At 42.7% G+C, this 60,000-nt stretch overlaps 4 protein-coding genes across 12 annotated transcripts in view; 3 read left to right on the top strand and 1 right to left on the bottom strand.

The window, feature by feature from the left end:
- LOC306913073 (GTP-binding protein Rheb-like) overlaps positions 1–5,847 on the bottom strand; it is a gene marked incomplete at both ends in the record, with an annotated part of 10,950 nt that extends 5,103 nt beyond the window's left edge. The window contains 4 exons of the mRNA XM_079489594.1: positions 2,060–2,142; positions 3,524–3,591; positions 4,202–4,273; positions 5,796–5,847. Coding sequence (XP_079345720.1) covers positions 2,060–2,142; positions 3,524–3,591; positions 4,202–4,273; positions 5,796–5,847 — 275 coding nt within the window. The remainder of the gene's footprint in view (positions 1–2,059; positions 2,143–3,523; positions 3,592–4,201; positions 4,274–5,795) is intronic.
- Positions 5,848–7,885: 2,038 nt separating this feature from the next.
- Positions 7,886–39,980, top strand: LOC306913170 (uncharacterized protein). 7 transcript variants are annotated; one of them, XM_079489749.1, is made up of 5 exons: positions 7,886–8,140; positions 9,429–9,534; positions 10,203–10,349; positions 19,051–19,338; positions 20,103–22,918. In XM_079489749.1, the coding sequence occupies exons 2-5, from the start codon at positions 9,450–9,452 to the stop codon at positions 20,891–20,893; spliced, it is 1,311 nt and encodes a 436-aa protein (XP_079345875.1). In that variant the 5' UTR covers positions 7,886–8,140; positions 9,429–9,449; the 3' UTR covers positions 20,894–22,918. The 7 variants fall into 7 exon arrangements, 2 of the variants coding, with proteins under 2 accessions (XP_079345875.1, XP_079345876.1); XR_013788498.1 differs by lacking the exons at positions 7,886–8,140; positions 9,429–9,534; positions 10,203–10,349; positions 19,051–19,338; positions 20,103–22,918 and adding exons at positions 33,483–33,584; positions 34,400–34,461; positions 34,798–34,857; positions 36,100–36,246; positions 39,760–39,980; XR_013788501.1 differs by lacking the exons at positions 7,886–8,140; positions 9,429–9,534; positions 10,203–10,349; positions 19,051–19,338; positions 20,103–22,918 and adding exons at positions 33,501–33,770; positions 34,400–34,461; positions 34,798–34,857; positions 36,100–36,246; positions 39,760–39,980.
- LOC306913172 (uncharacterized protein) lies at positions 23,091–28,939 on the top strand. The gene is made up of 4 exons (XM_079489754.1): positions 23,091–23,402; positions 25,694–25,792; positions 27,630–27,923; positions 28,200–28,939. Exons 2-4 carry the CDS (start codon positions 25,723–25,725, stop codon positions 28,820–28,822), a joined length of 987 nt encoding a protein of 328 aa, XP_079345880.1. The 5' UTR covers positions 23,091–23,402; positions 25,694–25,722; the 3' UTR covers positions 28,823–28,939.
- An 8,309-nt stretch (positions 39,981–48,289) lies between the features above and the next one.
- Positions 48,290–54,101, top strand: LOC306913171 (uncharacterized protein). 3 transcript variants are annotated; one of them, XM_079489751.1, is made up of 5 exons: positions 48,290–48,456; positions 50,906–51,004; positions 51,088–51,186; positions 52,229–52,507; positions 53,262–54,101. In XM_079489751.1, exons 2-5 carry the CDS (start codon positions 50,935–50,937, stop codon positions 53,876–53,878), a joined length of 1,065 nt encoding a protein of 354 aa, XP_079345877.1. In that variant the 5' UTR covers positions 48,290–48,456; positions 50,906–50,934; the 3' UTR covers positions 53,879–54,101. The 3 variants fall into 3 exon arrangements, with proteins under 3 accessions (XP_079345877.1, XP_079345879.1, XP_079345878.1); XM_079489753.1 differs by lacking the exon at positions 51,088–51,186; XM_079489752.1 differs by lacking the exon at positions 51,088–51,186 and having other exon boundaries at positions 50,906–51,010.
- The last annotated feature ends 5,899 nt before the right edge of the window (positions 54,102–60,000 follow it).

Raw genomic sequence — 60,000 nt, 5'->3', positions numbered from 1 at the left:
AGAAACCAAGGACCCTATTTCTGTCAGTGCTAAATAGGCATGCCACGGTATGAGATTTTACAGTACGGTACGGTGCCGGTATTGAAAACCTATACCTCGGTATTCCACAGTATTTATATTTAAAAAAAAGAAAAAAAAAGATTGCCCCCCCCACCCCCCTATGTCTAGTGACTACCCCCACCTCCTTATAAGCCCTTCTTTGTTCCCCAACCTGTAGGTCTACATATCTTATTTTTTTATTTTTACCTTTTATGATAATTTGAATTTTGTTATTTGTCATGTGACTTGTCATGATTATGAATTGATTACCCAGGACCGAATGGAAACAAGACTGCAAGGACTTTTTTCAGTGATCCCTTTGGACATGTGTTTGACTGTACCCTATACTGATTACATTTCTGCCAATAAAGTATTCAATCAATGAATCAATAGCTATTCCCCACTGTATTTCACTGTAGGCCTACTATGGCTCCCCCTAATGGCCGTTTTGTACCCTGCACGCTGGAGCGCAATCTGGTACAATCTGGTAGTGCAATCTGCGCATGCTCACAACTGCGTGCCTCTGTGTTGACAGTTCACACTTTTAGTTTAGTACATGTGGAAATATGGAATATACAATTGGATCTGGGTGTCTTTCAGCAACACTAACTCAAAGGTAGGAAGCAACTTTTCAATCTACTGCAGCTGTGTGGTGAAAATAAATGTTTGGCCTTAGTCTGGGAGTGGAGTTGCACTGCATGCGCAGCATGCGCCGTCCCACTGTATTAAAATACCGTAAACTCGGAAATCTCACGGTATCAACACCGTGGCTGTTCCTGTCGCGGTATTACCGAAATTCGGTAAACCGCGGCATGCCTAGTGCTAAACCCCTTATTCCTAAACTACTTTGCCTTTCTTTCTATTTGGAAAAACATATAGTTCAAATAGCAAATCTAAAAGCTCACAACATGTTGATGTAGGTCGGCTAATTGAACAATTTTAATATGTTTTTCAAAATAGTCTGTCTGAAATTTCTTTATTAGGAACAATCGCCCTGTCTGCAAACACCCATGAATATGATGTTATTATCTCTGTTGCTTGTACGTGTTGCTTGGTCATTTCCCTCAAACTGCAGCAATTCGTTTGAACAAGGAAGTCACGCAGGAAACCTGGCTGCCTGGCAACCAGGGGTGCCTCTCGTCTACTCGGGACTTACTATATGAACGTATGACCTGCTGTTGCATCTATCTCTATGTATACATCTTATGGTGCGTTCACACAGGCAAATGTAAAATATGCAGTCTACCATTCATTGCCAATGGAAGCTAGCGACATGACGTTGCAAAGACGCAATCATGCATGTAGCTGCTCCAAATCAACTCACGATGTGTCCTTGCGTCGTTGCGTCTGCCCGTGTGAACGCACCATTAAGTGATCAACACCTATATGATCCCGCCAATAAATAACCTCACGTGACTGACACGGAGGTGTTTCTTAGTTCTTACCATCTGTATGTATATACATGCTTTGGCGTCATGTTAATAAACTCAGTCAGAATACATTCAACTCAGATCTTTTCTGGACTTCAGTCTATTCCCAGTACATTTTCTTCTGTCTTTTGCCGCTGTTCTTAAGACTTTGACAATCACACTACTTTTTGGGTTAACTTCTTCTTTCACTCACATCTGAGTCACTCACATGTGCAGACCACAGAAGGGCAGATAGCAGAGAAATCACAACAGTATAATGCATTAACCACTTACAGCCTTAAACCATGTATGGTTGACCGGAGTCCCTCAGGGCTCTATATTAGTACATTTTCTGTTATTGTATGGACAAGCTTTTGCTGAAAATAGCAGGTCGATAAGCTCACAACGCATCACATTGCAACGCCTTGTGAGGTTGTCGATCTGTTATTTTCAATGAAAACTTTCCCCCAGAAAAGTGTGTATAATATATGTGGTTAATCATCACTAAGGGTGGGGATGATTGTAATCATTTCATGTGCTTAACCTAACCTGTAACCTACCATTTATCACTTAATGTTAATTAAATGTGCAAAGTAAGTGAGCGAACAAACCTTTTGTATGACGTGACAGAGTAGAGCAAAATGTATCCGTCCACGTCTATGGTGTAACTCTGTGGAAAGATAGAGTACTCATCCTGGAAAACACACACACACACACACACACACACACACACACACACACACACACACACACACACACACACACACACACACACACACACACACACACACACACACACACACACACACACACACACACACACACACACACACACACACACACATTTTTTATCTTATTCTCTTTCCTTCAGCATACATGTTTGATCTTGTGCTACTAATACTCTAGGGCTGAAGTCCCGAGCTAAAGCGTGCTCTACACAGACAGTAGTTTATGGAATTTAAGGACGGGTGCGGACTCACGGCAAAACAGTCTTAAGAAACAGTCCGCACTCGCAATGTGGAACGCCCTATACCAGCAACCAATCAAACTTCACAATTCCCTATCCACATTCAAAACTGACCTAAAAAAGAAAGCAGCTGTCCGCAAATTACAATTGGACTAGCCCCTACAAGCTAGCACCCAGAGAGTGAATATTGCACTCCGTCAGCAAGCTGAGGATGTGTTTTTATTAGAGATGCACGATATAACCGGTAGCATATCGAAATCGGCCATGAAAATGCCATATCTGTATTGAATCAGCCTCAAAAGGATACAGATTATTTTCACCGATATCGATGACGCAATAATAATGTGACCGTCAATGGCTTTGTCCTTGCAGAGCAGCCAGTCAGCCTGTCTCTGTCTCTTTACGAGTGTCAGCTGTTAGTGGGGAGGGGGGCTTACCATCTACTTTCACCAGCAAAACAAAAAAAAATCAGAATTCAGCAATGAGTTCAATATAAATAATATAATATAATATAATATGATAATGTAATATATCGGAATCGGTCGATATGACCCTGCAAATAGATTGGATATTACATAATACATAATACATCATTTCAATAGCGCGCATCTCTACTTTTTATGTTATACTGTATTACCATACTTCCTCTCCTTGCATCGTTTCCTCACGTCTCTCGTTGTGTCCTCATTGGTATATAAGTAAGTTAGGAAGGAAAAGACTCAAGTGAGGGAAACATCCGAATGTGGATGGCATTATAGAGACATTGGATGCATCTGTGTATATTATGCACAGTGAGGAGGAATAACCTCAAGGAAAGACCTCGACGACGCAGTCACAAGGTGAAAAATGCCTATAGTCCAGGCGTCTCTTCCGGGTTTTTAAACAGCTGGTGGATGGACATGACGCTAGTGCACGGGCAGCATGGCTTCAACTTGTAGCTATACAAGCTGCATACTAGCGCCATTTCCATCCACCAGCTGTTTAAAAACTAGGAAGAGACGCCTGGACTATAGTTTTCTTGCCACCTCTTGATGTGTGAAGTGTGCCTGCACCCATTCACAGGAAGTTGGCTGAGCCCCTACGATTGGTCACCTGATTGCGAGCTCACCTGACCGGCTGTGTCGACCAGCTGTAGGTGATACTCTTGTCCGTTGACCGTTATCGTTTTAGTAAACGCTGAAAGAGAGAGAGAGAGAGTTATAACACTTTTCAAAGTAGCCTACTTTTTCATTTCATACATTGGAGGGTGAAGCGGCGAACAGTCGACGCCAGCGTCCTCACTTCCCACATTAACACACCAATGGTGGCAAGCTCACACCGACCGACTCATTGGAGGCAATGTGGGGAGCAAGACGCTCAAGGGCACTTCGATATGTAGACAGGAGGAGCCGGGATTCGAACCACGGATCATTGGACGACCTGCTCTACCTCCTGACCATAGCCGCCCCATTTACTGATGTATTTATTAACGTGTGTAGGTCTACGGTACAGTTTGTTGTTTTGGGGTAATTGTTCTACTTCAGGCCATTGTTGGCGCAAGCTTTAGCTTGTAGATCAGCTTGTATTGTACTATAAGTATAAATGCAAATTATATTTATTTTGTGTTCTGTTTATGTTTACAACTGGACTCACCACACTGATGTAACCGGGGTCCTATCACCACAAAGTTGCACGCACGCACGCACGCACGCACGCACGCACGCACGCACGCACGCACGCACGCACGCACGCACGCACACACACACACACACACACACACACACACACACACACTGAACTGACTTACTGTTCTCTATGGTGGGGTCGTAGGAGTCAACAAACTGTCCTTCCACAAACTGGATAGTCAGTGAAGACTTCCCTGGTTGTAGAGAACACACACAGACACACGCACGCACACACGCACACACACACACGCATGCACGCACGCACGCACGCACGCACGCACGCACGCACGCACGCACGCACGCACGCACGCACGCACACACACACGCACACACACACACACACTCCAGGTCAAGATGAGCTCAACAATGAACCAGAATCAACTGATCATCTGACACACAGATGGCTAGCCTCTTGAAGAGCCACGTGGTAAACATTTCCGTAGCCACGTTGTCTGCTACATGCAGGCTGCCATGATGCTCACTGGTGAGGGAGTGCACGTGTCACGGCCTGGTCCAGCATCAGGACCATTCTATAGACTGCAGCCTGGCACGGCAGCATGACCAGATCATGATCAGGTTAGTGCTAATGAGACTACACTATTAGTGTCATTACTGTCATGACACTGGTTCCAATGGGGTATAAGTAAAGTACAATTTTGAGGTAGGCTACTTTTACTATACTGTATAGTATTTCCAATTGTCAGTACTACTCCACTGTACACATCTCAGAAGCAAACGTTGGTTGCACTTTTACTCCACTTTTTGAAAACCATTGTTGCTACTTACAATATTGCTACTAGATTTTGATTAGGCTATTATTACAAAACACATACATGAACCTCTTCAGCCCTTCGGCCTTTTGAAAATAGCCGATCTACAAGCTCACACTGCATCGCAATGCACCGCATTGTGAGCTTGTCGATCGGCTATTTCAGCCACTTCAACCCCTATATAAATTAGCTATTTCAAAATAGCCGTTCTACTAGTGCCACGATGCCACATGTAGTGAGCTTGTAGTTCAGCTATTCATTTTTTTTTTTTTGAATAATTATGCCGGGGGTCTGTGCATACCACAACATATTTTCAGGTGGAAATCTGGGGCCAAATACATATTAATTAATTTGCATCGGCTTGCCATGTACGTTGTGAGCTTGTAGATTGGCTATTTTCGGCTAACTGTTCCCCCATGGGGATGCTAAAGGTTAATCAAGTGATTAATAGCCAATCTATATGCTCACAACATGTGTTGTGGACTGTGTGTACTTTATTTCACAATAGTTATTTTGCTATTAAAAAAAAAATTTCGCCTATGCCCAAAATAAGGATTCCGGGTGGATGGTTAGAGCAGTTTGACAACTGGGGCAAAATGGTTGGTTGAAAACAGCTGTGGTGTAGTCCTACTGAGATTCATATATTTCCCCTAAAATAATCAATTTAAACGTTACACACACACACTTTTAGAACATGTTAAGGTACGGACGAATTAAGCGCTCAAAGTGTGTGACATTGGTCATGTTTGTGACCAATGATGAACTCTGATAACGCTAATTAAACATTTATGATGACACATATGAGTAGCCTAAGTAGCGTTCATGAATAGCTGCGGCTTCAAATCGTCAAAAACACATTCTTCTAAACCACAGCGTACCAGGTATAGGATAGGCTATACTTACAGTAGTAGGCTAGGCTTAATTTTGCTCCAAATGAGGCACTTACCCACGGATCTATAACCCAATACGGCGAGTTTCCGAGATTTGGGCTGCGGCATCCTTTTCTCTCTGCATTCAGAAGAGCTCACAGCGAGCAGCATCAGCACCAATTCACACCCCAATCCACCACAACTCGATACATTATTGATGAGCGCTCGGCCCTGGTTGGCCAGGGAGAGGCACGGAGCAGTGTTGCCAGATTGTGTGAGAGAAATAAGCAACCAAGTCCATGAAAACAAACCCAAAAGAAGCCTGACTGGGCTAAATTGAAAATAGCAGATCTAGACTACAACGCGCCACAATGCGACAGGTTGTGAGCTTGTATATCTGCTATTTTCAATGCAATCGTGGACAAAAATGTGACAAAATGTGGAATATTCTTTAAAACATTTTAACAACACAAATCTTGTGTGGGGCATATTTTTTATGTAGGGTCCTTAGTTGGACAAATACATTCACCTGGAGAAAACAAATAAAGATAAGCCCCAAATAACTGCAACCGGCTGAAACTACCAATAGGCTATTTTATAAGCAACTTTACAGGGGGAAAAAGCCCAAAGTCGCTTATAATAAGCACTGAAGCAGACATGGCAACACTGGCATGGGGTACCACTGCGCAATTGCGATTGGATGCGGAGATCTCATGCCTACCCCCCATTGTTCTAGAACAATGGTTTTCAACCGGTGGTCCGGGGACCACCAGCATGGCTTTGAGGAGGTTCCAGGTGGTCCCCAGAAAAAATGATGCAGCAGTGTTGGTAACCAAGTGGACCCTTATTAACTGCTTTAACTCTTGAGAGCGTAAAATGAAACCACACTCATACATTCTTTTTTTTAGTGGCAAGATACTTTTCAACCAGCTCATAAGACTATTTTTTCCATCACTTTCGAGATGGAGCTAGGAATAGAAATAGGGCGGTAGTTGCCGGGGTCTAATTTGCTCCCTTTAAACGTTTGGATCCGTCCGCTAAATGTTACATGATAGGCCTACAAGTTCAACCGGAAGAGGCACATGGCATGCAGTTACTATTTATTTCTGTATGTACAGTGGGAAAAAGTACTCCATTGTTTTACTTAAGTAAAAGTATCAATACCGCAATGTTACTCTGTTACAAGTAAAGTCAGGAATTATATATTATTATTATTATTATTATTATTATTATTATTATTATTATTATTATTATTATTATTATTATTATTATTATTATATCCCCCTTTTTACTTCCTTATATGTTTTTATGAAAATGGCTTTCGTTTGAAATGTACCCATTCTGCATACTATTAATAAATACTTCAATCAATCAATCAATCAATCAATCACTCAATCAATCAATCAATCAATCAATCAATCAATCAATCAATCAATCAATCAATCAATCAATCAATCAATCAATCAATCAATCAATCAATTCTTCTTATAGGAAGTGCTGTGTGTATTTGCAGTAACTTGACGCAGCCAGCAGGGGGTGTACGTTCATCAGATAACAGGCAGTGTTGCCATTTCAGCTTATAAGCGACTTTGGGCTTGTTTTTCTGTAAAGTTGCTTGTAAAATATTGGTAGCCTATTGGTTGTGTTTTTTTGTTGTTGTCTTGTTTCTAAAGTGTAGTTGCTTATTTGGGCTTGTTTCCTAATCCTAATGATGTTTAAACCTGTTTGGGCTTGTTTTTCTGTAAAGTTGCTTGTAAAATATTGGTAGCCTATTGGTTGTGTTTTTTGTTGTCTTGTTTCTAAAGTGTAGTTGCTTATTTGCCTAATCCTAATGATGTTTAAACCTGTGATTCTCACACAAATTCATATCAAGGACCCCCAGATAAATATATTTGTCCAACTAAAGGACCCTACATCAAAATATTTTGTCAAGTATTATGTTGTTAAAATGTTTAAAAAAAAAACATTTTGTCACTTTTCTTTCCATGATCATTTTGAAAATAGCAGATCTAACAAGCTCACAACGTGTCGCATTGCGACGCACTGTGAGCTTGTAGATCTGTAGATTCAAATAGTCTAGTCAGCCTGGTTCCTTATTTCTCTCACACAATCACACAATCTGGCAACACTGCTAACAGGGCTTGCCGAGCAGAGAGTGAACGAGATACAGATAATATCTGTGTGTGATGATATAGGTTTGCACTGCAGTGTACATTATGCTACAACCCTTTGTGCAACTTGTGTCTGAGATTCTAGTTGCACGACAGTCCGAAAAGAGGAGGAATTTGCACACGAATAAGTTTGTTTTGTATGCTAACCCTATGCTAAGATAGCTTCAAGTGCAGTCGAGAGACTCGACACTATATACTAGTTCCTCACTTGGATGTGTTAATTTTTCTACCAGAATACGTCATCCGGGAAGGTATGTGTTTTTTTTGTTTTTTTTAATATACAACAATGATTTAATTTAATTAGAGTGTTGACCTGAAAGAAAAGGGGCATTTCAGTGTTTTGGTAGTGAACCTGAACAGTGTTTACTGTTTAGCCTGAGAATAGAAAACACTTCATTGAGGGGCCAAGCGCCAAGCCAAGGGCCTATGGTCCCTCATTTGTATTGGTATGTTTTTTTCTTCTTCTGCCAAATATTGTAGTTCTGGCTTAACCGTGCAGTCAGTTTTTGCGATACTTGCAATTTAAAAGAGGGCTATGCCAAACGGTGAAGATGCGAAGCCCACAACCATTGGCCAAAGGGTGGCGCTATAGCACTCAATTGAAAATGCTAACTTTGAACAGGCATACCTCATGAACCGTTTGACCGTCAGCAATAAAGCTTCAATACACATATGTTTCCTCATGCCGAACAACTTTCCGACTGCACGGTTAAGCCTGAACTGCTATTTTTGGTGGAAGAAGAAAAAGAAGAAAATCCGGCCAAATACAATAAGGGACCAAGAAGTCCCTTTGGGTTTTGTCCCTTAATTAAGAATTAAGAATTATATTTTCGACATCATATTAAATAGGCCTACTGCAGAAAATATTGCAGTGGAAAAAGGGCCTGGCACTGAAATTCTCTGTGAAAAAGTAACTTGTCCAATTGAAAAGTGATTACTCAAATAGTCCTTCCTTATTGGCTGTTATTGACAAGAAAGACGCAGGAGCGCAAAGCACCAACGGCAAGGAGCTGGCTGTATGGAGAACCGGGATGACTGGAGGACGACCTAGACAGTAGACTCCTAGAGAGGGAGTTGAAGTTAACCCTATGCTGAACCTGCAATTTCTGGGGTTTATTGCTTGCACACTCGTGTTCCAATCCCGGGAAATCTCTGGTTTCTTTTAGGGATGCTCCGATCAGGTTTTTTGGGACTGATCCCGAGCCGCTACCGATCTTGTGCGCAAGGGGAACATTTTAATATTTCCAAACATGTAAAAACCCACGTCAAAACTGTAATTGTGTGTGTGGGAAGGGGAGAATGTTTAGGCCTGTCATAAAGATGCAAAATGATATTATATTATATATCTGACTTTATATATCTGGTTTCTCCAGATAGGGTAAATTGCCGATCACTGATCAAGTAATTTGGAGGCGATCGGACGATCACAGATCGGTTGCCAATTGATCGGAGCATCTCTAGTTTCTTTAAGTGTCTCTCAATGTCTTTGTAATTAATCCTGAACTTTGCGATTTTATTGTTTTCATTCCACACTCTGAGGAGTCCAGACAGCAGGTGCAGATGAACTGTCCATACCCAGCCAGACCCGTTTCAATGAAACGGGAGGAACCTGAAGACCAACCAGACCTCTGGAAAAAAGGGCATGGTACAACATTGGAGTTTTTCTTCTTTCTAATTATTTGTTTGGCCCAAAAAGGTTTGTTTATTGTCAGGAGGCGAGTTGGCGTTGTCCGAGGCTTACAGGTCATTAAATAAATACTTTCTGAAACGTCTATGGGAAAAAATGAATGGGAAATTCTCTTCCGGGCCATGAAAGTGGGCGGGACTGTGGCGCTCTATAGCCTGTACCCTAAACCCCCCGAATACTAGCAAGGCTATGGTTCATTCTAGTTCAATATTTGAGCTTCATCAGTAAGAATATAGAGAATAAGTGGATAATAATTTCACTTCAAAATGATGTCCTGGTGTGATTTTGATCTTTCACAAGCGATACAATCTCTGCTCTAGCTGGACGAACCACGATCAACAGTTAGGGCTGTCACAATTACACATTTAAGTTGACGATTAATTATCACACAAATAATTGTGATTAATGATTTAATTGTGTTTTTGTTATTGATAATCGGAACGTTTTGAATATAAATTACATTTCTGTTTGGCTTTTAGGCTTCGTAATAAAGAGGTGCACAGGGCAGATATGACAAATTACTATTATTACTGCCATTTTTATAAAATGTATACTTTAAAAAATAGCAGAAATAGCTGATCTGTGAACTTCAGTGTCAACGTGCTTATTCTGTTCCTTCATTCCAGAGACCCCAGGCCGGTCTATGGCGTCCAGCCTGCAGGTGAAGATGAGTTCTCCAGAACCAGCCATAACCATTTCTCCAGAGCTCCCAGCAGCAGGACGTCGGAAGAGACAGAGACGATTACCCCAGCACTTCCACGACTTTGACTTGGGTGAGTGGGTTTTTACTGGGGACGCTGGATAACCTCATGGGGGTCAGAGTGGTGTTCCGACGCACTGCCATTCCGACTACATAGCTTCCGGCGTGCGGTTAGGGACACGGTAATAATGCGGGCGAGTCGGAATGGCGATGCATCGGAATCGCAGGCTTCGGAATGCTTGCTAACATAGCGTTCAGACTTCCAGCTTGACAGACTATGTATTATACACAGTTATTACAAGGCTTGGTTGAATGCTTGATTCTGATTGGCCAATCGCCGAATTCAGTGGTGTGTTATGTGTTGATAACAGACTATGGCATTCACTAAAAAATCGATTTATCGATTTCATTAACACAAGTCGATTCAGATTAGGAGAAGTCGAAAGTTGAAAAAATAAAATAAAGTTTTCCCCATATCATATTTTTTGCTCTGTGTGTGTGTGTACAGAATTCAAACTGTAGCATTGATTATTGTCACGGACAGAAGTCATTATTTCCCTTTGCATATGCACCGGAGCGCACTCGCCTATTAGTTTGCATTGCATTCAGAACGCGCCCTTAATTAAAAACCAACTGCAGCTGTGGCTCTCAGCGCGCGGTGTCCCACTATTGACTGGCTGAATTTGAAGTTTGAACTGCGCTGTGTCAGAGAAGTAACAGATAGAAGCGCAGAAACTTTATCCCCAAACGATATCCCCCCGAAAGGGTGAGCACTTTCAGCCGGAGGCTCACACTCCCCCCGAGGATGCACATGGAACGATACAGACTCTCTTTTATGCCAACTGCTATCAGACTATACAATGCATAAGAACTTCCTCCCCCCCGATTAATAAAGTATATCTCATCTCATCTCATCTCATATCACCGGGGCACATCATATGAACCTCTCCGTCTCCGGTCAGTGCGGGTTGTTGTTTATTTGCATGGCTCAGAAAATAAGTAACAAACTAACATGAGAACGTTATCAAGTTGGAGGAGGAGGAGGAGGAGAAGGCTCACGTGGAAGGTAATGCAGATTGTTTTCTGATGATGTGCCAAACTGCTGCTGGCTGCTGTGATGATAATATATAGACCTGCCACTAGTGTTAATGTTATAAATGGTAAATGGTAAATGGTGCATTTACAGTGATGTAAATAGGTTTTCAATGTAATGGGTCCCGGGATGTGGTCATTCAAATGAGTCCCAAAAAATTATTATGAGTCCCAAAAAAAATCACACCTGTGTGAAGTGAGTGGTGCAACTCCTTGAGGGGGTTCGCGGGGGGCGGGGGGGGGGGGGGGGGGGAGTTCCAGACCCCCAGGAATGCACCCAGGGGGCCGGGCCGGTTCCGGCGTGCCGTGCCGTGCCACGTCCGAAACGGTTGAGAAATGACAGTTACCGTGTGGTGGTCCCTCTACTGTACTGTCACTGTAATGTATTGGCACCCCCCGAAAGCATCATATATACAGTTAATACGTGCGTGTGTGTTTGTGTGTGCGTTAGGTTGCGCACAGATGGTGAAAAATGCAAATAGGTTTGCCATTGTGGATGTAAAATATTTTTTTTGGAAAAGTGGAACTTAGAAGTCACTTGAGTCCCTGTCTACAGGGAAGAATGGCAGCTGCCCTACACAGTACACACGCAATAGGTTGGGCGATATAGCAAAATGTTCCCATCGTCCATCGTCTGGTCAAAAATCGCCGATAGACAATATATTCGTGCAATGTGATTACAGTTTACAGCAGGTCGCAAGTCGAAAAAAAGACAGATTCACAAGCGCGTTGAGAACCTGCAGATGCGCCTGTCTCTGCAGCGCCGTTTAGAATAGACTTTTATTTGTCATTGCACACCAAGCATACACTGAGCATACAACGAAATTTCAAGGGAGCTCCCACATAACCGTAGTACATAAACACAACTTAAAACATAACATACAACACAAAGTAAAGTGCATGGTGATATTTTAAAGTGCATGATGTATGAGAAGGGAACCAATAAATTATCACAGTCCAATTAGAGTCAGAATGCATGATGCATATGAGGGGACAGTCAATGCTCATGTTGTTCGTTTAGCAGTCTGACTGCGTAGGGGAAAAAGCTGTTTGTCAGTCTTGAGCTACTAGCACTGGACGGGTATCTCCTCCCTGAGGGAAGGAGGTGAAAGAGATAATGTGCTGGGTGTGACTGGTCTCTGATGATACGGTGGGAGAGGCCGAGGCAGCGGGAGGTGAAGACGGAGGTGATAGATGGTAGAGGGGACCCGATGATCCTACCTGCCGCCTTCACCACCCTCTGTAGGGCCTCCTGCTCTGCCTTTGCAACGTGTTGAGAGCTTGTAGATCAACGTGAACGAACCCTGACACCAGCGCTGCAAAAACAAACGCGTTGAGAACCCGCAGATGCGCCCATCTCTGCAGCGCCGTTTGCAGCGCATTGAGAGCTTGTAGATCTGTCTGTTTTTGCAGCGCTGGTGTCAGGATTCGTTCACGTTACAGGCGGACATGAAGTGAAGTTCAATCAGTGCGTTGAATCAGCAGCAGCAACAAGCTAATAGCCAACACCACCACCACCAGTCTGTTAGCATAGCTTGTTGCTAACGATTTGTCACTCCGTCTTTTTCTTTTCTCTCTTTTATTATTTCCCCCCCCGACTTCACGGGTCACGCATTGGGTTGTGATGAGACACGAGACAGCAGTGTGCATTCTGGTGTGACTGTATATTATTAAACTGCATGGGTCTGGACTCCGGAGCGTAAACAACATGTAGGCTACAGTCCATTAGCCCCTCGGACCCAGGCTCCAGCCTTTACTCAGCCAAAGTGTGATATGAGTGAGGCGGGGGGACAGCGGAGCGCTCAGTGCTGCATGACTTAAACTTCCCCCGTTCCCCGATGTTGCATGCTGTGTGTGACCGAAAGAGTGCTAGACTTCCACGTAGAACAGTGTGTGACCGAAAGAGTGCTAGACTTCCACGTAGAACAGTGTGTGACCGAGAGAGTACCATAGTCTTCAGTGCAGCCAGGATAAAGTTGCGTCCTGTGGACGCAGAGGCTGATGGTGAATTGCGTCCCATAACTATAAAGTGCGTTTTGGGACGCAAAACGCACCCTATTTACATCACTGCATTTATAAGTACCAGGTCTTATTACTTAACTTAAGACCTGGATCAATGCCATTTGGCTATTCTGAGTGGCCAAACAGCATTGACCACGCCTCCAGGTCTTAAGTTAAGTCATAAGACCTGGTACTTAACCTCTTGAGCCCCAATCCCCCGCCCGCGGGGGCAGAGGCTGTCCACCTCATGAACAGCTCTCAGCGGGTAAATGGGGCTGGTCAAGGTCTTAGGTTCCAACTCCGATATTTTTGATTTTCCCTCCTGGACCCCGCTGGGGTTTAAGAGGTTGAGACACGCATAATACTGCCCATTGTCATTTAACTAAACATTGCTTTCAAGAATGTTTGTTCAATAATTAACCCATTTTGGACTGAGGCTGATTCTAAAATGCCTTCTAAATCTAAAATTTTCTGAAAAATATTTATATGGCAACATCATTTTTTATTTTTTTTGTAATTTTTGAATAGTACTGTAGATACTGTACAGAACACCAAAAGTGATTCCCGTCCAGAAGGGTAGGGTTAAAAAGGGGTTCTCGCCTATAATTAACACCTTGGATGTCCAAGCCGGAGTTCTCCGTCCAAGTTCAAGGTCATGGTCAAGTGCCCAACACGGAGATTGATAAACAGTGTGCTGCATTTATATAGCGCCTTTATCCAAGGCGCTTTACATAGATTGTGCATCAATTCACCCATTCACACACATGCACCGTTGGCGGCAGAAACCATGCAAGGCACTAGCCAGCACATCGGGAGCAATTAGGGGTTCAGTGTCTTGCTCAAGGACACTTCGACACTAACTCTGGGGGAGCCGGGGTTCGAACAGGCAACCTTGCGGTTACCATCCAGCCACTCTACCCCTGAGCCACCGCCGCCGCCGTTATATTTTGTATTGTGTTCTCGGGCCGCTGTGCTGTGCTGTGCTGTGCTGTGCTGTGCTGTGCTGCGCGCTGCTGCTGGCGCTGTGTGCCAATGATGCCCCCTCTCCTGTTGTGTTCTCTTTTCTGGTCTGTGTACCAGTGTGCGACGCACACACTGTTTAGTATTTACTATTATAGTTTTATGTTTTGATAATCAGCGCTTTGCCATATAGATGATACATACACTGTGCCATATTGGAGAGGCCACTGTGTGTGTGCGCAGTGCTTTGTTTGACATGCTCCGTATTTGATCGTGCGCACCCCCACCCGCCCCTTGCTTGCGTTGCGTACCTTGCGTCGAGGACACCCTGCCCACCTGGAGGCAGCAGAGAGCAAGAAGGCTTTTCTTCCTCTGCTCGACCCCTCTTGAAAGAGGACAACACTTCCGCCGGCACATTGAGTTGTAAACGTAAACACGATCGGCATGGATAATCACATTGGAAGTTAAACATGACATCAGCGTTCGAAGCACTGCTTTGCAAACTCGTCGGTGATTATCAGGCCTGGACTGACGTTATGTCCAGTGGGCAATGGGCCACCAAAAGAATGGGCCGCCCCCATTGCTTTAATATGTTTTTGGGCCAAATGTTAGCCCTTTGACCCAGTCCAGCCCTGCTTTTCAGACGAGAACTCTGCGACCAACAAACCGTGTTTTCCGTTGCTGATGATCATCCACTAGCGGCTTCCTTTGACAATGAATGGTAGACTGCAATCTGCCCATGTGAACGCAATGATTAATTGATTACAGCACTAGCAAAAGACGCAAAACTGGTCGGTCAATTCAATTAGAATAAACAAGTTTCAAGCTTGCAAGCGTCGTGGTGTGAGCTTGTGGATTGGCAGTGGTATATAGCCTATTTCGATTGATGATATAGTGTAAAACTCATTATATACAGTTATAACTACATCTCAACTCATAACAAAAAATAAAGTGGCACGTCAGTACAGTTTATACAATCTAAACATATTATTTGACGCATCGCATGTAGTAAAATAGACCAACTGCAGGTGCCAGGGGGTGTCTTGCACATGACAGAGTACAGCATCTTGCAATGGGTCTGGTCCACAAGATTCGATACACCACCAAGATATCCATGTACCTGTCTAGATACTTCCTTAATGTTAACGAAGTCCACACCCACAACACCAGAGGGAGTGCAACGAACCATGTACAACCCAGATTCGGCACAAACAAGGGACTAAATTCTTTTCGCTCCTATGCCACCAAAATGTGGAACGCCCTACCAACTGTCATTAAGACATGCGAATCCCTTGACTCCTTCAAAACCGCTCTCAAAGGGCACCTACGGATGGCTGCAATTCGAAACTGGCCCCCGTAAAATCTGAATCCCCCCCCCGCCCCCCCCTTTTTTCCCCTCACTGTATATATTTCTTTTCCCTTTTTACCTCCTTTATGATGAATTCCTGTTCTGTCTATAGAAGTGTCTATTTGTACGTCTCTAAATGTTTTGATGATTTGAACATGGTGGACCCTATTGGAAACAAGTGTAATGCTTAATTGGGTCGTCCACTCACAGTTAACAGCCTTTGTATTGAGTTTGTGCTTGAAATGTACTGTAATTCTGCAAACTGTTAATACATTCTTCAATCAATCAATCAATCAAAAGATTATAATAGACCGACGTAAACGACGTAAGCGACGGAGCGACTATATATGTATAAAATAAGCTTGCGTTTTTTGTGTCCGTTTGACTCCCCCACGCAAGGAACAAAACGGACTATGTAGAGGCCTTAAACTAACACACTATGGGCAGTATTATGCGTGTCTTAAGTACCAGGTCTTATTACTTAACTTAAGACCTGGATCAATGCCATTTGGCTATTCTGAGTGGCCAAACAGCATTGACCACGCCTCCAGGTCTTAAGTTAAGTCATAAGACCTGGTACTTAAGACACGTATAATACTGCCCATTGTCATTTAACTAAACATTGCTTTCAAGAATGTTTGTTCAATAATTAACCCATTTTGGACTGAGGCTGATTCTAAAATGCCTTCTAAATCTAAAAGTTTTCTGAAAAATATTTATATGGCAACATCATTTTTTCTTTTTTTTGTAATTTTTGAATAGTACTGTAGATACTGTACAGATTCCCGTCCAGAAGGGTAGGGTTAAAAAGGGGTTCTCGCCTATAATTAACACCTTGGATGTCCAAGCCGGAGTTCTCCGTCCAAGTTCAAGGTCATGGTCAAGTGCCCAACACGGAGATTGATAAACAGGACGGAGATTAATGAAAACAAAACCGTTCGCATCGCTCTAGAGCCTTGGATCCTCGATCCTCGATCCTATGACGTGTCAAAAAGTGACACATCATCGAAAATCTCCCCTGCCTGTTTAGCTGACGAAAACGAAAATCTTAAAACGATCATAACTCCCGATCTAAATCATCCCGTCTAATTCTGAAAAAATATCCTGTGTTAGACGGCGCTCAGCGGTCCAGTCGCTAGTCGCGATAGATTTATTATTACCTCCCGTTGTTGTCGATCGACTCTAGAGTGGTGTGGCTATAGAGCGTCGCAGTCCCGCCCCCTACCATGGACCAGGAAATGAATCCCAATGCATTTTTCCCATAGACATTTCAAAAAGTATTTATTTAAAGACGTTACGCCACGGACAAAGCCAACTCGAGTCGTGACAACTCATGACAACACAAACAATATTTTGGACCAAACAAATAATTACAAAGAAGAAAAACAACAAAAAAAGTGTTGTAACCTGCCGTTTTTTTCTTCTTTCTAATAATTTTTTCGGCCCCATAAATTGTGTTTGTTGTCATGCTTTGTCACGACTCGAGTTGGCTTTGTCCGCGGCGTAAACGTCTTTAAATAAATACTTTCTGAAATGTCTATGAGGAAAATGAACGGAGAATCATTTCCTGGTCCATGGTAGAGGGCGGGACTGCGACGCTATATTGTTAGCTGCTACACAGACATGCACACCAGCTTCCGGTGCGCCGTTAAAAGTGGTCCGTGCGCTACAAATGATGGGCACCCTGGATGAAATGGATTAAATAGTTCCGGGCTTCTAAGGTGTTAAGGGTGATCACTTCGTCAGGTGACACTGATGCAGAGACTGTTGCCGCTGCGGTTGCTACGGTGATCAATTGACCGTGTATGGGAGAACGACAGGCATCGGCCGGCCTCACGTATTGGTCAGTTACATGATGATAATAATAATAAAACTTTATTTGTATAGCACATACAGACCTGTTATACCTGATATATAGAACTGTTATATATACCTGATATTCCATAACACACCGTTTCACAAATCACATATTGGGACATGGTCTGAAATAAATGTAATTCTTGGGATTAAATTTTTCTTTAATCCCTGAGTACAGAAATACATGGTCATTTGAGGTACTAAAAAGGAATGGAGCTGGGAACTTCTCCTTTGGTCCACCTATTCCTGGGACATGTGAGAATGGCCCTATGAATAATAATAATTACAAAAAATCACATTGTGGGTGTATGGGATTTTTCTCTATTACTAAACACGGGCGAAATTCACCCGAACACCTGCCTGTAGAAAATGTCACTGAGCATGAAGGTACTGAAAGACCCACCCACCTCAGACATCAGCAACATTATGAAAAGAAAAGGTGTAGTGTTAGGGTTAAAAGGGAATTCCACTCATTTTCAACATTTTACTATGTCATTAATATACCATAGAGCCTTAGACCCTAATGTTAATGCTTTTTTTCCAGACCTACAGTTCTAGGAAACACAGAATGGGGGGACTTTTTTAAAATTATTTCCACACAACAGCTATTAGGTATATTAATGACATAGTCAAATGTTGAAAATGAGTGGAATTCCCCTTTAAGCACTTATCAAGTATTATTTCAAATCTGAATAAAGAGGATGGTCGCACACCGGATCGTTGGTAGTAAGAGAGCCGTCCGTTGCTGATTTCTTGTGAAAGAAATCAGTTTGGTAGAGCCCATTGAAGATTGAATGGTCTTGTCATGCCAAAAGTGGAACGATACAGGGATACAGGGAGGAGTTTTTTGCGACCACGTGGTGTCCTTGTGTCTCGCTGCACAGGGGGATGGACGCTGGACGGTGGAGTTAAGTGGTTAACGACATTCAAATAAGTACATATTCTTCTATTTCAGTGCACGTCATGTCACTTGAAAGCTTGCAGTCTGCTTTATTAATATGTACAAAACTGAAACATGGCCTATTGTTGCGATGATCGATAGTGGTTTGACTTGTTTCTGAAATTTGCCCCAGTCACAGACGGATTCATAGACTTATTTCTAGACATAGAGAGCCACATCTATGGAAGCATATACATCAGTTTATATAGATTTTAAACTACGGCCGATTAACTTTCACCAGACATGTCAAGGTTTCATGTCTGGAGGTGTCTTGCATAACGTCATGCACTTGAAGGCATGAGCTGTGATTGGTCTACTTTAGAGGTTACCTACCTACAGAAGAACATCCTGATTAGCATAGAGCCTAACTTACTCCCAAATCAGAGCTCACAAATTACTTTTGAAAATGTATTTTGCTTAAATCGTACTAATTAACTTGGTTTTTCAGAAGTCAAGTTTCCAGAACCACCTTTTATAACATCTACTTCGTAACTGGTAATAACTAATTTTGTATATGGAAAAGACAGAAAACGGACTCCAGTGTTGATGACTATCATGTTGTTTTTCTGCTCCTAGACATCCAAGAGGAGTTTTCTCCTAAACGGGAGAGGAGCCCCAGTCTGCTTCAGGAGGAACCAGAGCCTCCAGAGATTAACCAGGAACAGGAGGAGCTACTTCAAAGACCAGAGGAGCCTGATGGGTCAATGTTGACATTACTAGCAGTGAAAAGTGAAGATGAGGATGAAGACATCTCTTCGCACGTTGAAGTTAAACTTGAACCTGACACTGAAGACAGTGATTATCGGGAGAAGTCCAGTGAATCTGACACTGAAGACAGTGATTATCGGGAAGAGTCCAGTGGAGGTCAGTCAGTGTTAAACACAGGGACAGGAACTACATTTGTGGGGAAAACTGAGTTGGTACAGTTAGTAAATTAGGAGAACAAAAGCGAAAAAATAAAAATAAATAAATAAAAGTATTTTTAGGGATGCCTTAAGGGCCTTGCAAACGATAAAACGCGCCTATTATATAGTTAATTTTCTTTATTTTTTTTTAAATGTTTTTTTTTGTGGCTTTCGCCTTTATTTTTTATGGAGGGACAGACAGTAGGCTGACAGGAAATGGGGAGAGAGATGGGGGGTGACATGCAGTAAAGGCCGTCGGGATCGGGAGTCGAACCCGCGGCACACTGCCAGACTGGATTACCAGCCAAGGTGCCTGGACCGCTGAGCCATGGCCCAGGCCATATAGTTCATTTTCAATGAGACCTGCGTTTTTGCTCGGAGAAGTCATGGTGCGACAACCAACGCAAGCGTATTTACGTGCGCGCGGTCCCGTGAATTTGTTGCGCACGTGCTCGTTACGTGCACACGCCCGCGACTCACCAGACCTGGATTCTGTTTAGCTTTTTTACGCTTGCGTTGTTGCGTCCCTCTTCAACAGACCTAGAGGAGACCTGTGTTGATCCAGGCAACAACGCCTGCGTTCCTCGCTTCACGTTTGCAAGGCCCTTAAGTGCTCCCAAACAAGGAACTTGATGGAAGCTTTTCACGTTGTACCTGTACTCACTATTTTTATCCTGCCTATTCACCTATCTCTCTCTCTCTCTCTCTCTCTCTCTCTCTCAGGAGTGAGGTCCCGGTCTTCAGAGACCCACATCTGCACACATTGTGAGAAGGGTTTCATTACTGCATGGGACCTGAGGCGACACCAGCATATCCACAGTGGAGAAAAACCTTTCCAATGTAAACATTGTAAGAAGAGATTCAGCGATGAAGGTAATCTGAAGAAACACCAGCGTATCCACACTGGAGAAAATCCTTTCCACTGTAAATATTGTGACAAGCGTTTCATTCACTCAAGTCAACTGAAGATACACCAGCGTATCCACACAGGAGAAAAACCTTTCTACTGTAAATATTGTGACAAGAGTTTCCATTATGATGACCTTAAGAGACACCAGCGTATTCACACTGGAGAAAAACCTTTCCAATGTGAACATTGCAACAAGAGTTACAGCCGGGCACATTCTCTGAAGACACACCTGAGTATCCACACTGGAGAAAAACCTTTCCAGTGTGAACAATGTGGCAAGAGTTTCCGTGAGTTAAACCTACTGAAGTCACACCAGGTTACCCACACAGGAGAAAAACCTTTCCAGTGTAAACAATGTGACAAGAGTTTTAGTAGAGCAAATTATCTGAGGGTGCATCAGAGTTACCACACTAAAGAAAGACCTTTCCACTGTACATATTGTGACAAATGTTTCATTCAGAAAAGGGAGCTGAAGACACACCAGCGTATCCACACTGGAGAAAAACCTTTCCAGTGTAAACTTTGTGACAAGAGTTTCTGTCAGTTAACTTCTCTAAAGTATCACCAACGTTACCACACTGGAGACAAACCTTTCCCACTGTAAACGGTGTGATTAGAGTTTCAGTGAGTCATCTAGTCTGAAGGCTCACCAGCATATCCACACACTGGAGACAAACCTTTCCACTGTAAATGTCACATCAGCTGAAGGGATACACAAGCATGTCCACACTGGAGAAAACCCTTGTCACGATGTTAACAATGTGAAGAGTTTCAGTCAGTTATGTTCTCTGGAAGATAATATTTCTCCTCGTGTTATTTGTAGCCTTCGCTGAACAAACCTTACGTAACATTACGTTACTTGGGGCCTAAGTCTTAGGCTATACATGTATGAAGAAAAAAAGACGTGGATCAGGAGGATGTTGATGATGATGCTTGATGACGATATTTCCCACGTTGAATAGGCTATACATGCATGTACAGGTCAGGTAGTACAGTATCTATACTGTATCTGCATATACATGATATACATGTACAATTATATACATGTACAAAATACTTGTTACAGTAGATCTGCTATGTTCAGCATGTACCCATACATAAGAGTAAAACAAAAAGTGAAATAGATTTCTACATCAGTGGTTCCCAAAGTGGGGTCCGGGGACCCCAGGGGTCCTTGAGGGAGTTCCAGGGGGTCCCCAGCTAAATGATAGTTTGGAACCAAATGGACCCTTATGGGTCTGTAACTCTGAGACGAAATGCCACTTAAAAAATGACAAATCAGCCTCACGGTGGCGCTATAACAGGCCAATTCCTGTTTTTACCTATAACTGCACCGATCTGTATACAACTTTGTATGCACACTCCCTAGAGGCATTTGCCCTGCACTTTTCACATCTACCTGTTAATTGTTATTTTTAGCGTTTCAGTTCAAATTGAATGCAAGCAATTAGGCTGTTTAACTCATTTACCGCCAACACCACCATCTTGTGGCTGAACTGTCACTCGTTCATTTCAATGCAAAACCTATTTAATTTAAGTTGCTCCCAGAAACCGAGAGTCAGGAAAGTGAAAAACCGCCATGTAACATGTCCCACAAATGTTATTTAATTCACCCAAAACATATTTTTTTGTAACCGGGATCATATAAATATGCTGCAAGTCAAGCCAAGCCAAAAAGAAGAATCCGTGGTACATGGTATGATTGTAAAAACTGTGTTCCCATAGACGACATAAGCCAGCGGAAGTTTCTCTTCCGTTTGTTTGTTTTTTTCCCATAACAACTGGCACTGAACCGTCTTCATCCTATTTGTAAGGGCTATGCACTGCAGCAGAGACGAAATGTTTTTATAATCGTCATGGGGGCCCGCCCCCCCTCCCCCCGCCAACAATTGAGTTTTCGTTTCACACTAAACTCAAGCGTTTAGGTTCTAAACACTTATTTGTAACACTTTTTAAACGTGTCACAGTGTTTAGATTATAAACAGAAGAGCATGTTTAACTGCCATGATTGCAGGGTAGTCCTGTCCGCCTCGGCAGGTGCTGTGTTCTGTCACTGGGACGGCGGAAGGTTTCAACGGCAGGCTGGCATCGCTGTTGCCAGCCAGGGTATTCTTGCTATTGGTGGTTTCATTGTGAATAAGTAGCCTAAGCAGAGCACAGTACTGTATGCATGCATACTCTTACCTACCTGGCAGGTGGAAACGAGCACCCAGATTAGCATTTCAATGCCTGATCTGCATGTGTACAAGGGGACAGGCAACGCGCGGTCCACCACCCCCGCCCAGGACAGGGAGGAAAAAAGAGGTGTTAAGGTGCTGGGCTTGGATGGTTAGAGCGGCGCGATTACATACAAAGTCAATGCAAGACGAGAATTGCGCGAATGGGCGCGGCGAGACCTGGTGCGGTACAAACGGGACGAACCGAGGCGAATATATATATTCAGGTCCAATTCCTCATGGGGGCTGAGACCCCTGGTCCAATTCCTCATGGGGGCCGAGACCCCTGGTCCAATTCCTCATGGGGGCCGAGGCCCCCTGGCCCCCACAGACTCTACGTCACTGCACTCCAGTGAACAGCATACATCCATTTAGATAATTTGTTAATGTTATTAACTGTTATAAATGTTAATAAAAATACAAATACACATAATTTGTGTTGTATGTTTTCCTTTAAATACTTAATTTACTGATTTAATGTGCAAATTAATCGTTTTTGTTTACTTACTTTAGAATATACTTTTATTCTGAAGAGCTGGGCCACCGGAAGTCTTATCTGTACTCCCTTATCTGTGTTCACTAGACACTGGTGAACAAAGCGGCTGCCGAACAGAGCAGAGAGTGAACGTGATACAGAGAATGTCTGTGTGATGATGATATACAGTTTGCAGTACAACCCTTTGTGCAACTTGTGTCTGAGATTATCTCGTTGCACGACAGTCTGTAAAGAAAACGGGAACATTTTTCACATTATATGTTCAAAGACTGTTTGTTTTGTATGGTAACGCTAATGCTAAGATAGCTTCAAGTACAGTCGAGAGACTCGAGACTGGAATAGAACTTTCCCCACTTTGGATGTGTTAAAGTGTGTTTTCTACCAGAATACGTCATCGGAAGGTATGTTTTTGTTATATACAATAATGATGTAAATTAGAGTGTAGAGGGTATTTCAGTGTTTTGGTACTGAACATGTGGTTCTGATGAATTGAAAATGGTGGACCCTGTTGAAAATTGATTGATTTATTAACAGTTTGCAGAATTACAGTACATTTAAAGTACAACTCAATAAAATAATTGGTGGACGACACCATAAAGCACCAAGTGTGTGTGTCATTTTTAGTGCCCCCCATAGCGCGGGTGCACAATAGAACACAATAGAATAGGCATATAGGTCTTATAACATCTTCAGCAGCAGTTGGCACAGCTCGGCCTGGGCAGTGTCAGTGCACCAGGTGAGGCAATAATAATAAACTCTGGGGGAAAAAAATAAGCCAAAAGTCGTGGCAAATAAGCAGACTTGACAACCCTGGTCTCAGTGCTTAATCATGGTTCGTCCTAGCCAGAGACTAAATGTTTTTAAAATCGCTAGACAACCCCCCCCCCCCACCGCAGTTTTGCTGGTACAGCGATTAGCACTGCTGCATTCCGCATTGTTAATAAAAAGCATTTTTATCCGAGCTGTTTTTTTGCCATGGACTTTCATATATGCGCCTCTATCGATCGGGAGGAGTGTTGCACTCTGAAACAATGGGTGTGTTCGATATAGGCACGCTGACCGCACTGCCAATGCAAACTAATAGGCGAGTGCGCTCCCTGTGTTCACCTGAGTTTTCCGAACGCACCCTGTTTGAGAAAAATAGCCGGGGCGCTCGGTTAAAAATGCCTTTTATTAAAGTGTTAATTTTGTTTTTCATATTTTGGAACATTGTTTTTTGTCCAGTATTTATTATATAACTACCGTGACGCAGACAACGCACACGGCCGCCCACCCGTGCCGTCGGTAAAATAAAATTATAAATACATACAGAGATGCAATGACAGTTGAGTTGTCGGGGGCACCTGCTGACCAGCCTGTGTTGGTCAGCAGGCTGGTCGTTGATAGACTGTGTAGAACATTTCAGGCAAATTGCTCAAAAATCCTGGCAGGAAATCTGATTTAAGTGATTTTCAAACGGAGATAAATTTGAACTGTTTTTCATATAATTCAAAATGGTGGGAGATCAAAAGTCAGAACACGAAAGTTGTTCGGCATGAGACGCATATGCGTCTTGGGCAATATACCGGTATTACCGTTTCCTGCGATATCTGAAGTCAATACCGGTATTATCGCGGAGTATCTAAAAAATACTGAATACCGTCATTATACTAATACCGTCATTATACTGTATTCTATTAAAAAACTTTTTTTATATAATATAAACGTCCAAATTAAAAATTTTGTTACAGGACAGGATTTGTTTTTTTCAGCCAAGGTTTATGTTTTAGGTTGTTATATTAGAGAAAGTAAAAGATGGGTGTTAATTTTTTTTATGACACAAAGTGTTGTGATTTGTCGGAAAATGTCGTATCCGGGGGAAATGCATCTAACGAATGTTCCGACCCGACACTTCCGGCTATGCACTCTCTTAGGTTTGTAGCCTTAGGTTGTGAGTGTGACCAGGCTTTTCTCTTCGCAGATGAGTAAGGTTGGGACCGAGGGTAAGCCCGAACTGCTATTTTTTGGCGGAAGAAGGAAATATATGGCCAAACCAAATACAATAAGGGACCAAGAAGTCCATTCGGGCTTCGTCAATTAAGAATTATATCCAAATGAAAAGTGATTACCGAAATAGTCCTTCCTTATTGGCTGCTATAGAGCGTCGCAGTCCTGCCTCCTACCCTGGACCAGGAAATGAAACCCAATGCATTATTCTCATAGACATTTCTTAAAGTATTTATTTAAAGACGGTTACGCCGCGGACAAAGCCAACTCGAGTCGTGACAACTCATGACAACACAAACAATATTTTGGACCAAACAAATAATTACAAAGAAGAAAAACAACAAAAAAAGTGTTGTAACCTGCCGTTTTTTTCTTCTTTCTAATTATTTGTTTGGTCCAAAATATTGTTTGTGTTGTCATGAGTTGTCACGACTCGAGTTGGCTTTGTCCGCGGCGTAACCGTCTTTAAATAAATACTTTAAGAAATGTCTATGAGAATAATGCATTGGGTTTCATTTCCTGGTCCAGGGTAGGAGGCGGGACTGCGACGCTCTATTGTCAAAGCACCAACGAGCTGGCCAGATGTATGGAGAGAGAACCGGGATGACTGGAAGCGACGATGGAGGGCTCGTCTGTGGACGACCTAGAGATAGAGAAAGTTTAGTGTCTCTCAAAGTCTTTGTAATTAATCATTTTTACATTCCAGACTCTGAGGAGTCCAGACAGCAGGTGCAGATGAACTCTCCGTACCCAGCAAGACCCGTTTCAATGAAACAGGAGGAACCTGAAGACCAGCCAGACCTCAGTAAGTCTCTCTTTTCCAGCTTCAAGGCGCACACGCGCCTACATGTGTGCATGTGCACAGAAAAACAGATAGCCTAGCCTATATTGTTTATTGTGTATATGAGTTTTAGACACACAAACACAAAAGTAGACAATCAGACTAATCAGGCAAACTTCTTTACGGTGCTGACATAGCGAAACTACAGTAAAAAAATGCTTTGGACAAATCTCTTTGAGGGTGGAGGAGAAATGTTGTTGTTGCGTTCAGAACACCACAGAAGCAGTAGCCTAGCTACTGGAGCCATACTGCTGTGTTGCTTACCGTGTATGAGAACGTGAACAGTTAAACCTGCTGTTATGCAAAGTAGTAGCCTTTTGATTTGGGCACGGTATCTTGAAAAGTCTGGTGACCCGTTTAGGTGCGTCTTCTCTTGAATCTAGGGACGTGTTCTAGCGTGCATGCGCATGCACCGTTCGGTACCGTACCTGCACGTGAGCATCACATTTTTTGGGGTACCATGGCGTGGTACTGCATTCTACGACCATGACACCACTGTTTATGAGATATGTGCAGATCTGCAAAATAATGTAAGGGAGATGTAGCGGTGGCCGCGGTGTGAATGACACATAGAGTATATAAAGGATAGAGACCGAACTGGAGCGTTAGCCCCCCCCCCCCCCCCCCCCCTATTAATTTCAGTGGAAGTTGCTCAGTGGCGTTTTGAAGCACCCGGAAGACTTCCGGAAGTATAATTATAACTCAATGGCTCGAGCGAGCAGAAGTTTAGCCTAGCCTAGCCGAGGTCCGGGCTTTCACGTGACGTCATGAACGTCTGTCCACTTCCATCAAGTGCTGCAATTCCACATTTCGCCAGTAGGTAGTGGCATCGTCAACGTTGGATAGCCTTACTGGGGGCTTGGAATTTTTTTCACTTTTTTTATGGCCGATGTGTCCGATTATGCTACCGATTATATCGTGCATCCCTATTTCAGAGATAGGGAAACAGAAAAAAATCTGTTTGAAAAATGTGTTCAGTAGTTAGAGCCCATTGAAGATTTAATGGACTTGTCATGCCAAAAGTGGAATGATCAGGGTTACAGGGAGGAGGTTTGTGTGATCCTAGGTCAGCCTAAATTATCACACGTTAAACAGAACTTCAGTTTGTTGCGCTCATTCCTCCGCAGCGCAGCAGAGTGCACACAGCGGACAGTGAGAGACACACTCAGACTGACACACAATCACACACTGATTGAATATTTTATTAACATTTGCAACAACAACAAAAAGCACACAGTACTGACGGTACACACACACACACACACACACACACACACACACACACACACACACACACACACACACACACACACACACACACACACACACACACGTGACACACACAGTGTCAGTAGCATACGGGTCTTCTCGGATCCACTCGGGCATTAGACATAATGATTGACAGACCCGAGGTCCGCGGGGGATACGGCCGATTCTGACCCTGCCCGAGTGAATATGATAAAACACGGCTCCGACCCGTGCGGGTCTTGGGTCCACTCAGGTGTTTTCGAAATTCGGGGGATCCAGTGAAGAGCTCTAGTCTGGAGGTGTCTTGCATAACGTCGTGCACTTGAAGGCATGAGCTATGATTGGTCTACTTTGGAGGTGAACTACCTACAGCAAAACTCCTGCCTAATTTACTCCCAAATCTAAACTCATACATATATACAGAGAGAGAGAATATAGAAAATATGTATTTTGCTTAAAGTCTACTTCATAACTGGTAATAGCTAATTTTGTACATGGAAAAGACAGAAAACGGAATCCAGTGTTGACTATCATGTTGTTTTTCTGTTCCTAGACATCCAAGAGGAGTTTTCTCCTAAACGGGAGAGGAGCCCCAGTCTGCTTCAGGAGGAACCAGAGCCTCCAGAGATTAACCAGGGACAGGAGGAGCTACTTCAAAGACCAGAGGAGCCTGATGGGTCAATGTTGACATTACTAGCAGTGAAAAGTGAAGATGAGGATGAAGACATCTCTTCGCACGTTGAAGTTAAACTTGAATCTGGCACTGACACTGAAGACAGTGATGATTGGGAGGAGTCCAGTGAATCTGACACCGAAGACCGTGATTATTGGGAGGAGTACGGTGGAGGTCAGTCAGTGTTAAACACAGGGACAGGAACTACATTTGTAGGGAAAACAGAGTTGGCACAGTTATTAAATTAGGAGAAGAAAAGCGAAATATGAAGAAAGAAATACACATATAAAGTAATAAGGAAGGTTACTTGTTCCTTGTTTGGGAGCACTAAGCTCCCAAACAAGGAACTTGTTTGATGGAAGCTTTTCAAGTTGTGCCTGTACTGACTATTTTTAACCTGCCTATCCACATCTCTCTCTCTCTGTCTGTCTGTCTCTCTCTTTCTCTCAGGAGTGACGTCTTCAGAGACCCACAGCTGTACACATTGTGAAAAGGTTTTCCTTACTGCAATTGGCCTGAAGACACACCTGTGTGACTCACCTGCAGGAGAAAAACCTTTCCCATGTGAACTTTGTGACAAGACTTTCCTTTATCCGACTGACCTGAAGAGACACCAGCATATCCACACTTTACAAAGACCTTACCAATGTAAACATTGCAACAAGAGATTCACCCGGGCAAATACGCTGAACAGACACCAGAGTATCCACACTGGAGAAAAACCTTTCCAGTGTGAACATTGTGGCAAGAGTTTCCGTGCGATAGGGCTACTGCGGTCACATCTGGTTACCCACACAGGAGAAAAACCTTTCCAGTGTAAACAATGTGACAAGAGTTTTAGTAGATTAAATTACCTGAATTACCACCAGCGTTCCCACACTGGCGAAAGACCTTTCCACTGTACATATTGTGACAAACGTTTCATTCAGAAAAGGGAGCTGAAGATACACCAGCGTATCCACACTGGAGAAAAACCTTTCCAGTGTAAACTTTGTGACAAGAGTTTCTGTCAGTTAACTTCTCTGAAGTATCACCAGCGTTCCCACACTGGAGATAATCCTTCGCCACTGTAAACGGTGTTATTAGAGTTTCAGTGAGTCATCTAGTCTGAAGGCTCACCAGCATATCCACACACTGGAGAAAAAAAATGTCCACTGTAAAAGTCACGTCAGCTGAAGGGACTCCAGCATGTCCACACTAGAGAAAACCCATTGTTAACGATGTTAACAATGTGAAAAGAGTTTCAGGTAGTTAAGTTCTCTGAAAAAAAAGTTCTCTGAAAATAAATACCGGTAAATAACGAAACTTTAACCCATTTAGACCTGAGGTCGATTCTAAAAAAAAAAGGCTTCTAAAACTAACAGTTTTCTGTTTGGTTGTCTGAAAACCCTATGTTTCTGTCAGTGGTGCTCAACCTTTGTCATGTCAAGGACCCCCAGAATTATCTGTATTTGGCAGCGGACCCCTGTTCCTGGGACCTCCCAAAAGCAAAGGTATGAGTTAAAAAGGTTCACTGTGAAATCATTCAAAAAAGCAGATCTACAAGCTCCTAGCGCGGCACTTTTTTATTTTATTTTTTCGATTCAATTGTGGATACATAGCCATTGGCCAATCAAACGGTTCACTGCAGCTCAACAGTCTGTGTGAGGGCTGGTTAGATGTCTATGAACTCTGCGTTTAAAGGCTTGAAGGCCAATAGGCCATTGTCTATGATCGAGTCAACTACATGCTCTGGTAGGCTGTTCCACACCTGGACAGCAGTGTGGAGAAAAGTTCTGTCCGATGTGCGTGTTTTGGAGCCTGAGTGGTCGAGAGCATGTTCTGGTGTGGCTGTGCATCGGCGGGTGTTTTGCCGTCTGGTGTAAGGTGGAGGGAGCATGTCCTGGAGGTCCCTAGTGCAGTGCAGGAAGTGTGCAATTTGAGCTAGAAGATCTGCTATTTTTCAACAGCTGAAGTTTAAAATAATGGTTAAAGTGGTTAAACGCTAAAGCAGATGCATTCCCGTCATTAATGGGTTAAATTACCTCACCGGCTGGATCAAATTAAACAGCTGTATTAGGTGTTAGGGTGTTGATAGACCAGCAACATTTTTCATGAAAACAAATACTTCTTCTGTGAACAGAAGTTTCACCTTCCTGTAATCAGTTTAAAGTGTTGACTCATTTACCGCCAACACCACCATCTTGTGGCTGAATTGTAGACTCCAGGACTGCCACTCGTTCATTTCAATGCAAAACCCATTTATTTTGAAAGGCGTTTCACCTGGAAAGTGAAAAACCACTATGTAACATGTCCCGCTAATGTTATGTTACCCAAAACATACATTTTGTAACCGGGGATCATATGGTTTAGAGAAATTAGCCGCAAATCAAGCTCGTGATGAACCAAAAAGAAGAATCTGAGATATTACAATTCTGGCTGGCATAAGCCAGCGGAATTTGCACACACTAACCTTTTTATTTGTATTTATTTTTTTAAATAACTTTATTCAGAAATGTATTGGGAGGATGTCCCCTTGAGATGCAGCATCTCATTTTAGAGGGGGTCCTATACACAACTACAAGATTGCATACAGTGCAAGTAGGCCCACACAGTACAAAAAACACATACTGTAGGTACAACATAACATACAGTACAATTGCACAAAACATAAACATACAGTTAGCTTTCAAGACTGGAGTAGATTGTGATGAAATCCTATGTATTGAATCGAGAATCATTTTGAATAGAAAATCGTTTTGAATCTGGAAAATAAATGCTTTTGAATCGAATCGTGACCCCAAGAATCGGAATCGAATCGAATCATGGGAGACCCAAAGATTCACAGCCCTACAGTTAATACTTGGTCTGGGCTACTTTTGAAGAAATTATTTCATCAATGGGGTGTGGCATGGAGGTGATCAGCCTGTGGCACTGTTGAGGTGTTATGGAAGCCCAGGTTTGCTTTGATAACAGCCGTAAATTAGTTTGTATTGTTCAGTCTTATGTCTCACACCTTCCTCTTGACGATACAACCTAGATTCTCTGTGGGGTTCAGGTCAGGCCAGTTGGCTGGTCAGTTAAGCACAGTAATACCATGGTCAGTACACCATTTACTAGTAGTTTTGGCTCTGTGGGAAGGTCTAAATCAATAAAGTAGTAGGCCCTATGTAGTAGAACAGGGGTTCTGGCTGGGGAGTTGGGACCCCCGGCAATGCTTTGACCAAGTCTCGCGACCCCCGCCCCCCCCCTCCCCACCCCCAATACAAATTAACCTTAATAATAGGCCTAGAGAAAATAGTAGTATAAATACATCAGAAATAAATACTGAAGCCAGATATAATCATTAAGGAAAGTTTATGCATGCACTATGTGTATTATGTAAACTCTTAATTTCCATTGTCCACCCATTCATTCAAAAAACCTTTTTTGGGGGGACCCCCCAAAATAATTTGGCGACCCCCAGGGGGTCGCAACCCCACGGGTTGAGAGAACCCCTGTAGTAGAATGTAATACCATTCTCAATAAAGTAGTACGTAATACTGCAGAGTACAGCATCTTGCAATGGGTCTGGTCCACAAGATTTGCTACACCACCACGACACCCATGTACTGTAGGCGAGTTTTTTATTCCTATGATGGGAGGGAATTTGGAGCGCTGTGATTGGTTGTCAGTGGAGTAGGAAGCGCTGGGCTGTGTTTTGGACCGCACACAAGTGTTTATGCCTACTAGTACTCTATGACTAGTACTAACCCTATCTCTAACTCTAACCTAAACATAACCGCAAGCAGGGGAGCAACGCACCCCTCACCAACCTTAATCCAAAAACTATTAACATACCCCTCACCAACCTTAATCCAAAAACTATTATAAAATCTGCGGTAGTAAAAGAGTGGTAAAACGAGCGCTCCTAAACCTGAGCTATCCTAGGAATAAAAAACTAGCGTACTGTAGGCTACCTGTCTAAATACTTCCTTAATGTCAACAAAGTCCACACCCACAACACCAGAGGGGGTTCAACACACCCAGATTCGGCACAAATGCCACCAAAATGTGGAACTCCCTACCAACAGCCAAGACATGCAAATCCCTTGACTCCTTCAAAACCGCTCTCAAAGGACGGCTGCAATTCAAAACTGGCCCCCGGAAAATCTTAATCCCCCCCCACCCCCTTTCCCCTTACTGTAGGCTATATGTTTATTTTCCCTTTTTACCTCCTTACATGATTTCCTGTTTTTTTTTAATAGAAGTGTATATTTGTACGTCTCTAGATGTTCTGATGAATTGAAAATGGTGGATCCTGTTGTAAACAAGTGTAATGCTTTATCAGTGTGTCGTCTACAGTAACATTAGCCTATTGGTATTGAGTTGTGCTTTCATGTGAAATGTACCCATTCTGCAAACTGTTGAAGATGGAGTGCCACCATTTTTTCCCACCCTAAAACATGATATAAGGGGGAGGAACTTTTTCCAAAAAGTGTACAGTAGGCCTATTTGTTAAAATCATGCTTTTATTTGGACACGCCCACCAGTTCCTTAAGTATGCCTGGTTTGCCTGGTGGGTGGTGATCCACCTGAACTGAAGCCGTACCCACAGCTGTATTTGTATGATAAAGGGGGAGGGGTTAGGGGAGGGGCTGATAGTGTGGTGTCACTATATTACTGTTTATTTCATTGGCCCGTTTGTCAAGGGTTCAGCCTCCAGAAAGAAACCCTAAAAACAAAGTTAATACACCATTGCACATAAAAACAACTCCAGGGTGTCTAATGAAGTACTGTCACCACGTGAAAAACTGGAAAAATACAAAAATTGTGGCACTCCATCTTTAATAATACATCAATCAATCAATAGCATGGAAATGTCACTGTTTACAAGCTCATCATGTCACTAGCAAAGTGATTGATATCATATCCATCACTTTGCTAGAGTACTGACACCAATGATAATGTGTCTGTATGTCTATAGCCCAGCTCACATTGCCCCACAACAGGGCTCCGGGTAGCCCCATATGTGCCCTCTCCCTACGCTCATTCTGTAGCTCCGAGATGAGGTCACACACAGGGCCCCTCCCACCCCGTTCAGAAACGGCGCATGTTTCCACAATTCCACGATTCTTACCCTTTTCTAAACGCCACTTCACGCGTGAAGTGGAGTGAAGGGTTTACACTAATTCAACGTCAACAACGCCAAAGAAAATCCAACTTTAAACGGTTACGAGCGTTACAGCGGTTGGTTTAGCCGCTTCCATGTTTATCAAGGGATTCTTGCGTGTGCGCGTGCATGTCGAGTGAACTGAATTTGACGTTGAATTGGTGTAAACCCTTCACTCCACTTCACGCGTGAAGTGGCGTTTAGAAAAGGGTAAGAATCGTGGAATTGTGGAAACATGCGCCGTTTCTGAACGGGGTGGGAGGGGCCCTGTGTGTGACCTCATCTCGGAGCTACAGAATGAGCGTAGGGAGAGGGCACATATGGGGCTAGGCTCCGGGCTCCCAAATGACAATTTTATGTTAACATTATCCATTTAGATAATTCATTTGTTAATGGAATGTTACTATTAAAATACACAGAAACATAACTTGTGTTGTATATTTTCGTTTAAATACTTTTACACCAATTCATGTATTGTTTTAATGTGCAAATTCATCGTTTGTGTTTACTTTGAGGATACTTTTATTCTGAAGAGCTCGGCCACCGGAAGTTGTATCCGTGCTCCCTTATCCGTGTTCACTAGACACTGCATTGGTGAACACTACAGCGCCAAACAGAACATGAACATAGACAGAATGTCTGTGATATGTTTGCAGTTTACAACCCTTTGTGCAACATGATGTGTCTGAGATTCTCGTTGCACGGTAAAGAACGACATACTGTCTAGTTGTGAAAACGGGAGGAATTTGCACACGAAGTTCAAAGACTGTTTGTTTTGTGTATGCTAACGCTAATGCTGAGATAGCTTCACGTGCTGTCGAGGAGACTAGAATAGTTCCCTACTTTTGGATGTGGTAAAGTGTTTCCTACCAGAGTAAGTCATCCGGGAGGTATGTTTTTGTTTTATTTATACAATCAAAAAATCACACTCGTGTGACGTGAGGGGCCCTCGGACTCTTATCATCATACATCATCTCATTCTGGCCAATCACAATTATTTGTGTCCTCACCTTTGTCTTCGATGTTTGTGTTTAGCCTACACTCTAGCTACAGATGATAAACTTAATAGGGGTGAAACTGCTTATTGGCTTAAATAAAACCTTGAAGAGGGAACATCTATCTTCTAATAGAGAATTGCGTTAACAAATATAGCTACAAGCAGCGATACGACGACCAAGCAATTAGCCATTTTAGGCTGCTCAAAAGGGCCACTTATGTCACCCAGCGGTATTGCAGCTGTTCGTACCCCAGACAGACAAACCGACGAGGCATGACTTATGCCTGTTCAAAGTGACTTATCGCTGCTTGCAGCTATTTTTTTTAATGTTCACATACAAACTTCTCTTCAACTGGCATTTCAGATAATGGTCCATAGATTGTGTGTAGAACATTTCACGAATATTGCTCATAAATCCCAGCAGAAAATCAGGTTTTTTTTAGGGCGGAGCTTACTGGTCAAAGTGACAGATGCGTTCTTAATTAATCTTGAAATTTGGATTTATTTATTTTTTCATTCCAGACTGAGGAGTCCAGACAGCAGGTGCAAACAGGAGGAACCTGAAGACCAGCCAGCAGACCTCAGTAAGTCTATCTCTTTTCCAGCTTCAGAGATATTATGTTGCATTGCATTCACACCAGCATGATATACTGTGATTAAAACGAATGCTGCTGCGTATTGTGGGAAAGTGCGGTTCGTTTGGCAGGTGTGAAGTCTCATTCGAATCCTGATTCGCACTAAAGAACCACATTCTACAAAGCCCAATTGAATGAAGTTGTAAAACACACACACACACATACATACATACAGCTCCATCTCAATGAATTAGAATATTGTGTAAATTCATTTCCCCCCCTAATATAATTCAAAAAGTGAAACTTTCATATATTCTCAATTCATTGTGCATAATGGAGCTGCAGGGGTCCGTAGGCTGCTCCACAGAGCTCGGGTCCCGGAAACACTGGAGAGGAGAAGAGAAGGTGAGTCAAAGGCAGGTCCACAGAGCAGAGAATAAACACAGTAACGGCGTGACGTTTAACTGTCTAAGTCTAAACACTGAGGGCCTATATTTCTGGCTGTCTAACTTTACCAACCGTAGACTGGGGAAGAACTGGCACTCTGGGCGGGGCTGGCTCTTGTAGCCTCAGGAGGTGATTGTAGATGTCCCTCAGGTGTGGAGATAGGAGCTGGGGAACACCTGCGTTGAGGTGTGCTGTGAAGTGATTTGAGACCCTCTAGTGGTGCTGACTGGCACAGATCAATCACAGCACATGGATTGTGGAGGTGATGGAGAGCGAACCGTAACAGTCAGTACACCAGTTACTAGTAGTTTTGACACTGCGGGCAGGTGCCAAATCGAGCTGGAAAGGAACATTAGCATATCCATGAAGCTTGTCAACATACTGAAGCACAATGTACTCTAAAAAGATGGCTGTGTTGAAACCATTGTTGTCACTGTCAGTGGATCAACACCAGCAGATAACATGGCCAAAATCATCACTGTGTTTTGTCAAGTCCAGAGTCTCAACACAACCATCTATTATGATATTTTACAGCACTGTGTGCCTCCGTACATTGACAAGCTTTATGTTGATGCTGATCTTTCTTTTCAGGCAGCACTTGGCACCTGCCCACAGAGCCAAAACTACTAGTAATTGGTGTACTGACCATGGTATTACTGTGCTGACCAGCCAACTGGCCTGACCTGAACCTCACAGAGAATCTAGGTTGTATTGTCAAGGGGAGACATAAGACTGAACAATACAAATTAATTTACGGTTGTTATCAAAGCAAACCTGGGCTTCCATAACACCTCAACAGTGCCACAGGCTGATCACCTCCATGCCACGCCCCATTGATGAAAGTCGTTGTTATATCGGCAAATAAACGTCCCGAGTGAAACTATGAAATCAGCTGGTTCACGGCTCTCTTCTAATCTGCATTTTCGGGCATTCTGCTGACGTAGAGCACAGCCTATGGTAACGGGCGAGAATGTTAAATATATGAGAACCACTGGCTTAGTCAATAAGACTATAAAGCCGTGGGCAAATAAATTCAACTTCAAAATGATGTCCTTGTGTGATTTTGATCTTGAACAAGCAATTCAATCTCTGCTCCAGGTGCATGAACGACGATCAACAGGGCTGTCACAATTACTTATTTAAGTTGTAAACTTAAATGTCAACATCCTTATTCTGTCTTATTCTGTTCCTTCATTCCAGAGACCCCAGGCCGGTCTATGGAGTCCAGCCTGCAGGTGAAGATGAGTTCTCCAGAAGCAGCAAGAACCATTTCTCCAGAGCTCCCAGCAGCAGGACGGGGGAAGAGACAGAGACGATTACCCCAGCACTTCCACGACTTTGACTTGGGTGTGTGGGCTTTTCCTGGGACGCTGGATCCCCTCATGGGGGTCAGAGTGGCATTCTGATGCACCGCCATTCCAACTACATAGCTTCTGCGTGCGGTTAGGGATACGGTTAAAGCGGCGAGTCGGAATGGCAATGCTTCGGAATAGCGGGTTTTGGAACCGGTGTGTAACCGCCTCATGGTTGGGCTGTATAGCGTCATATTCAGTCAATTGGCAAAAAAATTAAATAAAATAGTGTTTGGTTTCATTCATCCAGTTGACTCGGCCCATTAATGCACCATCAGAAATATGAGCGTATCCCAGCTTGAATTATGTAAAATATATTGAAGCTAGCCGTCTGTTTTTGTAACCCCAGGGTTAGCGGGGTAGACTAAAAAAAACTACATGCCGCTCAGGAGGGACGAGGCGAATTTCCTTATTTTATTATCACCACCTTACATCTGCTATAAAGATGGCAAAATCAACCATCGTCCCTGTATAGTGCAGCATAGCCTACATTTTATATCTATTAAAGGGATAGTTCAGATTTTTTGAACTTAAGTTGTATGAAATACTTGCCATTAATATAGTGGTTGCAACTGTATTAATTGATTGCCCGAGTCCTGTGGTGGGAGTTCTGCTCTGGTTTGGGTGAAATATCAAGTAGTTCCGGTCATTTTGTGGGGGGCACTGGGGGCCACGCAGTAAAAGTAAATGAATCCACAAAACTAACGTCATTTGTATTGTTGACCTATTTCTAAAATATTAGTGCAACTTCCGTTCTTTTTTTACCCCTCTATCACACAGAACTATGTTTTTTGTGTCCATATCACTACGCCCAAAAAATTGTTCCATGTGATAGAGGGGTCAAAGTTGAACGAAAGTCGCGCTAATATTTTAGAAATAGGTCAACAATACAAATTACGTTCGTTTTGTGGATTCATTTACTTTTACTGCGTGGCCCCAGTGCCCCCCACAAAATGACCGGAACTACTTAATATTGACCAAAACCAGAGCAGAACTCCCACCATGGGACTCGGGCAATCAATTAATACAGTTGCAACCACTATATTAATGGCAAGTATTTCATACAACTTAAGTTCAAAAACTTATCCCTTTAAGCAATGTGCTTGGTGGACTGTCACTTGGTGGACTCACTTGCAACCTCTTAACTTATATGCAAGGTGCATAATGGTTTAAATAACTACTGAAGGCTACACGTGTATAAGTGTATTCAACTTGAACGGACTGCTGCTATGCACCATGTGGCTGTAAAGTCGAGCCCTATACAGTAATCATTTTAAGATGAATATTTGGATTGGCCAAACTATAAGCAATTCTATAAAATGAAGCATGAATTGCAAACACGCTCACAGTGAAGGCAGTTAGAACTTAGGGGAACACCATTTGACCATTCCAATTATTTTGCGTTTATTATCCCTGTCTAGGACATGAGTAGACCAATGCAATGTTGGGGGGGTTCCCTATCACAACATTTCACAAATCACATATTGGGATTTTCTTTTTTCTTTAATCCCTGAGTACAGCAATAACTGTACATGGTAACTTGAGGTACAAATAAAATAAAAATAACAGAGTTATTCCTGAGACATGTAAGAAGGGTCCAATGCATAATAATAATACAGTTCCCATTGTCCTCACTTTAATGAGGACAATGGATTTCACCAAAAGAAAACTGTAACCGAGCATCATGAAGGTACTGAAATAATTCAAGTATTATTTCAAATAGCTGACATTGTCCTCTGCTAGATACTAGAGGGCAGTGCCACTCTGTTGAATCTGAATAAAGTTGAATGGTTGCACACCGGATCGTTGGTAATAAGAGAGCCGTCTGTTGTGCTTTCGTGATAGAAATTAGCTTGAAAAAAAGTGGAACAATACAATTCCCCCCTTTCAACAGACTTACCGTCTGTTGAATACAAATGTATATAGTCCATCTATTCATCTGTTGCATACCCCCCTTTGACCCCATCATGGCCTATTAAACACACATTAGGAAAAACATCAGAATAGCCTATCTACAAAAAGTTCCCAAAATAGTTACAACTGGTACGTATCAGATCAAAGGTTTCATGACATTAATATTAGTTTATTTTTGTTTTTGTTTTATGACCTCAATTACACCCACACAACCTGAACTTTGAACATTAAGTGGATTTTCTGTGGTCTGGGGTTTTCTCTGTGTTCTGAAGCCTTTTGAGCTGCAATGAAAACAGGCAAACAACAGTGACATCTTCTGGCAAATTCTTGTCATATATGGGATTTGTGGACTCTTGCATCACAGTCCACAGGAAAATCGGAGCACTTGTTTGAGCCAGAAAACCCCAGACCACAGAAAATCTAATGAATGTTAAAAGTTTAAGGTTTTTTCTCAGAAGACCTAAAAAAAGAAAAACTACAAAAACGTTTTATGTCACGATCCCTTTCAACTATTTATTAATATGTACAAAACTGAAACATGGCCATGACTTGCGGCACATTCTATTACAGGTAGAAAGCACTTGGCCTACAGGCAGCATGCTGCTTGCACAATGAATGTTGCGATGATCGATAGTGGTTTCTGAAATTTGCACCAGTCACGCAGATTCACAGAATTATTTCTAGACATATAGAGCCACATCAGCATAAACATCAGTTTACATAAATTTTAAACTACGACCGATTAACTTTCACCAGACATGTCAAGCTTTCATGAGCTATGAATGGTCTACTTTGGAGGTCGACCTAGCCTCGGTCCCAGGCTTACTTATCTGCGAAAAGAAAAGCCTGGTCACAACGTAAGGCAGAGAAGCTATCGGCGGATGTCTCCTCCGGAACATCCGTCAGATGTATTTCCCCCGGATATGATATTTTCCCGACCAATCACAACACTTCATTCGCGGAGAATGTAAACTGATTTGTAAAGCATCAACGTAATTTCCTTGGGCGATACTTCCGCTAAAACCCTGCAACTTCCGCCCAAAAAAATCTTTACAGCGTAGGTCTTGCCCAGGGTGAGGTCGACCTACCTACAGAAAGAGTCCTGTTGTATTTGATTGACCTACAGCCTAATTTACCCCCAAATCAGAGCTCACATATGAACTATTGTTTTAATACTTTTTTTTAATGTCATTCAAATTAAACATTTGCTCTAAAAATAATGTAGTACTAAATGCATCAATTCAAATTACCGTATACATATTTCAATTTTTTTAGTTTTATTTTTCTCCAATGGAAATATCCTAAAAAAATGTATTATAATCGTGGACTAGACTATTTGACATTCAATGTTCTTTTTCCACAGATGAGTCTTGAAAAATGGGGGTCGTCTTATAATCAGAGTTGTCTTAATTAATATATTCGGCACAATACGGTACTTTAGAAAATATGTATTTAGCTTAAATCGTACTAATTTACGTTTCCAGAACCACCTTTTTTAATGTCTGCTTCAAATCTGGTAATAGTTAATTTTGTACATGGAAAAGACAGAAAACGGAATCCAGTGTTGACTATCATGTTGTTTTTCTGCCCCTAGACATCCAAGAGGAGTTTTCTCCTAAACGGGAGAGGAGCCCCAGTCTGCTTCAGGAGGAACCAGAGCCTCCAGAGATTAACCAGGAACAGGAGGAGCTACTTCAAAGACCAGAGGAGCCTGATGGGTCAATGTTGACATTACTAGCAGTGAAAAGTGAAGATGAGGATGAAGACATCTCTTCGCATGTTGAAGTTAAACTTGAAGCTGACTCTGAAGACAGTGATTATCGGGAGAAGTCCAGTGAATCTGACACTGAAGACAGTGATTATCGGGAGGAGTCCAGTGAATCTGACACTGAAGACAGTGATTATCAGGAGGAGTCCAGTGGAGGTCAGTCAGTGTTAAACACAGGGACAGGAACTACATTCGTGGGGAAAACTGAGATGGTACAGTTAGTAAATTAGGAGAACAAAGGCGAAATATGAAAAAATACATAAATAAATAAAAATAAATAAATAATAGTATTTTTAGGGATGCCTTAAGGGCCTTGCAAACGGGGAGCGATAAAACGCGCCTATTATATAGTTAATTTTCAATGAGACCTGCGTTTTTGCTCGGATAAGTCGTGGTGCGGCAACGCAAGCGTATTTACGTGCGCGCTCGTTACGTGCACACGCCCGCGACCCACCAGACCTGGATTCTGTTTTTTTACGCTTGCGTTGTTGCGTCCCTCTTCAACAGACCTGGAGGAGACCTGTGTTGGCAATCAAGGCAACAACGCCTGCGTTCCTCGCTTCACGTTTGCAAGGCCCTTAAGTGCTTCCAAACAAGGAACTTGATGGAAGCTTTTCAAGTTGTACCTGTACTCACAATTTTTTTCCTGCCTATTCACCTCTCTCTCTCTCTCTCTCTCTCTCAGGAGTGAGGTCCCGGTCTTCAGAGACCCACATCTGCACACATTGTGAGAAGGGTTTCATTACTGCATGGGACCTGAAGCGACACCAGCATAAGCACAGTGGAGAAAAACCTTTCCAATGTAAACATTGTGACAAGAGTTACCCTAATTCAACTGACCTGAAGAGACACCAGCATGTCCACACTGGAGTAAAACCTTTCCAATGTAAACATTGCAACAAGAGATTCACCCGGGCAAGTTCTCTGAAGGAACACCAGAGTATCCACACTGGAGAAAAACCTTTTCAGTGTGAACATTGTGGAAAGAGTTTCCGTGCGATAGGGCTACTGAAGTCACACCAGCGTAGCCACACTGAAGACAAATGTTTCCAGTGTGAACAATGTGACAAGAGTTTTAGTACAACAAGTAAACTGAAGGTACATCAGCGTTACCACACTGGAGAAAAATCTTTCCACTGTAAATATTGTGACAAGCGTTTCTATCACTCAGCTCACTTGAAGTCACACCAGCTTATCCACACAGGAGAAAAACCTTTCGAATGTAAAGATTGTGGCAAGTGTTTCAATCAGTCAACACAGGTGAAGACACACCAGTGTATCCACACAGGAGGAAAACCTTTCCACTGTAAAGATTGTGACAAGAGTTTCTATTATTCAAATGACCTGGAGAGACACCAGCGTATCCACACAGGAGAAAAACCTTTCCACTGTATATATTGTGACAAGAGTTACTATCAGAAAGCTACCCTAAAGGCACACCTGCTTATCCACCCAGGAGGAAAACCTTTCCAATGTAAGTATTGTGAAAAGAGTTTCTATTTTTCAAATGACCTGGAGAGACACCAGTGTATCCACACAGGAGAAAAACCTTTCCACTGTAAACATTGTGACAAGAGTTACCATTATTCTACTGACCTGAAGATGCACCAGCATATCCACACTGGAGTAAAACCTTTCCAATGTAAACATTGCAACAAGAGATTCACCCGGGCAAGTTCTCTGAAGGAACACCAGAGTATCCACACTGGAGAAAAACCTTTTCAGTGTGAACATTGTGACAAGCGTTTCTATCGCTCAGCTCACTTGAAGTCACACCAGCTTATCCACACAGGAGAAAAACCTTTCGAATGTAAAGATTGTGGCAAGCGTTTCAATCAGTCAAGACAGGTGAAGACACACCAGTGTATCCACACAGGAGGAAAACCTTTCCACTGTAAATATTGTGACAAGAGTTTCTATTATTCAAATGACCTGGAGAGACACCAGCGTATCCACACAGGAGAAACATCTTTACACTGTAAATATTGTGACAAGCGGTTCTATCACTCAGCTCACCTGAATTCACACCAGCTTATCCACACAGGAGAAAAACCTTTCGAATGTAAAGATTGTGGCAAGCGTTTCAATCAGTCAACACACATGAAGAGACACCAGTGTATCCATACAGGAGGAAAACCATTCCACTGTAAAGATTGTGACAAGAGTTTCTATTATTCAGCTGACCTGGTCAGACACCAGCGTATCCACACAGGAGAAAAACGTTTCCACTGTAAACATTGTGACAAGAGTTACCATTATTCTACTGACCTGAAGATACACCAGCATATCCACACTGGAGGAAAACATTTCCAATGTAAACATTGTGACCAGACATTCACCCGGTCAACTTCTCTGAAGGCACACCAGAGTATCCACACTGGAGAAAAACCTTTCCAGTGTGAACAATGTGGCAAGAGTTTCCGTACATTACACCTACTGAAGATACACCAACGTAGCCACACAGGAGAAAAACCTTTCCATTGTAAACAGTGTGACAAGAGTTTTAGTACATCAAGTTATCTGATTGTACATCAGCGTTACCACGCTAAAGAAAGACCTTTCCACTGTACATATTGTGACAAGAGCTTCACACAGTCAAGTGAGCTGATGAGACACCAGCGTATTCACACTGGAGAAAAACCTTTCCAGTGTAAACTTTGTGACAAGAGTTTCTGTCAGATAACTTCTCTAAAGTACCACCAGCGTTCCCACACTGAGTTTCAGTGAGTCATCTAGTCTGAAGGCTCACCAGCATATCCACACACTGGAGAAAAACCTTTCCACTGTAAACGGTGTGATTAGAGTTTCAGTGAGTCATCTAGTCTGAAGGCTCACCAGCATATCTACACACTGGAGAAAAACCTTTCCACTGTAAAAGTCACGTCAGCTGAAGGGGACACACTGGAGAAAAACCCTTGTCACGATGTTAACAATGTGAAAAGAGTTTCAGTCGGTTACGTTCTCTGAAAACCAAAGGGGAAAAAGTTAATAAATAACGTAACTTTAACTTACCTTACCGCGTAGATCAAATTAAAGAGCTGTTTTAGGGAGTTGATCAACATTTTCATGAATACAAATACTGCTTCACCTTACAGCAATCAGTGTCAACGGTACCTTTCCTCGTCTCTTTTTTTTCTCTAGAGGTCAGGTAATGTAAGATATTTTGGTGTAATTAATTTATACTATAAATGACCATGTAAACTGCATGTGTGTGTGTGTGTGTGTGTGCGTGCGTTTTACATTCCCAATGGGCACTATTTCATATTACATGTATTTTGTTATGAATTATGATTCTTTTTTATGTCTCCACCAGGCCGAAGGCATGGGTAGAGTATGTTTTGCACTCTGTCCGTTCGTGTGTCGGTCTGTGTGTGTCCCTCCATCCTTCTGTGTACAACTAATCTAATCTCTGTCACCGTTGGCTCGGTCAATGCCACACTCCCTGGACTCCAACGTCTAACCTCTGCCCCAAATTATTCAGATCGGCCTATCATAGCGCCACCATGGCATGCGGCCTATTGTTGCTAAACACTTTTCATTACATTACTCGTACACATTTTATCCATCACGCAAGTCCGTATACACCAGGTAGGCCGTGAGCCAGGACCCCAAATCTGGGGTCATCTGTACCGATGGGGTGAATAAGTCTCATAGTGATTTTTGGGAAGGTATACATCCCTAGTGCTAGGAAAAATGTGATAGCATTGCATCTGTGGTAGCTTTCTGTGTGTTATCACTCCATTTATAACCACATGCCAAAACTCAATTTTCAAAATCCGAATGGAGCATTCTACTTCAAACTGATGGTTCTCTCCTATTATTGATCATATATCTTTGAAGAATGGTTGGGATACAGCTCAGACTATATATTTTTCTGAAAAGTTGTTAAAATTAGCACATCTAGAAATGTTATCTATTACAGGAGAGACAACATATAGGGACTATATATTACATGAGACGTACTTCTGTTTTCATGAAAGATGCAGCACAAAGGTTCCCTCTGTAAATAACTGTAAATATTTAAAACCATCTTAGAACATAAATTCTAATGAAATGTTTTATGAAATTCAACAAACTAAATATAGTGTAAGTGTACAGTGTAAGTAATGCATAAGATAACTTTCCGTTCACCATTACATCACCTTTTAGTCCATTTGACACTTCTATCTGTTCAATACCAAACTTAATAATGCTGTTTCATATTACGTTTTTGTTGTTGATTTGTATTTGGGGACAATTTTAGCTTGGTTGCCCAAACTTTGGTAATTGGCATAATCAAAAAAGGCCTTTATATCAGGTCAATCTCACATGTTAAAGGTCTGGTCAATGAAACAGAAACAACTATTTCTATTTCTATAACAACTTATACTTATACATTTGTAATAATAGCATAAGAAAATATGATAATATTTATCTTTTGCAACTACATTCAATATCTGTAAGCTTCAACTCATAATCAGGAACATAAAATCAACCCACCACATCCCCCTAGCCCTCCTGATTGGCAGCAATATCTTACCCAAATCCTGATCTACCTCATCGTCTCTTTATTATCAACATCACTTCTCATTTGTAGCTTCAACATCTCATCAGGTGTCAGGTCACCCTTAGCAAAATGTGGATCTCCCATCCAAATTGTGTGACATCACCTGAACTTTCAAATTGAGCTTGGTGGTCTGCCACATTCCACTTGTATATGAGTACAACTGTCGTGGTACAACAGCAGCAACAGATTGTTACATTGTGACACCCAACTCACCCAGCACATCAGGGTAGTCTGGGAAGTTCCCTGCCAGCAAAGTATTTTGTGCTCTGATCTTGCCTTTGCACATGGATATGAGGTTGCACAGGACTGTCCCATTGAAGGTCGTTAATGTCAAGGCAATTATGTTTATGCACTGTCAAATAGGTCTACATCTATTCTATGGTAACATATAGCTGTATAGTCATATTATCCTGCTCATTACTGTGCACAAATGTATACATCTTTGTGTTTGAGCACAAATGCATTTTGAGAACCCCCACATTTTCAGTAAAGCGTGCACGCTGTGCGGCCCCCCACACACCATCATTCTACAGTTCAATCTAGTTGAATACCCCTGCTGTAGGTTACAACAACAAACAGCTGCATATCAATGGTAAGGTGAATACTGTGCATGTCAACCAGTGACCATACTGTATCTCCTGCATGCTTGGACACACCTGCTTATGAGACAGACATTGACCTGACCTTTAGCACATAAGATTGACCTACTTATAAGAAATTGATTTTATGTGACAGTTATTCTGTTCATTTTGTAATTGTAATGTTTTTACATAATGCAGTACAATAGAACATCACTTTGGGTGTGGTATGGACACCATTTTGGATTTGGCAATACATAATTAACTAGTGATGGGAGATTAATCGGCAAACACATCGGTATCGGACGATTTGAGTTGTTTTTAGATTAATCGGCATCGGTTTGATTAATCAAACCGATTACGTTTTTCAATAAACTTTCCCCTACTCCTTTTTCGAACATAGTAACTGCGAGAGTGAGGTCTAGCCAACACCAACTCGGGATTCCTGGATCGCTGCCCTCCACAATGTCCTATCCAACATCAGGTTATTGAGCTCTGCAGTGTTGTTAGCCAAGCTGTCGCGCCGCAGCACGTCTACATAGGTGGTACGCTTCTTTCCCCCCCTTGGCTTTGCCCTGGGTTTGGCTCCCATAGTCAATTTACTTGCCTCAAGTTCTGGGTACCTGACGCAGTGCCCTGCCAGCCTCATCCTTCTCTCTCTGACTTTGTCCGTGACCCGTGGTAGGTCCCCATAGAAGAGGTCCACATTTCTGATGTGACACCTAGTGCCATTCGTAGCATTCTTGTGTAGACTCCATCCAGGGATTTTTCCTGTTGTACTGTGAGGGTCCATGTCTCGACAGTATCTATGAACAGCCGCCTCTTAAGGTCTTCTCCCATGTCTGATTTCCACACTCTCCTCATCCCGTGCAAGGCTTTCCAGGCAAGTGCTCTCCGAACCTTCAGATCCTTTTCAGTTGAGGCAGTCCAGGCCCCGAGGTACTTGAAGTCCTCGACTCGCTCGAGCACCGTCCCGTCTGCAGTGGCAATGGTTTTGTCCTCTGTGTTGACTGTCATTACCTTTGTTTTCTTGGTATTGAGCTTGAGGCCGAACTTGGACCTTGGCTCGAGTCTGGCTGTAGCTTGACTCTATCATCTGGACCAACTTTTCTGGAACTCCGTAGGCACGTAGAATACTCATGAGTTTCGCCCGGTGGATGGTGTCGAAAGCCTTTTGGAAGTCAATGAATGTGATCACCGCTGACAGGTTGCGCTCCCATACCCCTTCCAATATCCTCCTCAGTGCCAGTATCTGCCCAGTATCTTTCGAACATAAACATAAGTTAAGGATTATGAAAGATCATTATTATTATTATTTTTGGACGTTTATTTCCTTTGTCTTTTCTCATTTATATTTTAACATGTTTGGAATAAATAAAAAAATGAAAATAATTAAATTAATGAATCAGTCTGTCTTTACAGATAAACAAGCCCAAAGTAACAGTTTGAACAGATCTACAAGCTCACAATATTATAAAGGTATTTAAGTTAGATGTGACTTGCCTAAGCCTGCAGTGCAGACACCCTGTTACATGTATTTTTCAGAATAGACAAAATTATAATCTTTCAATACAGAATGAGATCGACATTGGTAATATTGGTTATCGGCCATAACAGCAATTCATTATATCGGATATCGATATCGGCCAAACTGTCTCATCGGCACATCCCTATAATTAACTGATCACTTTCACTGATTCAGCCACATTCCTTTAGTCCTAAACCCCCAAATAATGATGTTATAGCCATTTTCTCCTGGCAGCCATATTGGACGCCATCTTGAAAATGTATATTTTCCTATATTTTCAGTATATTCTTAAGCATGCCTAGAGGTACCAGAACCAATTGGAAAAACCTTTTCTATCATTTTTGGGGGGTGTATTACTATTTTTTTTTCATATTGATCCATGCAATTTTCGCCTAGTGTTATAAAATAAAATGCATGATAGCACTCATAAAGCTACCACGGGTGCAATGCTATCACATATTTTCTAACTCTAGACATGTATACCTTCACAAAAATCACTATGAGCCTTATTCAGCCAGAGTGCATGCCCAGTTTGACATGCATAGGCTACTGACCCCCATTTATATCTGGGACACCCCCCCAAAACAAAACAAAAAACTTCTTCCAGGGGCCACAAGGGGGCGCTCCACGGGCCGCAAATGGCCCGCGGGCCGCCTATTGGGGAACCCTGGTATACACTATCTCCAAGTCATGTGATCAACACGGATCTGTCCCATTTCCCATATTCCATCCCGACTGACTACGATTGCCTTCCAAAGCTTGCAGGATTGGTGCCGCAAATCATGAACACAGCATGCGATTTCCGTGAAATTATACACGCACATTCCCTCTAGGCGAAGGATGAAATGCCACTTAAAGACCTAGTGAAATGACTTTTAGACCATATCTGAATCTGTGGTCATCATATGGGCATACCTAACAATGGATGCCAAACAAATGGGAACATTTCCATTTTTGTGTATTTTTATGTGTGTATATTGACACCACGGCGCGTAATCAGCGCCTCAAACTGTGACTCCGCCCACCCCCGGGTGAAGTTGTGATTTGCTCTCGTTAACTGCAATGCAATTTGCGGCATTTTCAAAACAATATTGAGCAGAGTAGCGATTATCAAACGTATTTGCAATGCCATAAGTTGAAAGATCTGTTGCCCGTGGACAAGGCATGCTACCTCCGCAAGTTAGATAGCATCGGCATAGATGTTTGTCCGTATGTGATTAAGGATTGGACCAAGTTGCATTGGCAGCCACGTTTTTGGGCGTTCCTGTCTAGCGTGGTGTCAGTGTATAGCCTATATATATATTATTTTTTTTCTTCCGTTTATTTTATTTTATTTTATTTCTCCCCCCCAGAACAGCTGACACAAAAGTCCAGCTTCCTATTTGTAAGGGCTATGCACTCCAGTGAACAGCATCCATTTAGATGATTTGTTAATGTCATTATAAACTGTTATAAATGTTAATAAAAAAATATGCAGAAACATAATTTGTGTTGTATATTTTCGTTTTAATACTTGATTTATTGTTTTAATTTGCAAATGTATCGTTTTTCTTTACTTACGCTAGAGCATACTTTTATTCTGAAGAGCTCGGCCACCGGAAGTCTTATCCGTGCTCCCTTATCATTGTTCACTAGACACTGGTGAACAACGCAACGGATCAGAGACTACGTCTACGTGATACAATTATCTCTGTGTGATGATGATGACGACGACGACGATGATATACAGTTTGCAATGTACAACCCTTTGTGCAACTTTTGTCTGAGATTCTCGTTGCACGACAGTCTGTAAGCAGCTAACGCTGCTAATGCTAAGATATAGCTTCAAGTAGGCCTACAGTCGAGACTAGAATAATACGTCATCCGGGAAGGTATGTTTTGTTTTATTTATATACAATAATTATGTAAATTAGAGTGTTGACAGTGTTTAACTGAAAGAAAAGGGGCATTTGCATGTCAGTGTTTTGGTAGTGAACCTGAACCGTGTTTAACCTGAAATAGAAAATAGAAAACACTTTATTGAGGAGCCAAGCCCCAAGCCAATGGCCTATGGTCCCTCATTGTATTTGTATGTTTTCTTCTTCTTTAAGGGACCAAGCTTGAATGGACTTTGGTCCCCTAGTGGTCGGTTTGCAATGAAACCACTATTAGATATGTCAGTATATGGTTGAAACCCCAAATAATGGATTATGTTACTAGTGGGTGTGCTAAATAACATACTAAATTCTTACGAAAAACAAACATCTAGAAAGGCATAATTTTCAAGATGGCGTCCACGATGGAGCTGCCGGGAGCTTAAAATGCCTATGGTTTCATTGCAAACCAATCACTAGGGGCGAGCAAAATTAATTTGCAATGGTTTTTCAAAACCTTATGACCATACCTAACAGCATGCCAAAATTCAAAGAGCAGTTACCAAGTGCATAATTGTTTTTTACGTGACGCTGCCGGGAGCTAAAATGCCTATAAACTGTGATTACTGATTAATGTAAAAAATTGTAACAATTATGCACTTGGTAACTGCTCTTTGAATTTTGGCATGCTGTTGGGTATGGTCACAAGGTTTTCAAAAAACATTGCAAACTAATTTGGCTCGCCTCCTAGTGGTCGGTTTGCAACTTTGGAATGAAACAGGCATTTTAAGCTCCCGGCAGCCATCGTGGACGCCATCTTGAAAACGATGCCTTTCAAGTTGTTCGTTTTCCGTAAAAAATGTGTATGTTATTTAGCACACCCAATGGTAACATAATCCATTAAAAAATCTGTTCTATCAATTATTTGGGGTTCCAACCCTGACATATCTAATAGTGGTTTCATTGTAAACCGACCACTAGGGGCGAGCCAAATTAGTTTGCATATGCCCATACCTAACACCATGCCAAAATTCAAAAAGTAGTTACAAAGTGCATAATTGTTATGATTTTTTACATATTAAATCCCAGTTTATAGGCATTTTAGCCACCGTGGACGCCATCTTGAAAACGATGCCTTTCTGGTTGTTCGTTTTTCCTAAAATTTTTGTATGTTATTTAGCACACCCAATAGTAACAGAATCCATTGAATACGGTTCAGTTAGCCCACGGTTCGATTTTGGTACAGAAAAAAAGGGGTTTTGTTTTTCCCTATACACATTCCAGTATTTTATAGTAGGCCTATAGCCTTTTCCTTATTTTCAAATGTATCGCTATCGCTATTTCATTTCATGTGCCTGGTAAATCCACAGCTGTAAGAAATCCGAAACCGAAAGAGTGCGGTTCATAAGGGAGAATGGGCTATATGCAGCCAACATTTCCACGTTCAGTTTGGGCCGCCGGTGCGCTTCCGGTCAGCAGCCACTCATTCACTGTGAACATACGGTCGTGATTTTGTAGGAATAAAGTTCAGTTCTTTAAACCACAGTATTTCATTTGATTATGTGATCATATAGTTTGTATTATTTGTGTTGTGACGTTGACATGATGACATGAGTTAGAAACGTCTTAAAGGGATATTTCACTTTCAAAAACACTTTTGGTCATTTCATCATCTACTCAGTCTTATGTGAACGGCAGTTTTTAAGTTGCTTCAGTCAGTATTTAGATATTTGATATTCATTTTAGCTGCCCCGCCGCCCCCTTTTGAAAGTGAAATATCCCTTTAAATCTCTTGTTAAAAACGGGAGTTCTTCATGGATTTCTCCAGTTGTTACCAGTGTTGCCATGTCAACTTGTTATAAGTTTTTATTTTTTATTTGTATAAAACAAAAACTATTTTGGAAAATATCAGATCTACAAGCTCACAACGATGCATTGTGAGATGGTAGATCTCCATTGTTGCAGTCCAGTGTGTCTGTCCGTGCACTTGTCTCGGGCGGACTGAGGGACTTTTTCTCTGTGAATCCGTGGTCTCTCCCTGCCTATTTCTCCTCCAGCTGTTAACTTTATTGCTGCCCCTAGGTGGCAGCATAACATATGTATGAGCCTTTACCCAGACCCAGGATTAGTCACCAGAATCAAGATCCTAGTTGGTCTAGAACCTGCATTTGTAAAATAACGGCCATTTGGCGGCCATTTTCCAAATGGCCGCCATGGCGGCATTTTCCAAATGGCCGCCATGGTCACCACGGGACAAATCTGCGATGGCCCTATAGCCAAAAATGTTCCTTATGGCTTATCATTTATCGTAAAGTGCACAATGTTTACCTGTAGGGCCTCCTAGAAAAATGGGTTTAACGCATCTTTCAAACTGCTCAAATGGCGGCAATCTGAGGGCAGAGCTTACTGGTCAAAGTGACAGATGTGTCTTCAACTTTTTTATTATATTTGTTATTTTTCATTCCAGACTCTGAGGAGTCCAGACAGCAGGTGCAGATGAACTCTCCATACCCAGCAAGACCTGTTTCAATGAAACAGGAGGAACCTGAAGACCAGCCAGACTTCAGTAAACGTCTCTCTCTCCTTCCTAATCCATCGTTCCTCTTCAATGTCTCCCTTTTGACTGATACCTGTCCATTTAAACTCTAGACGGGCCCGGAACAGGCCCGGAAATTAAGGCCCGGCCCTGCCTGGGCCCTCATCAAACCCTGTACACCCAAGACACTGCCACCCTCAGGCGTCTTACTGGTATTAATTTGCTTTGAGCTTTACTTTCACCTCGTTAAGATCAACACTGTTGTCAGGGTTCCATCCATGATATAAAGTAGAATTGCATGCTGGTGTTTTCATTCAAATCAGCCCATCCTGGCTTAATTGCCTTGCAAGTACGCTCTTGCACTGCTGATCCTAAACCAGCATAATCATTACACAAGTAACACAGCCGTTCATGTTGCTGCTACACTAAAGGGATCCTAGGTCAGCCTAATTTATCACACGTTAAACAGTTTGTTGTGCTTTTTCCTCCACAGCGCAGCAGATCCCACACAACGGACAGTGAGAGACACAGTCAGACTGACACACAATCACACACTGATTGAATATTTTATTAACATTTGCAACAACAACAAAAAGCACAGACAGTACACACAAGTCACACACAGAGTCAGTAGCCTACGGGTCTTCTCGGATCCACTCGGGCATTACACATAATGACTGACAGACCCGAGGTCCGCGAAAACGCCTGAGTTGGCCCGAGATCCGCACGGGTCAGAGCCGTGTTTTATCATAATCACTCGGGCAGGGTCGGAATCAGATGATCCGGTGAAGAGCTCTAGTCTGGAGGTGTCTTGCATAACGTCATGCACTTGAAGGCATGCGCTATGATTGGTCTACTTTAAGGGTGAACTATCTACAGCAAAAGGCCTGCCTAACGTAATCCCAAATCAGAGCTCATACATACACGAGAGAGAGAGAGAGAGAGAGAGAGAGAGAGAGAGAGAGAGAGAGAGAGAGAGAGAGAGAGAGAGAGAGAGAGAGAGAGAGAGAGAGAGAGAGAGAGAGAGAGAGAGAGAGAGAGAGAGAGAGAGAGAGAGAGAGAGAGAGAGAGAGAGAGAGAGAGAGAGAGAGAGAGAGAATGTGTTTTGCTTAAATTGTACTAATTCACTTGGCTTCACTGAAGTTTCCAGAACCACCTTTTTAACATCTAATTCGTGACTGGTAATAGCTCATTTTGAACACAGAAAAACGGAATCCAGTGTTGATGTCTATCATGTGGTTTTTCTGCTCCTAGACATCCAAGATGAGTTTTCTCCTAAATGGGAGAGGAGCCCCAGTCTGCTTCAGGAGGAACCAGAGCCTCCAAAGATTAACCAGGAACAGGAGGAGCTACTTCAAAGCGAGGAGCCTGATGGGTCAATGTTGACATTACTAGCAGTGAAAAGTGAAGATAAGGATGAAGACATCTCTTCGCACGTTGAAATTGAATCTGACACTGAAGACAGTGCTGATTGGGAGGAGTCCAGTGAACCTAACACCGAAGACAGTGATTATTGGGAGGAGTACGGTGGAGGTCAGTCAGTGTTAAACACAGGCACTGAAATACATTTGTGGGGAACATTGAGAGTTGGCACAGTTACTAAATTAGGACAAAAGCGAAATATGAAAAAACAAAGTATTAAGGGAAGACTTAGTGCTCCCAAACAGAGGGACAGCGAGTGCATTTTCCGGCAGCAGCCACGGAAGGCGGTGTGTTTCACGCGGAAGGACACTCTAATCCAAACCCTCGCCCTAACCATAACCGCAAGCATGGCGCAACGCATGTCGGAAACTGCATGAGCTGCGGAACATCCGCGGCAGGCGCCTTACCCTAACTATAACCTAACCCAAACCTTTACCCTAACCATAACCTAACCCAAACCCTTACCTTAACCGCAAGCACGGCGCAACGCATGTCGGCACCTCCGCGGCACCTGCCACGGTTGTTGTTTAGTAGTTTAGCTGCTACTGCCAAACGGAATGAGACCCCCCGTGGCAGCAGCCGCCCGCCCGCCCCCCACCCCCCCCCCCCCCCCCCCCCCTCTGGCACCGCCGCCGTTGAAAGCGGCAGTTACTGGCAGTTTACCGGCTACCGAGTTGAAGCAGCAATGGAGTGACGAATCCCCCCCCCCCTGGCAGCGTCGCGGCGGAGAATGTACTCGCTCCTTCTGCCCAAACAAGGAAGCTTTTCAAGTTGTACCTGTACTCAACATTTTGAACCTGACTAATGTGCCTATCCACACATCTCTCTCTCTCCCTCCCTCCCTCCCTCCCTGTCTCTCTCTCAGGAGTGAGGTCCCAGTCTTCTGAGACCCACAGCTGTACACATTGTGGAAATAATTTCATTACTGCAATTGGCCTGAAGACACACCTGTGTGACACACCTGCAGGAGAAAAACCTTTCCCATGTGAACATTGTGACAAGAGTTACCTTTATCCAACTGACCTGAAGAGACACCAGCATGTCCACACTGGAGAAAAACCTTTCCAATGTAATCATTGCAACAAGAGATTCACCCGGGCAAGTTCTCTGAAGACACACCAGAGTATCCACACTGGAGAAAAACCTTTCCAGTGTGAACATTGTGGCAAGAGTTTCCATGCGTTAGGGCTATTGAAGTCACACCAGGTTACCCACACAGCAGAAAAACCTTTCAAGTGTAAACAGTGTGACAAGAGTTTTAGTAGAGCAGCTTATCTGAAGGTACATCAGAGTTTCCACGCTAGAGAAAGACCTTTCCGCTGTACATATTGTGACAAACGTTTCATTCAGAAAAGTGTACTGAAGACACACCAGCGTATCCACACTGGAGAAAAACCTTTCCAGTGTAAACTTTGTGACAAGAGTTTCTGTCAGTTAACTTCTCTGAAGTACCACCAGCGTTCCCACACTGAGTTTCAGTGAGTCGTCTAGTCTGAAGGCTCACCCGAATATCCAAACACTGGAGGACCAGCATTGGTCCCTGAGGGGGTTCCTGCTCCCCAGCTAAATGATGGAGAGTTGGTAATCAAATGGACCCTTATAGAATAGACTATAGAGCACGGACCCTTACGGGTCCATTTGTTATTTTGATCAACATTTGCCTGTTGCCTCTAGAGTATCATTACAGCATACAATTGTGGAACAAATCTCATCCCACAACAAAATATTCTAAGTGGGTTAAATCTCATCAAATGGTGGTCCGTGGCTCAAATACTGAATAAATATAATGGACCTTGACATTGAAAACCACTTACTTACTCTAAATGATAGGTAGACAATAGTGGACGACAAAAAATAATAAATAAATAAAACTGCTCTTCGTGTCAGCTGTTCTGACACATACACGTGCTTGGGGGCTAAGCGAGAGAGGTGTAAAAAAAAAAGTGTGACGGGCCGTCCAGTGCGGCCAGAGGTATTTTAAAAAAGTGCTGTTTCCACACTAGCGGATGCTGGACAAAAATCGTCTCTTCGTCTCAGCTGTTCTGACACGTACGAGTTTGTGGACAGTATATCCAGGTTACATACCTTTTATAATACATTACCAGTCCATTATAATACATTATTGTTCAGTATGGTCATAAAACTAGTGACCGGTGGGATATTACATTGCATCGAGCTATACACATACTAATACACATAGCTAATTATTCTCTTTCTGCTGTGTTTTCTTTTAGTTTAACCATGCATGGCTCAAATTCTATTATGTTGGATGAAAATGACCTCCCAGACATGGCATGCAACATTGCAGTGATTCTTGAAGTGATTGTGATAGGTCAGACATACATGGACTATGAGGGGCAAACAGGCCATTTGCCAGCTAGGCTGTTGAATGCAGATGCGCAAGTTATGCAAGTGGATGAGTGGAATGATGATCTCATCACCACACTCTTCTCCCCCATTCACCACAGCAGATGAGGGATGCAGTATGGTGGATGGTAGGCAGTTAGACGATGCACGCCCCACTAGAAGGAGACCCCCGGGAAGACTGGAGGGATCATATCTCCAAAATGGTCCAGGAACACCTTGGGATCCCCAGAATGAAGTTACTAATTTTTCTCTGGAGATGCAAGTCTGGAGCTCTCTGTTGGAGTTGTTGCCCTCGCGACCTGAATACGGTGGTTGAAGATGGATGGATGCAGTATGGTGGTTGATAGGTAGGTAGTTAGATGAAGGATGCAGTATGGTGGTTAGAAGATAGTTAAATGAGGGATGCATTATGGTGGTAGGTAGGTAGGTAGTTTTCATCACTCTGTAGGACAATTATATAAATACACTCTTTATACGTTTGATGACACAAATAACACATTATCCCACCGGTCATAAAACACACCTTTAACTTACTTTTCCATGACATTTTCAAAGAAATATGATTGATAATGATACAAAATTTGTATATTTTTATGTCTGCAAAAAAAATCAAAATCCAATTAAATAACATGTGTGGGACATATGAGAGCCTGCCTCTCAGTTTCCGGGAGAAACGCCTTTCAAAATAAATGTGTTTGCAATTCAATGAACGAGTGGCAGTCCTGGAGTACACAAGCCACGAGATGGTGGTGTATTGTCCGGATGCATCCATGTCTCCGAGCAGGTTTTGACCCTGATGGTTCTCAAAGGAGCCATGTTGTTTAGTAGGGGAGAGCCGCCATGGTTGTAACACTTTGCACGTTTCGCTCTTTAATCAGAGATCCGTTTATCGGACAGGTCGGGAGTTATTAAACCGAACGTGGATGCTGTTCCAGTGTTACATTTGCTGCGCATATGGGATTAATTGTAACGGCATGCGCGATAAATGTAACAAAGCTAAAAAACACCATTAAACATATCATTTTCAGCTTAAATTATATTTCATTGAAGCAACTCTTTAACATTGTTTTCATACCATGGATGTGATAAGAAAATGTATCAAACATAAGGGAAATATTAAATAGTACCGGGTGTACCAGTTTGAGCGTTTGAGTCAGTTCAATGCAATACATTGATTACACAATGTACAATGTTATACAACCCTAAACTAATTTAGAATACACTCTGTAATTGAAAGACAGCTGCCTGAACATAATATTGGCCAATATGTCAAATATGTAAATATTACGTATGAAATGGTATGGCGTGTGTTACAATTGAATCACTTTGCAGTTTGCAAGTTGTTCTTTGGCGTTGCTTACAGACCAGAATGAACGTGCATTGCGTCTAAACACGATACAAACTAATGAAGAACATAAGCCTGAAGATATGCATGTGGATTTTTACTCACCAACATCAAAGAAAAAAACTAGCCCACAGTTACTGCAGGTGTAAAATTGTACGCCTTTTGAGAAAAGCCAGTTTTTCGCCAATAATTCCCAAGGAAGGTAAACACTTGAAAATGTCTGGGCATGTAGAGTACGATGCTGTAAACATACTGACACGATGTCGTCATGATAGCGTTGACCAATCAAGAGATAACATGCATGTTACAACCTTGGCGGCTCTCCCCTACTGATGTAAAATTGGTTTTGAAGCCAAGCCATGATTCTTCGACTGGTCTACTCCTGAGGAATACGAGACCGCTCGCCCCTTTTCCAACTCACCCCAAGCGGTGAAGATCGGTCGCCCCAGCGGGAAGAAGTCGCCCCCAAAAGTCAGAATTAGTCGCCCCCAAAAGTCTGGACAAGTCGCCCCGTAAAACCGTTGTATTTTCGAGGTAAGAGCAGAGAGAGAGAGAGATTTTTACATGTAGCTGTTATGTCTCACTGACAGCTGTTTGATTGTGCTGCGCTCGTTGCATATTCCTGTGTTGCCTTTGTGATGATTGGGGGGATTATCTGGGATCGACTACTTCAGTCTTGACATACAACATGATGTGTGATGATGTTGCTTTGCCGTTATTATGACTCTTGAGTTTTGAAAGTAAAGAAGAGTTGTGTTTAAGCTGTGTCATGGTCCACTGATTCACAAACACAATAGTAGCCTACTTTTAAACAGAGAGAGAGAGATAGATTTTTACCTGTACTTTGAGATTGTTCCTGTACTTTTAAACAGAGAGAGAGAGAGAGATTTTTACCTGTACTATATTTGTACCTGTAGGCTACTATATATATATATATTTTTTTTATTATTATTATTTTTAATGAAAATGGTGGGATATATTCCTCAGCCTAGTATGAAAGTCTGTGAAAGATTCCACGTAAATTGCATGCTGCCTTCATGATTTGAGTCATTTTCAATAATCCACCTGTTGGTGGTGCTGTAACAGGCCAATGTGAAAAGGGTGGGATATATTCTTCAGCCTAGTATGAAAGTCTGTGAAAGATTCCACGTAAATTGCACACTGCCTTCATGATTTGAGTCATTTTCAAAAATCCACCTGTTGGTGGCGCTGTAAGTCTGTGAAAGTTTTACAAGGACCAATGCGCCAAATGCAGGGACCAATGCGCCTGGCCCAACACCTATGACCAATGCTCCCGGTGCAACACCTATGACCAATGCTCCCGGTGCAACATGTATGACCAATGCTCCCGGTGCAACACCTATGACCAATGCTCCCGGTGCAACATGTATGACCAATGCTCCCGGTGCAACACCTATGACCAATGCTCCCGGTGCAACACCTATGACCAATGCTCCCGGTGCAACACCTATGACCAATGCGCCTGGCGCATCACCGGCGATGACCAATGCGCCCGGCGCAACACCGGCGATGACCAATGCACCCCGCGCAACAGCAACGGTAGCGGCGACCAATGCGCCCGGCACTGTAGCTCCGCTGGTAACCACCACCACAGTGGACACTCTCGGTAGGTGATTGTAGAATAAAGGCTATATAGCAGTGGTTCTCAAACTTTTTCACGTCACGGATTTTTCAGATGTGGCCAAATACATATACGAGCGCCGTCACCCTCGTGACAAGCTGCTCCCGTAGTGGCTACGACCACAAGCCATGCTATTCCACTCTGTCACTCCTTCTCCAAAGGTAAGCCAGTTATGTTTTCCTGTGGTATTTTTTTTTTTTGTATTTGCTTGCGCGTCGCACTGCGACGCGCTGCGACGCGCTGCGTCAAAAAAAACAGTCCACTTCCTTCTTTAGGTACGCATGCATTCACATTGGAACGATCCGTATCTGAATACACTTCACCGGTCCAGAGACCCGCCCCCCATGCGGTCTCGGGAACGGTTGGGAGATCCGCTCCCGGGAACGGTACGCATCATTCACATTACCACAACATCTGACAAGTGGTCCCGAGTCCGAACCCGGGACCATAGTGTGAATTGCCCCTAAAACACACACTCCGGCTTACATGGTTCCAGCATAATCTAAGATGTAGCTGGGAGCCAGGCCTTGCAAAGCTTTAAAAGTCATCAGTAAAATCTTAAAATCAACTCTGAAACTCACTGTCAGCCAGCGAACTGCACTGCACTGTAATTCAGTGCAATGAACTGCACTGCACATTGCAATTAACCGCGCTGCACTACACTGTTATGAACTGTGCTGCAATGAACTGAACAAGTATCTGCATACTAACTAATTTCTCTTTTATCGCCCCACTTTCTCTCCCTCTCTCTCTCTCTCTTTTATTCTGTGACTTTTACTGTGTGCCTATTCAAATACAGTTATTTTGATCATTTTGGCCGTGGTTGGTGTGTCCATACTCTGAGGAGGTCGGCTCAGAAGAACAGCACAGCTCCGTAGAGGAAGCGCCACTCTGGAAGCTCATACATTTCCCATCTGCTTTTATTATTTACCATTGTACATATTTCTCAGACTCATATCCACCTGGGTGCAAGTGGTCTTTGTTAATACAGTACGTGGGGGGGAACAATTACGTCAAACAGGCTTAATTTTCCATGCATTCTTCTGTAAACTTCACAGTAAGAGATGCAATGAAGGATGCTTATGTCTTAAAACAGACCCTGTTTACAACCAATACGTCAGCTGTAATGTATCCTAAAGTCCTAAAATACAAATGTATTTCCTTGAACCCTGTGGTCAAGCGGCCTTATGTGGGATCAGTAACTCAGATTGTATTCTGTGTACAACATATTTATTGCTATTATTCTGTCTTTTGTAAAATAAGACTGTTCATGTTGTGTCTATTTGTGTTCGCGCACAGGCCCGGTTCTTCCTACAGGCCGACGAAGCGGCGGCTTCGAGCGCCATGGGGGAGGGGCGCCAAAAAAAAAAATATATATTTTTTTTTTTTTTTTTTTTTTTTTTTTAACTTTTTTTTTTTTTGCCCAGTGCCCCCCCAGTGCTTCCCCAGTGCCTCCCCAGTACCTCCCCAGTGTCTCCCCAGTGCCAGTGCCTCCACAGAGCCTCCCCAGTGTCCCCACAGTGCCTCCCCAATGGACCCCCAGTGCCTCCACAGTGTCCCCACTGTCCCCCCAGTGCCTCCACAGTGTCTCCTCAATTTTTGGGACAGAGTAAAAAAAAAAAAAAAAAAAACTTTTTTTATTTTTTGGGGGGGGGGGGGGGGGGCGCCGCGAAAAATCCTGCTTGGGGCGCCAGATTGCTCAGGACCGGCCCTGTTCGCGCATGTGTGCGTGTGCATGCATATTTTGTATATGACATGTGAGTGAGGAAAAGACAAAAAGATAGTCACTCATCAAAATGATGTGAGCATATGGCAGACAAATCCCTCTGCATGCCTGTGCTTGCATACTACAGGTAAAAGACTAAAAAAGTCTGAAATTATACGGGCAATCCTAAAAATATGTTAATGTGTATAAAGTGTATCTAGATTAATACCTAGAGCCAGTAATTGTGCAGATGGAGATGGGGTGTTCACACCTTCTATTTGTCTTGGCCCTGGAAAGTAAAACAGAGGATTCAGGGAATCTAGTGGGGCTGCTCCACTGGCTCCCTGTCTATCAACATTTATCCCAGACATTTTGTCTGTCCTAGTGACTGTGCCGGTGTGACACAAGTGAACAAGCACAAAGCAGTGCTCTAAATGAAGCCTTCATTGGCAGTTTGTTGTGTGTGTGTGTGTGTGTGTGTGTGTGTGTGTGTGTGTGTGTGTGTGTGTGTGTGTGTGTGTGTGTGTGTGTGTGTGTGTGTGTGT

This window comes from Electrona antarctica, assembly GCF_951216825.1.
Source record: "Electrona antarctica genome assembly, chromosome: 20".
NCBI classification, from domain to species: Eukaryota; Metazoa; Chordata; class Actinopteri; order Myctophiformes; family Myctophidae; genus Electrona; species Electrona antarctica.
The sequence above is the reverse complement of the archived record's forward strand: the minus strand, read 5'-3'. Positions and strand labels throughout refer to the sequence as shown.

Bases quoted from the DNA above. Each gene is read 5' to 3' on its own strand.
- LOC306913171 (XM_079489751.1), top strand. From the start codon at position 50,935: ATGAACTCTCCATACCCAGCAAGACCTGTTTCAATGAAACAGGAGGAA. The intron at 51,187-52,228 runs GTATTAATTTGC...TTCTGCTCCTAG, and splicing joins CACCCTCAGGCGTCTTACTG to ACATCCAAGATGAGTTTTCT. The intron at 52,508-53,261 runs GTCAGTCAGTGT...TCTCTCTCTCAG, and splicing joins TTGGGAGGAGTACGGTGGAG to GAGTGAGGTCCCAGTCTTCT.
- LOC306913172 (XM_079489754.1), top strand. From the start codon at position 25,723: ATGAACTCTCCGTACCCAGCAAGACCCGTTTCAATGAAACAGGAGGAA. The intron at 25,793-27,629 runs GTAAGTCTCTCT...TTCTGTTCCTAG, and splicing joins TGAAGACCAGCCAGACCTCA to ACATCCAAGAGGAGTTTTCT. The intron at 27,924-28,199 runs GTCAGTCAGTGT...TCTTTCTCTCAG, and splicing joins TTGGGAGGAGTACGGTGGAG to GAGTGACGTCTTCAGAGACC.
- LOC306913170 (XM_079489749.1), top strand. From the start codon at position 9,450: ATGAACTGTCCATACCCAGCCAGACCCGTTTCAATGAAACGGGAGGAA. The intron at 9,535-10,202 runs GTACAACATTGG...CCTTCATTCCAG, and splicing joins CCTCTGGAAAAAAGGGCATG to AGACCCCAGGCCGGTCTATG. The intron at 10,350-19,050 runs GTGAGTGGGTTT...TTCTGCTCCTAG, and splicing joins CTTCCACGACTTTGACTTGG to ACATCCAAGAGGAGTTTTCT.